This window comes from Impatiens glandulifera, chromosome 7 (assembly GCF_907164915.1).
Source record: "Impatiens glandulifera chromosome 7, dImpGla2.1, whole genome shotgun sequence".
Lineage (NCBI taxonomy): Eukaryota > Viridiplantae > Streptophyta > Magnoliopsida > Ericales > Balsaminaceae > Impatiens > Impatiens glandulifera.
Window position 1 is genome coordinate 43,051,017 of NC_061868.1, and position 72,089 is coordinate 43,123,105.

Sequence of the window (72,089 nt, forward strand, 5' to 3'; positions counted from 1 at the left end):
ACATTAGAGAGTTTTTTTTTTTTTATCTTAATAGAGTTTTTTTTGGTATGTTGCAAACAAGTGTCTCCGTCTGAACAAAACGTTATATATTTGAAAAATATGGACAATTTCAATGTGGGGCATTATTACAATTTCTTCGCTAAGATGAGTCATATGATTTTTATTGAGAGAAGTTTTCTAAGTCAAATATATCATTTTTTGGATGGAGTGATATTCATGGTGGGATTCTTATGAATGATATGTGTATAAAAAATGTTATATTATGATAAGTCGTTTATCTCACGAGAATGCTGAATGGGTAACTCACTTCTTCATTGTCAAAGGTGACTAATATTTAGAGTTTTTTTGTGAAGTATTATTGTGATTCACTATGTGATGTCCGGTTTTTTATGAAAACATATATATTTGTGTTATTATCTCAATCATTTTTTTGTGTACTATCTAGTTTGAGAGAAATCGTTAAACTTTCAATGATCGTAGTCTTTTAATGTATATCATTTATAATTTTATTATTATGACGTTTTATGAGATTCGTTCGAAAAGTTGATAAAGTCAGTTGAAGAGTATTGTTTTTCTCAAAAACTTATGAGCTCGATAATCCATTAAGAAAAATTGTTAAGTATATTATTATTTTTTCTTTTCTTTTTTCTTTTAATTTTTTCAAGTCATTTTTTGTTACTGTGCATAAATGATTTTTTTATATCAATTTTAATATATATAACCCATTTAAAGATAATAACGCGATGATGTTTAAGTGAGATCGAATAGAACACAATAAGTCAAAAAGTCATTTCTTCTTGGCCCCTCGTATGACTTTTATTAGCAGCAGATGGTGCATTGTTTCTCTTTCCAACATTTAAATTTGAGTTGATGTTATATTTTGTTCAATTCGGCATTTATTTTAACCGGATCAATTTTTTTGTCTCGAAATTTATAATCTGAATAATACTCTAAACTGTATGTAGATAGTTTGTTTTTAATTCATTTTAACTGTGTTGATCATCATTTCTCGAATTCGTGTCCGTTTCCTTTTTAACCACCAAAGAAACAAAATAATTGGATATGTAATTATTTTTCTCAATAAATAGTTACACAAATTGGTGTGATATAAAACCCTTCCTACATTTATCCTTACATGATTTATATGAGTTTCTTAATATTTTGTAGATCGATAACATTTTTATTGGTTCATTCGGTTTATCTTAGTTTAAAGTGATTTTAAAAAAGTTAAAATTAAATTATTATTTTTAAAAAAGGGTAAACAAAATTCTCTCTAACGCAACAAGTTAATGTGAATATATATACTTGTCACGTTATTCAATTGTAGCTGCTTCTGCTCTGGTAAAGCTTCCTCATTTTCATGCTTTCATTGCTCCTGTAACTAAACAAGAAGAATTTGGTAATTAGCTGCTTCAGAAGATGGCGAATTTAATCATTCTTACATTGCCACTGTTTTGGGCATTTACGTCTTCGTATTCTCTTCCTTTCGTCGTTTTCCATGGTAATATTCTTGGACACTCTCCGCAATTGCTAACTGATGTGAAAGTCTATTGTATTTCTACTTCATTTAAGTTTTAGTTTCTTTTCATTGTTATTCCAGTTTGAACATAGTAAGTACAATTGAAGACATGATTGTGTTTTTGATAATTCTTTGTTTAATATTGCAGGAGTTACACATAAATGCACAACCAGTGGAGTGGATAATTTTACCAATCTTTTAAGCAATTGGTCGGGTTCCCAAGGATATTGCATGTAATATCTCTGTCTAGTTTATATCCTCGCTCGATTGTATTGTTTCCTATTCATTAGACTGATCACTTGTTTCCTTCAAACAGAGAAACTGGAGATTCCTGGCTCGTGCCAGTCACAAAACAGGTTTGTCTGTTACCCATGGCAAATCCCAGACTCAGCTATTTTCTTCTCCAAATTTAACTCCTGTTTTGGTTTTACTTCTTGCAGACTGAAATTGCTTGTGAGCAGGTGGTAGAACTACCTGGTTTGTCTAATAATTGAGTTGGTATGAAGTATAGTTTTTCCCTTAGCCCTTTACTTTCTTTCCTGCAACTTACAGGTGAAAAATATTAGTGAGCTCAGCAAAGGCTACAATATAGTTGGACTTTCCCAGGTTCAATGAAATTGATCGAAAATTGTTATCTCATTCCTTGTAACTTATGGGTGAAATGTATTTATTGGATAAATTTGACGATTTTTCCTTCAGGGAAGTATCATTGGGCGTGCTGTTATTGAGTTTTGTGAAGGAGCCCCTCAAGTAAGATTCATTAACATTAAATTGTATTAAATTTCCATTTACTTGATTTCTGCAACAACTTGATGAAAATAGGTGAATAATTTCGTATCACTGGGTGGTCCACATGCTGGGATAGCTTCGTTTCCTTTTTGTAGTGTAAGTTTACTTTCCTTGCTGCCTCAAAGGTTACTATTTATGGTGGTTTGCTTCTTACCAGATAAGTATTAGTTTTTTTTTTCTTCCTGCAGTCCCGAAGAATCCGCAATCTGGTGAACTATATGATAAAATTAGGAGTATATAGTAAACATGTGCAGGTACGATTTCCCTCCGATCCTAAATCTCCTTTTTTTCAAAAAAACAAACTTGAGAAATGATTTGATTGCAGGAAAACTTTGCACCGGCTGGTTATATAAAAGACCCAACTGTGAGTATCTAGATTTTGCCCATATAATGGTCGGGCTTCTTATAATTATAGGATTTTGCAACTTTATATACTTTGTTAGGCTATTAATCAATACATGAAAGGATGCAAGTTTCTTCCTCAACTTAATAACGAATACAAGGATCACAAGAATGCTGTTTACAAGGAAAGATTCTCCAGCTTGCAGAATCTGGTGCTTATCATGGTGAGTGGAATTGTCTTTTCTTTTCACAATTTTTCAGTTTATAAGAGCATACTGAATCTTGTTTTTTTTGGCATAATTCCCGTTTTCTTGTTTTGGTTATCAATAGTTTGAGGATGATAAGCTTTTGATTCCGAAAGAAACCTCATGGTTCGGGTATTTCTCAGATGGGTCGCGGAAAAAGGTTTTGCCTGCTCAAGAGGTGAGTATAATAACCTTGAATTTTGGCACTATCGATAATGACAATAATAATAACATTTGATATTTTTATACTATAGACAACATTGTACAAGAAAGATTGGATTGGTTTAAGGAGCTTAAACGAAGCTGGGAGAGTTCAATTTATAAATGTATCGGGAGGGCACATCGTGATAACGAAAACGATTATGGTGAAATACATTTTACCATATTTGGAGAGAGGTGTCTCGTGATATCAACTATCAATATGAAGAAATACATTGCCTTCTGAAAATGGTCATTAGGAATTAAACAAGTGGTTGAATTTAAGAAAGAGAGATCTATTTGCATACATTGTTTTTAATTTAAGGAAGAGTGCAATAATAAGAAAGTATGACATTCTAAATATGTTATTTTTTTTATTTGTTTGTATTGCATTTAACTCATTCATGTTTATTTTTCATTGAGATATTTTTATTTTTAATAATATATATTTAAAAATTTATGCTTTTAATTAGGATCAAAAGCTAGAGGTTGTTCGATTGTGGTTAAAGGAAAAACTAATAACCTCGTTTTACAAATTTGAAATTTATTTAATAATAAAATCTTCACGCACAAATCTAAACATTTAAAGTCTTGATTATTCATATATTTTTAACATCAATATCTCATTTATTAGAGACCTCTTATCGGCACATATAATTTACTTAAATTTGAAAAATTTGTAAAGATTCAATCTCTTGTCTTGAGTGTGTAATGTGATCACTTTAACCATAGATCATTTATGATAGATGTATTTTATTTATAATTTTATATATGCATATTTTATATTTTGTAAACTAATAAAATTTTGTTTTTTTTTATAAAATTCACAAAGAAAATTTTTGTTTTTATTAATAAGCTAAAATTATTTTTTCAATATAATTTTTTTTTATCATTTTGTGTTAAATATAAAATGTAGACAAATAATAATAAAAAATAATTTATTTATAACTATTTTTTCATTATAAAACTATTATTTACTTTTTGTGTCAAATATAAAATGTAGACAATAATTAAAAAGATTAATTTATTTTTATTTAAATATATCACAAATAAAATTTTAAATAAATTGTTATATATATAATATAAAATGAATTTTGAATTTGGCAGTCAATAGTTACGTACCATAATAATAATAATAATAATAATTGATCTCTTTATCATGTAGACAATATAAAGATTGGATTGATATACAGAGTTTTAGGCGAATTTGGGAGAGTGCAATATATAAATGTATCTGGAGAGCACCTCCAGATATCGACTTTCGATATGAAGAAATACATTGTGCCTTATTTGGAGAGAAGTGCCTCGAGATATCGACTATGACTATCGGTGTGAAGAAATACATTTTTCAAAAATGGTCATTGAATTGTATTTACATAAATAAAGTGGTTGAATTTAAGGAAGAGAATCTGGATCTATTTGCATACAATATTTTTATTTTTGAATTTAAGGGAGAGTGCAATAATAAGAAAATATGACATTCTAAAAATGTTATTTTTTTTAATTTGTTTGTATGCATTTTTTCTTATCTTGATCGATAATTCTATTTTTAATAATATATACTTACAAATTTATGCCAATTAATAATCTCTTAATAGTTTTAGTAATTTTGTATTTCAATTCTACTCATGAGGTTGGAATGGAGCCCCAACTATTTGCTCAATTTGCATTAAAATCTTTTGAACTGGTTGGATATATTTAAGATTGATTAGTGTAATCTAATCGCTTTCCCATGTTAGCTTTCCAAGTTAAGGCACTCGCTTCTCAAGTCTTCGTTACTTTTAAAAGTCGTGTTCTTAAAGCAATGTTATTTTTTCTCATTTATATTAGAGTTTTGCAATCATTCCTTCAAATGGTGTGAAAATTATATATGGTTAACTTGAAATTATGCAGATATTATTTTCATCATGTGTTAAAACTTTTGAAGTTGATGTTTCCAATTGGTCTCGTCTTGCTCCAAATGGTGTCAAATCAATATTAACAAGATCAACTGCTGTATTTTTTATTTTTTATTTTTTTAATTTTTTTTCATATGTTGGATTCCATGCAGTTGCCAACTCAGCTGAAGAATCTAAAAGACCACAAGTGTGAATAACTCAGTACACTCTATTACTCTGTTGAACTATAGTACACTTAATTTGCTTAGACCAAATTAAGGGTGACAATTCAGTTTATTATCACAAGTGTGATTATTTCGCTCCTAAAGATTCAATCAAGTGGGGAACAGTTTATTATCACAAGTGTGATTATTCCGCTTTATTCCCAACATAGTGCTATCAGAGTTTGGTTCTAAACATCTTTGATTTTGAATGGTTTATGGAGATTAACACAAACAAAATAATTTTGTTGAATGGTTTCAAACAATCATATCTGAAAGGGTAAAATGAAAGATCTTTTATTTGTGAAGTATTTGCATTTACCTATTTTTGATATTGAGAAACTTATCTCCAAATCTGATGAGGAATGAACTTTTGAGCATTAACAAATATGTGGTTTCATTCGTCAATTTGTTGAAGAGAATGTTTATAACCACATATAACATGAGACAAAAGCACTTACTTTGTGGAGTAAACATGAGAATTTGTATGTTTCAAAGATAGAAAATAACAAATTACTTTTACTCCAAAAGATTATTCATTTTAGATATAGTGATAATGTTTCTATGGTTGATCACTTGAATGAGTTTCAGAATGTTTTTGATCAAATGTCAGGAATGTGAATGAACTTCGAAGACGATGTTTAAGGACTTTTTGACTAATCTGCACAATTCATGTGAGACTTTTAAAGTTTCTCATTGTAACTCTATTTCTAATGGTGCACTAACATTGGAGATTGCCTAAAGTGATGTATTGAAGGAATTATTGAGACGAAAATCTCAAAAAATTTTGTCACAGTCAAATGTGTTTGTTGCTAAAAACGGAAAAAATATGATAATAGAGGTGAGAAAGATAAATCGAGACATAATAGTCGAAACAAGTCTAAATCAAAATACATGTATTGAAAATGAAAATACAAAAGAGGATAAGACTTGGACACGTATTTTTTTCAGAACACGAATGCTAGGTAATTAAAAAAATATTAGGTAATTTAGACTTTCCTTTCTTAGATGACCTTGTCATCAAGGACCTTGCCATCACCAAGACAAATGTCAATGACTTCAGCTCCAATACCTTTAAGTATTTCTTCGCCAACATTGTTTATCACATTTGGATGGAGAAGAATGCTAGAGCCTTCTCAGGGGTCCGCAACAATGTATATACAGTATGGAACAATATCATAACCGAAAGCAACTCCCTCATCTGAGTATAGAGGCGTATTCCTACATGCGAGAAGAATTAGTTAATCTGTCAAATTTGGAACTCCACTTACGAGAAAGTCACTCTCATCACTGATTTCATTGTACTTTAATTCTCAATTCTCATTTGTCATTTGTTATCTTTTTTTATTATTGTCCTTTATTCAGTTTGTTTTTCTCCGATTTTCTTTAAACTCAAGTAACTCCCTTGCCCCTTTTTTGCTTTTTATTTAATTGACGCTTTGTCGTCTTTCACAAAAGAAAAAAAAGCATATTTATATAATATATTGCTTTAAAATCTTATCTAATGTAAGCTATTTGAGTGAGGCTAACATTGTCTACATAAATTATTATGGTGTAGATACATAGTAAATCAATCAATGCTAAAGGTGGTTCTGCACATATATTTTTTCTTATATACAGCATAAACAAATAAAATAAAAAAGTATATAAATATATATTTTTGCATAGAGTTGGATATTTATAAAATTTTATATTATTAATTTATGTATTGTTATTTTAAAATGGTATATTTTTTTATACAAAATATTATGTTATTATTTATTGTTAAATAAAAATAATAAGTGATTTTATAATGAAACATGCAAATAATAATTAATATGATTATTTATATAAAAAAATAAGATTGTTGAAAAAATTGATTCATATCAGAGCGTACAACACCTCTAATGTGAAACTCTCATTTAGAATTCTCGTGTGAAGTTTTCATGTAAGGTTCTCATGTAAAGCTCTCATGTAAAGTTTTAAATTTGAAACTCTCAAGTGAAGCACATTTCAAATGAGAGCGTATAACTTTCATGCTACTTTCAGGGATGAATATCTGTAGGGACTCGGGTGGGTTGAAGCCCACCCCGGAATTTTTTTTTTTTACTTTTTTTACGATAGAAATATGACATTACCCTTAATTTCTTAAAATTTTTTATGTTTTTTTTATCTAATTATTAAAAAAATGGTAAAACTTTACTTTTATATACTTGTTTTTTTCAAAAACTTCTCGTTATTATTTTAAGCTTACTCTAAATTTTTTACAAGCCCACCCCAATTCGAAATTCTAGGTCCGTCCCTGACTACTTCACATGAGAGAGCTGATGTATGCTCTAATGTGAGTTTCAAATGAGAGCTATGAAGCGCGTATACAACAACTCTCAACTCTCATGTGAAGCATTTCACATGACAATTTCAAATGAGAGCGTATAAACTACTCTCATATTAAAGCTTCACATTCAAAGAGAGATTTTATAATATTTTACTTTTTTTTAACCAGAATTATTTTAATGAAAAGTGAAGAGAGAAGTGAAAGAAAAATATAGAAAAGGAATAGTGGGAGAAAATAAAATTAAAGAAAAAGAAGATAAAAAGAGGATGGAGTCACGTTATAGCCCTGAGGTTGAGAACACCAAAAGATAAAACAACATCATTTTGATGGCCGCAACAGAGCACAAACAAATTTAGCAACAAAAGATCAGGCTATTTTATTGGCCTAAATTATTCTTTACATTCACATGTCAATTTTCTTATTTTTATTTTTAAATTTTGGCTATAATAATTTTTTTTATTGATAAAATAACTCTATTCTAATATTATGATTTGTGGTTTATTAAGTATTTAAAAAGTAAGCTTATACACAGTTCCATCTACCATCTTGACTTTGGACCATTTGATAAAATATCGTGCTAATATTTTCTTACTTATATTTTGTAAATGATTTAACGTAACTTTCAATTTAAGTGACCATTTTGATAAGAGTTAAATAAAATAATAATTAATACATTCTAATATTATTTTATCTTTTAAATTTTTTTTTTTTTTTATACTTCAATATTTGTTCCCATAAAAAACTAATTTATTATTTGTTTTAATACTAAGAAGGCATCAAAGCTCTTTTTATTTTCATGTCAAAGTCTAAAACTGCTTTATTAAATATTTATAAAGAAAACAGCTTATGAATAATTATATATATTTTAATTAAATAGATAAATAAAACTAAAATAACTCAAAATAAAATGGTTATATTCTTATTTAGAACTCGTTAAGTTGAAAGGTATATAATTATTAGGTTATGCTAAATTTATTCAAACAAACAAAATAAATTAAAAGGAAAAAAGTTAACGTTATAAATAAATAACAATATAAAAAAGTCTATTTTTTGGGAAATTAAAGGAGAACTAGCTAGTATGACATCCCACATGACCCCTACTTAAATTCAAAGCGCTTCCAGATGGAATCGAATCCGTCATCTTTTGATTTCTTAAATAGACTATTACCACTAATCTACTTTGGTCTAACTCCAACTTATCATGAATTTGATAAGTTGGAAATGTCACACTTAAAGATATGGTCATCCCAACCAAAGGTGAAGTCAGGATTTCAAATCTACCCGAGTTAAAAAATATTTTCACAAAAATTAATATAAAACAATGTTTTCAAATAGTCCTTGATATATTAAAATATAGGAATCGATTAAGCACAATGAAACAAAACATGACATCAAAAAAATAAAAATACTGAAGAGAGAAAAATAAATAGGCCAAAGATACAAAATAAAGTATGAATTACGATTTTTTGAAATATAATATATTAAATACTAAGAAATTTATCATCGAAACATGAATAATGTAAAGACGATTCATATAGACACAAATTACTATAATATTTGAAATTATACAAACCTGATGAGAGAATGAATTCCAATCTAAGCAGGTAGAATGCAGTCTTCCGTTTTAGCCTTACAAATTATATAGACCTATTGGTTAGTAAGAAAAAAAATAATTTTTAGATTATGACTGTGACTATTATTATTAGGGACATATTTTTTTTATTAAGTTGAATAAATTATATATAGCTTAATGATAGATAACTAGATTTAATTAGAAATGAATAAGTTAGAGGCTCTTTAATTAGGAAAGGATAAATTATATATTATTGAGTATGTTATTTATTTAGGAATTAATAAAATATGATGTTATTGATGAATAAATATAGAGAAAAAAACTCACTTAAACATATATATTTATACAACTAATTTACTTAGACGTATAAAATAATAAAATATTTATTTAAACATGCATACTAAAAAAAGCTCATTTAGCATATGTAGTTAATTTAATTTTTATTTTTTAATTTATATATTTACTAGTTAAATATTAATATATGTTCTCTTTTTTTTCCATTAATTAATCAACTTTTTACTTTTATATTTTTTCATAAATTTATTATTTCTATATTATTTATTATATATATATATATATATATATATATATATATATATATATAAAATAACATTCATAATTAATTATTTTAACTTTATATTTCTTCTTATTTTTTATGATTTTTTTTTATATTAACATTGATTATTAATTTTTTTAAATTTTTTGTTCTCAATGATTGGATATAATAGTGTATTATCCTTTCAACAACAAAAATTTTTCAGCACAAAAATAAATAAATTAATAATCAAATATTAGCCAAAAAAATATTCCTTACTATTGCTATAAGTCACGAACAATTAAATAAAAAATTAATAATTTCATTTTAATTCATATTAAATTAAATAAGAAAAAAACCCTTCACAAAAATATTACATTAGAACAAAATTCATAAACAAGTTGCTAAAAAGTTTTCAAAAATAAGAATTTGAGTACTAAGAAAAATAATAACGGATAAAAAATGGAAGATGAAAAAAAGAAGAGAAATTAATATTATAAAGATAATAAAAAAATTAGGAATGAGAAAAATTTAAAATAGTTTAATTAATGAAAAAAAAGAAGAAAAAATATATTAATATTTAATTAATAAATATATAAATATATAAATTAAACATTAATTATGTTTACTATAACATACAGGAAGGAATGAGCTTTTAACGTATAATAATGAGCCTATAAAATATAAAATATAAAATATAAAATATAAAATATAAAATATAAAATATAAAATATAGTAGGTATGTTTAAATGATCTTTTATTAGTTTATATGTTTGAATTTTTTTTTATATATAAATATATTATATTATATATTAGTATTGTCTAGTTAGATTTTTTTTCTATTTATTTAAGAATTAATAAATTATATCTGGGTAGTTTAATAGAATAAATATATTAGTAAGATAAGCCTTCTAGGTTTTTATTTAAATAGAATAAATATATTATATAATGTACTAGTTAGATGTGGGCCTCCGGATAATTATATAAAAATGAATAAATTATGAAGTTATATAATTATATATTATATAAGTATTAGTATTAGGGAGGTGGGTCCTTCAGTTATTAAATTAATGGTTTCGCCCCTAATTTCATCAAGGTAGTCTAATTATAAGAGTCGGTTTAAGAGACCAAAATATCACGAGTTCGATTCCATATAAAAGTGCTTTGAGTTTAAGCAGAGACAATTACTGTGGGGTGTCATGCTATTTCTCTTTTAACTCCCCAAAAAGATAAATTTTATAATTGTGACTAATGATTTTGTCAGCAGAATTAAATATAGAAATAAATTAAACATTAAAGAGTTTTTTTTATTTATCTTAATAGAGTTTATTTTTGGTAAGTTGAAAGCAAGTGTCGCCGTCTGAACAAAACATTATATATTGAAAAAATATGGACAGTTTCAATGTGAGGCATTATTACAATTTCTTCACTAAGATGAGTCCATATGGTTTTTATTGAGAGAAATTTTCTGAGTCAAATATCTCATTTTTTGGACGGAGTGATATTCACGGTGGGATTCTTATGAATGATATGTGTATAAAAAATTGTATTATGATAAGTCGTTTATCTCACGAGAATGCTGAATCGGCAACTCACTTACTTTTGCATTGTCGAATGGTGACTAAAATCAGAGTTTTTTTGTGAAGTATTATTGTGGTTCACTATGTGATGTCTGAGTTTTTATGAAAAACATATATATTTGTGTTATTATTTCAATTATTTTTTGGTGGACTATCTAGTTTGAAAAAAATCGTTAAACTTTCAATGATCGTAGTCTTCTAATGCATATCATTTGTAATTTTATTATTATGATGTTATATGAGATTTGTTCGAAAAGTGGGTAAAGTTGGTTGAAGAGTATTGTTCTTCTCGAAGACCTATGAGCTCGATAATCCATTAAAAAAGTTGTTAAGTCTATTATTATTTTTTCTTTTCTTTTTTTTTAAAGTTTTTCAAGTCATTTTTTTGTTATTGTGCTTAAACGATTTGTTTTATCAATTTTAATATACATAAGACTGAATAGAACACGCTAAGTCAAAAAGTCATTTCTTCTTGACCCCTCAAATGACTTTTTTAGCAACAGAGGGTGAATTGTTTCTCTTTCCATCATTTAAATTTGAGTTGATGTTATGTTTTGTTCAGTTCGGCATTTAGTTTAGCCGGATCGAAATTTTTGTTTCGAAATTTATAATCTGAATAATATTCTGAACCGTATGTAGATGGTTTATTTTTCATAAATTTTAAATGTGTTGATCATCATTTCTCGAATTCGTGTAGGAAACAAAATAATTGAATATGTAATTATTTTTATTTTTTTAATAAATAGTTACACAAATTGGTCTGATATAAAACCTCTCCTACATTTTTTCTCACGAGTTTCTTACTATTTGGGTCATGTATATAGATGGTATATTATAATCTAAGAAGATAACTTTAATTTAAACTATCATTCATAATATTTGGTATATATTTTTTCGATAACGTTTTATTGCTTCGTTTATCTTAGTTTAAAGTGATTTAAAAAAAATAAAAAGAATTATTATTTTAGAAAAAGAGTAAACAAAATTCTCTCTAACGCAACACGTTAATGTGAATATATATACTTGTCACGTTCTTCACTTAGTTTCATACTTTCTGTGCTCCTGAAACCAAACAAGAAGATGGCGAAGTTAATCATTTTTACATTGGCACTGTTTTTGGCATTTACGTCTGCGTATTCTCTCCCTTTCGTCGTTTTCCATGGTAATCTTCTTGGACACTCTCCGCAATTGCTAACTGATGTGAAAGTCTATTGTATCTCTACTTCATTTAAGTTTTAGTTTCTTTTACTTGTTATTCCAGTTTGAACATATAAGTATAATTGAAGACATGATTGTGTTTTTATAATTCTTGGTTTATTATTGCAGGAGTTGCACATAAATGCACAACCAGTGGAGTGGGAAATTTTACAAATCTTCTAAGCAAATGGTCGGGTTCCAAAGGACATTGCATGTAATATCTCTGTCTAGCTAGTTTATATGCTCGATTGTATTGATTCCTATTCATTAGACTGATCACTTATTTCCTTCAAACAGAGAAACTGGAGATTCTTGGTTCGTGCCAGTCACAAAACAGGTTTGTCTGTTAACCATGGAAAATCCCAGACTCAGCTATTTTCTTCTCCAAATTTAACTCCTGTTTTGGTTTTACTTCTTGCAGACTGAAATTGCTTGTGAGCAGGTGGTAGAACTACCTGGTTTGTCTAATAATTGAGTTGGTATGAAGTATAGTTTTTCCCTTAGCCCTTTACTTTCTTTCCTGCAACTTACAGGTGAAAAATATTAGTGAGCTCAGCAAAGGCTACAATATAGTTGGACTTTCCCAGGTTTGTTCAATGAAATTAATCGAAAATTGTTATCTCATTCCTTGTAAATTATGGGTGAATTGTATTTATTGGATAAATTTGACGATTTTTCTTTCAGGGAAGTATCATTGGGCGTGCTGTTATTGAGTTTTGTGAAGGAGCCCCTCAAGTAAGATTCATCAACATTAAAATGTATTAGATTTCCATTTACTTGATCTCTGTAACAACTTAGGTGAATAATTTCGTATCACTGGGTGGTCCACATGCTGGGATAGGTTCGATTCCTTTTTGTAGTGTAAGTTTACTTTCCTTGCTGCCTCAAAAGTTACTGTTTTTGGAATTTGAATGAAGATGTCATTCTTGGGAGATGCATCCTTTACGGTGGTTTGCTTCTTACCAGATAAGTATTAGTTTTTTTTTCTTCCTGCAGTCCCGAAGAATCCGCAATCTGGTGAACTATATGATAAAATTAGGAGTATACAGTAACTATGTGCAGGTATGATTTTCCTCCGATCCTGAATCTCCTTTTTTTCAAAAAAAAAATTAAGAAATGATTTGATTGCAGGAAAACTTTGCCCCGGCTGGTTATATAAAAGACCCAACTGTGAGTATATCTAGATTTCGCCTATATAATGGTCGGGCTTCTTATACGATTTTGCAACTTTATATACTTTGTTAGGCTATTAATCAATACATGAAAGGATGCAAATTTCTTCCTCGACTGAATAACGAATACAAGGATCACAAGGATGCTGTTTACAAGAAAAGATTCGCCAGCTTGCAGAATCTTGTGCTTATTATGGTGAGTGGAACTGTCTTTTCTTTTCACAACTTTTCAGTTTATAAGAGCATACTGCAGAATCCTGTTTTATTGGCATGAATCCTGTTTTCTTGTTTTGGTTATCAATAGTTTGAGGATGATGATGTTTTGATTCCAAAAGAAACCTCATGGTTCGGATATTTCTCAGATGGGTCGCGGAAAAAGGTTTTGTCTGCTCAAGAGGTGAGTATAATAATGGTTTGAATTTTGGCACTGTCAATAATAACAATAATAATAATATTTGATATCTTTATACTGTAGACAACATTGTACAAGGAAGATTGGATTGGTTTAAGGACTTTAGACGAAGCCGGGAGAGTTCAATTCATAAATGTATCGGGACGACACCTCGAGTTATCGGAAACGATTATGATGCAATACATTGTGCCTTATTTGGAGAGAAGCGCATCGAGATATCAACTATCTATATAAAGAAATATATTTTCTTTCCAAGTCAATGGAATTGGATTCCATTAAACAAGTGGTTGAATTTAAGGAAGAGAGGATATATTTGCATAATATTATTTTTATATTTGAATTTAAGGAAGAGTGCAATAATAAGAAAGTATGACATTCTAAATTTTCTTTATTTGTTTGTATGACATTTAAGTCATTAAGATTGATATTTTTATTTTTAATAATATATACTTACAAATGTATGCTTACAATTAGGATCAAAAGCTAGAGTTTGTTTTATTGTTAAAGAAAAAACTAATAACCTGGTACTACAAATTTAAGATTCATTTAATAATAAAATGTACAATAGAGTGTTAAGATTTTCAATACTCTTATGTGTCAAATATAAAATGTAGACAATAATCAAAAAGATTAATTAATTTTTATTTAGATATATCGCAAATTAAATTTTAAATACATTTATATATATATATATATATATAAATTTAAAAATGTCATATATATAAAATTATGTAAATTATAAGAATAATTAATACAAATAATTACTGATATATATATAAATAATTATTTAAATATGTTTTTTTTTATTAGAGAGCACTTATTAGGTTAATATAATTAAATTAAATTTGTATTCTTAAAATTCATTTATCATTAAAGAAAAAGGAAAGAATAATAAAAAATATATATAATTGTTATAAAATTGTTCAAGTATATATAATATATAATTAAATTTGTATTCTGAAGATGACTAAGTTAACCGTTCTTACACCACTGCAACAAAAAAAAGTTTCGACGACGCATAAAAGGCTTCTGCCAACCTTTAAAACGTCGCCAAATATCACCGACACTTATTTTTGCGTCGCCTGTAGCAGGGTGGGCGCAACTTATAACGACGCTTAATTAAGCGCCGGAAACATTAATTTAAGGGTTGCCGAAAGACAGAGTAGTTTTAACAACACTTATTTAAGCGTTGGTAATATTATTTTAAATGTCGCCAAAAGCCTATTTATTTTATATTGATTTTAATTTCTACTTTTTATTAGATGTTATTTTTTTATAAATTAAATAAAAACACCCATAATTCAAATATAATAAAAATTTTATAAAAAATTAATGTTTTATTTGTTAGCAAATAATAGTGATGAAATATTGTCTTAATCAACTTACAAGAATATTAATTCTAAAAAATATAACATAATGAAACATTCTACAAAATACAACATAATGAAACAGGATAGAAACAATATACTGCATTGTAACATTTAATAGTATTCAAACCATTTAAAGTATCTAGGTCAATTGTTCGTACCGGAATAAATCACATAAACTAAAAAAACAAGGTGATGTCAAATAATATATAAATTAAAAATATAAGTACTGTAATCAAATTTTAAAGATTTAGCGACTTTGAGTAACAATCCCTTTGAAGTTGTAAGAACACCATTCATCGTCTTCATTCAACACAACTTTTAATTTTTGTTCCAATCGAAAATTTGTCTAGTTAATGTTACTTGCAGATGGTATGTATAAATAAGTTTTACTACATGAACTTGAGAAGCAATCAGTTAGTTGAATAAGAAATAAAATATATTTTGGCACATGAAAAAATCTAAAAGTCACGTACATTCCTAAATGACGTTGCAGACTTCTTTGCTTGTTTGAAGTATGAAAGGAAGAGGTGCAGTAATTGGAATCATTTACCACACAAGAAAAATGTCAATCAGGAAGTAATATTAATCATTTGCAATATCATTTATTGATTCTCTACACACTTCAATTCTAGTTTTTGATAACCTAAATGAAATTAATGTCAGATGAGCTAAAGCATGGAAAATCTAAATAATTTTTTACTGTCTAGTACTTTATCTATTTAAGATTTTTAACCAGGCTTCAACGCTAATTGAGGGCAAATCTCTTAAATGATAAGCAATTGTCAAGATAAAATATATATTACCTCAATTGTTGTTGGATAAAGAAAAAGTAGTCAATGAGCATGCAAATGGTACTCACAGTCTCCTGGTACTGGCTTCAATGGTCTCTCTAGCCACTATGAGAAAGATAATTGAGTTACTCGAATGCTGCACATTAATGAACACAACTTCTAGTATAAAGAGATAATAATACATATATCCCCTTAGATGTAACTTTAATAAGTTTAACGAAGATTTCTTTTGCTTACGTCTCATTATTACTATTTCTTATCGATCTCACGCCAAATGTGTCTTGCATCATGTCCAAGATTAAAAAAATTTTAAAAAATGGAAAAAAAATAATGATTTCATCTTCTTCTTTGTCCTCATACCGAGAAAAGGTCAGTCATGTGCACTACCCAGAAGAATATGACATTCATTGGACAAATAACTTCCAAGAACACTAGTGACGTAAAAATATTTCAATTTCCAGTTGTCGGGGAATGGAGATGGTAATCCAGAAGTGTGATTATTCCGTTTTATTCTCAACATAGTGGTATCATAGCTTGATTCAAGCGTCTTTGATTTTGAATGGTTTATGGAGATTAACACAAACAAAATAATTTGTTGAATGGTTCAAACTATCATATATGAAAGGGTAAAATGAAAGATCTTTTATTTGTGAAGTCTTTGCATTTACCTATTTTTGATATTGAGAAACTAATCTCTAAATCTGATGAGGAATGAGTTTTTGAGCATGAACAAGTAAGTGGTTTCATTCGTTAATTTGTTGAAGAGAATGTTTATAATCACATATAACATAAGACAAATGCACCTATTTTGCGGAGTAAACTTGAGAAATTTTATGTTTCAAAGACATGAAGTAACAAATTATTTTTTTTCCAAAAAATTATTCGTTTGAGATATAGTGATAGTGTTTTTATGGCTGTCACTTGAATGAGTTTCAGATGTTCTTATCAGTTGTCAGGAATGTGAATGAACTTTGACGATATTCAAGAACTTTGGTTTGTTATAATATAAGATAATATATATGTAAGATATTATCACAATATTATAAATTTTGATAATATCATTATTATATTATATTATATTATATTATATTATAATATATTATTATATTAGTTTCCTTATAAGTTTAATGTAATATCTATATAATAGACATAACTCATGTAACTCTAAAATATCATTCTAATATAACAATTCTCTATATTATAACATGGTGTCAGAGCCAAAATTTTGTTATTGAAATACAAAATTTAGTTTTCCGCTGTTTTCATCAATGGTTACCTTAGCCATTGATGGAGGGATCTAATAATCATTATTATTATTATTATTATTATTATTATTATTATTATTATTATTATATTTTTTATAAAAAATTTTCTTTTAAATAATTATGTTGATGTTCTTATTTAATCGGCAATAATATTATCTGAGTTTTGTTTTTAGTTTTTGTTTTATCCCAATATTCAATGCTCATATTTTATTGGTTTTAATTCAATCATATGTGCTTATTTACTGGTTATTTAGTCAACACACTATCATTCTTTCGTTAGTGTGAGTTTTTCAAATGTTATTTCACCTCAGCATTCTATGCTCATGAGATTTTATATTCTTCGCTTATTTCTTTTATGCAACACATTGTCATCCCATCGCTGGATGGATCTCGAGACTCACGAGTTTGAGCAGAGTTGTTATAATATAAGATAATATATATATAATATATTATCACAATATTATAAATTGTGATATCATTATTAAATTATATTATATTATTATATTAGTTTCCTTATAAGTTTAATGTAATGTTTATATAATAGACATAATTTATGTAACTCTAAAACATAATGCATTCAATACAATTTCTCTTTTTATTCTAACATGGTTATTGATTAATATGCCTGATTCATGAGAGAATTTTAAAGTTTCTATTTATAACTATGTTTCTAATGGTGCAATAACATTAGAGATTGTCAAAATTAGTGGTGTCTTTCAATGAAGAATTGTGACAAAAATCTCAAGATTTTTCGTCATAGACATCAAATGTGTTTGTTGTTGAAAACCGGAGAAGACATGATAATAGAGGTGAGAAAGATAAGTTGAGATATAATAGTCGGAACAAGCCTAAGTCAAAATACATGTATTTAAGACTGATATTAAAAATGAAAATACAAAAGAGGATAATACATGGACATGCAAGTATTTTTTTTCCGAACACGGATGCTAGGTAATTAAAAAAGATTAAGTAATTTAGATTTTCCTTTCTTAAATGAAATAATGTGATTTCCTATGGTATATGTTTCTTTATTTACATGTATGATTCAATTTACACAAATGTTTCCCTCTTCTTACTACAAAGCATATTTATATAATTGCTTTAAAATCTTATCTAATGTTGTAAGCTATTTGAGTGAGGCCAACATTGTATTTGATATACATAAATTATTATGGTGTAGATTCATAGCAAATCAACAAATTCTAAAGGTGGTTCTGCACATGCATATTATTATTTTTTCTTATATACAGAATAAATAAGTGAAATAAAAATATATAAATATATATTTTTTTTGCATAGAATTGGATATTTTTAAAACTTATGTTATTATATTTATGTATTGTTATTTTAAAATTGTATACTTTTTAAATAAAATATTATGTTATTATTATTAAATAAAAATAATAAGTGGTTTTATAATGAAACATAAAAATAATAATTAAAATTATTATTTATAAAAAAAAAAATTGTTAAAAAAATTGCTTCACATAAGAGCCATGCAACACCTCTGTGAAACTCTCAAAACAATCATTTTTAGCTCTCAAGTGAAACTCCCCTATAAAATTCTCACTTGAAGTTTTCAAGTAAGGTTCTCATGTGAAGTTCTAATTTGAAACTCTCATATTATGCTCGAGCTTTAAGCGTTTCGCATGACAACTTCAAATGAAAGAAAACTAAAAGAAAATTAAAAATAAAGAGAGAGGTGAAAGAAAAAGATATAAAAGAGATAGCGATATTTAAAATAAAATAACATAAAATAAAAAGTTAAAAACAAATAATAATTAATGCATTCTAATATTATTTTATCTTATAAATTATCTTCTTTTTTTAAACTTCAATATTTGTTCCCGTAATAAAACTATTTATTAATTATTTTTATACTAAGAATGCATCAAAGCTCTTTTTATTTTCATGTCAAAGTCTAGAAATGTTTTATTAAATATTTTTGCAGAAAAGAACTTATAAATAATTATATATGTAATTTTAGTTAAATAGATGAATGAAACTAAAAATAGTTCAAAAGAAGAGTGATTCTATTCTTATTTAGAATGCGTTGAAATTAATGAAATTATTATAGGGTTATGATAAATTTATTAAACAAAAAAAATTTAAGTAAAAGAAGTTAATATTATATATATATATATATATATATATATATATATATATATTTATATAACATTCTTCAATATAGAAATAGATTAAACTTTAGAGAGTTTTTATCCTAATAGAGTTACTTTGGGTAAGTCACGAGCAAATATTTCCATCTAAACAAGACGTTATGTGTTGGAAAAACATAGACAGTTTTAATGTGGAGCATTATTATAATTTATTCGCTAATATGAGTTCATATGATTTATGTTGATAGAAGTCTCATGAGTCAAAGATCTCGTTTTTTAGATGAAGCGATATTAATGATGAGATTTTTATGAATGATATGTGTATAAAAAAATTGTATTATGATAAGTCGTTTGTGTCACGGTAATGTTAAATCAACAACTCATTTACTTTTGTATTGTCGAGAGGTGACTAGTATCTAGAGTCTTTTGTGGAGTACTATTGTGATTCACTAGGTGATGTCGGAGTTTTTATGTGACTAATAAGACATACCTATATATTTGGGTTACTATCTCAATTATATTTTGGTGAACTATTTAGCTAGGTGGAGAGAAATTGTTAAATTTTCAATGATTGTAGTCCTTTATTACATACCATTCATAATTTTTTTATTATGACAATTTATGAGATTCGTTTGAAAAGTTGGTGAAGTCAGTTTGAGAGTAACGTTCTTCTTAAATACCTACAAGAACCTATTGAGAAAAATGGTTAATTATATTCTTCGTTTTTCTTTTTCATTTTCTTTTATTTTCTCATCTCATTTTTTATTATTGTGATTAAACGATAATTATCATTTTTAATATACATGAATCATTAAAAATAATAATTTGATGATGTTAAAACGAGATTAAAGTGAACACGAGAAGTCGAAAAATTATTTATTTTTGACCCCTCAAATGACTTTTCTAGCATTAGAGGGTGCATTGTTTCTCTTTCCATCAATCAAATTTGAGTTTATGTTATGTTTTTGTTCATTTGGGCATCTTCTTTAGTCGTATCAAATTTTTTATTTAAGAATTTATAATCCGAATAATACTTTAAACCGTTGGTGAATCATTTATTTTCCATACCCTCAAACTGTGTTGATCATAATTTCTCGAATTCGTGTTCGTTCCCTTTATAACAACAAAGTAAACAAAATAATTGGATCTGTAATTATTTTTCTTTTTTTTTAATAAATAGTTACACAAATTGGTATATCATATAAAACCCCTCTTACATTTATTCTCACATGATTTATATGAGTTTCTTAATATTTTGGTTACATATATATAGATGGTCCATTACAATCTAGACTAAAAGATAATTTTTATTGTCGTTCATATTATTTGATATAGATTTTTTCAACAACGTTTTATTGGTTTGTTCGGTTTTCTTATTTTAAAGTGATTTAAAAAAATTTTAAAAAAAATATTTTTTTAGAAAAAAAGTAAACAAATTCTCTCTAACGCAACACGTTCTCAAGCAAAATGTGAATATAATCAATATATATACTTGTCACGTTTGTTCACTTGTAGCCGCTTCTCCTCTGGTAAAGCTTCCTCAGTTTCATGCTTTCATTGCTCCTGAAATCAAACAAGAAGATTGGTAATTTAGCTGCTTCTGAAGATGGCGAATTTAATCATTCTTACATTGCCACTGTTTTGGGCATTTACGTCTTCGTATTCTCTCCCTTTCGTCGTTTTCCATGGTAATATTCTTGGACACTCTCCGCAATTGCTAACTGATGTGAAAGTCTATTGTTTTTTTTTTACTTCATTTAAGTTTTAGTTTCTTTTCATTGTTATTCCAGTTTGAACATAGTAAGTACAATTGAAGACATGATTGTGTTTTTGATAATTCTTTGTTTAATATTGCAGGAGTTACACATAAATGCACAACCAGTGGAGTGGATAATTTTACCAATCTTTTAAGCAATTGGTCGGGTTCCCAAGGATATTGCATGTAATATCTCTGTCTAGTTTATATCCTCGCTCGATTGTATTGTTTCCTATTCATTAGACTGATCACTTGTTTCCTTCAAACAGAGAAACTGGAGATTCTTGGTTCGTGCCAGTCACAAAACAGGTTTGTCTGTTACCCATGGCAAATCCCAGACTCAGCTATTTTCTTCTCCAAATTTAACTAGATCTGTTTCGGTTTTACTTCTTGCAGACTGAAATTGCTTGTGAGCAGGTGGTAGAGCTACCTGGTTTGTCTAATAATTGAGCAGGTATATATAAAGCATATTCCCTTAGCCCTTTCCTTTCTGCAACTTGCAGGTGAAAAATATTAGTGAGCTCATCAAAGGCTACAATATAGTTGGACTTTCCCAGGTTTGTTCAATGAAATAAATCGAAAATGTTTATCTCATTCCTTTTATGGGTGAAATGTATGTATTGGATAAATTTGAGGATTTTTCCTTCAGGGAAGTATAATTGGTCGTGCTATTATTGAGTTTTGTGAAGGAGCCCCTCAAGTAAGATTCTTGACCATTAAAATGTATTAAATTTCCATTTACTTGATTTCTGCAACAACTTGATGAAAATAGGTGAATAATTTCGTATCACTGGGTGGTCCACATACCGGGATAGGTTCGTTTCCTTTTTGTAGTGTAAGTTTACTTTCCTTGCTGCCTCAAAAGTTACTGTTTTTGGAATTTAAATGAAGATGTCATTCTTGGGAGATGCATCCTTTATGGTGGTTTGCTTCTTACCAGATAAGTTTTAGTTTTTTTTTCTTCCTGCAGTCCCAAAGAATCTGCAATCTGGTGAACTATATTATAAAATTAGGAGTATATAGTAAATATGTGCAGGTACGATTTTCCTCCGATATTGAATCTCCTTTTATTCCAAAAAAAAATTTGAGAAATAATTTAATTGCAGGAAAACTTTGCACCAGCTGGTTATATAAAAGACCCAACTGTGAGTATCTAGATTTCACCTATATAATTGTCGGGCTTCTTATACGATTTTACAACTTTATATACTTTGTTAGGCTATTAATCAATACATGAAAGGATGCAAGTTTCTTCCTCGACTGAATAACGAATACAAGGATCACAAGGATGCTGTTTACAAGAAAAGATTCGCCAGTTTGCAGAATCTTGTGCTTATAATGGTGAGTGGAACTGTCTTTTCTTTTCACAACTTTTCAGTTTATAAGAGCATACTGGATTAATCCTGTTTTATTGGCATGATTCCTGTTTTCTTGTTTTGGTTATTAATAGTTTGAGGATGATGAGGTTTTGATTCCAAAAGAAACCTCATGGTTCGGGTATTTCTCAAATGGGTCGCGGGAAAAGGTTTTGGCTGCTCAAGAGGTGAGTATAATAATGGTTTGAATTTTGACACTGTCAATAATAACAATGATAATAATATTTGATATCTTTATACTGTAGACAACATTGTACAAGGAAGATTGGATTGGTTTAAGGAGTTTAGACGAAGCCGGGAGAGTTCAATTTATAAATGTATCGGGACGGCACCTCGAGTTATCGGAAACGATTATGATGCAATACATTGTGCCTTATTTGAAGAGAAGCGCATCGAGATATCAACAACTATCTATATGAAGAAATATATTTTCTTTCCAAAATAGTCAATGGAATTGGATTCCATTAAACAAGTGGTTGAATTTAAGGAGGAGAGGATCTATTTGCATATATTATTTTTATATTTGAATTTAAGAAAGAGTGCAATAATAAGAAAGTATGACATTCTAAATTTTCTTTATTTGTTTGGATGACATTTAACTCATTAAGATTGATATTTTTATTTTTAATAATATATACTTACAAATTTATGCTTACAATTAGGATCAAAAGCTAGAGTTTGTTTTATTGTTAAAGAAAAAACTAATAACCTCGAGTTCTACAAATTTAAGATTCATTTAATAATAAAATGTAGTTAAGATTTTCAATCTTTTAGGTCGAGAGAGAAATGAAGCTTCTATTAAAATCTTCAACCACCAATCTCAATGTTTAACCTTATGACCTTACAGGTACGTTTACACTATGATCGAACAAATATACGATTTGTTACCTGCATCTTATCTACAAATATAATTTATATAAATTTGTATTTGTAAAAATTCAAAATCTTGTATTGTATTGAGTGTGGAAGGTGACCACTTTGACATTGAGACCAATTATGAGTTTATTTATACATTTGTGTATGTATATTTATATTTTGTAAACTAATAAAATTTTGAAATTTTGATTTTTTTTTTTTTTTATAAAATTCACAAATAACATTTTTTTTATTAATAAGTTAAAATTATTTTTGAATGTAAAAAATATTATTTATCATTTTGGGTTGATACAAAATGTATACAATAATAAAAAAGATTAATTTATTTTTTAAAAATATATTGCAAATTAAGTTTTAAATATATATATATATATATATATATATATATATAACACTAGTAAAATAGTAGTCAATATTTGGTCATATTTGTTATCTTCTTTTTGTTTGGTTTTATTGTTGATTCTTCGACTCTTCAAGTATTAGTCTACATGGTGTTTGACGAAATGTTTACAAGAATATATTCTGTCTTCAGCTGGTTATATAACCATGTATTTTGTGAGAATCTCTACTACTATCTATAGGTTTTCTTCTTCTTAGTATTACCTCTGTTTTAGTTTTCTATTTGACTTCATATTGACTTGTTCATTTTCTATTTTTTATGTTCTCTTCCATTTGTGCAAATTATAGAAGTTTATTTAGATAAACAAGTATTCATTTTGTCCCAAGTGTTTATCTCATATTACTCTAGGTTTCATACCTTGAACTCCCTAATTGTTTATGTAAATAAGATCTAACATCCATTCATTCACCTATTTTGCTAAGGAAATGAAAATTATCAAGAACCCATCTTACTGGAATTCATGTAGGTCCTTGCTACCACCTTATACAGGTAAATCCACCTTATCCCAATGAAATCTTATAGACATGAAAATGTTGGAATTATTTCCAATATTTTGGTACATATATTATTTAATAATTGTATATTAGTTGTTACTATAATAAAGATTAAAGTCCAATTAAAGTGATCTATTAAAGTATAAATGTTATGGGCTTATTTAGACATCTATAATAAATATGGGGACATATTTGTGTAGAAACAAAAATACCATTTATTATTTCGTTGATGGGCCGAATAATAAATGGGTATATTAGGGCTAGGTCCCCAACCCAGATAGCCTACCTAAATTGTTTCTCTCATTAGACAAAAAAAAGTTTATGTTCATCTCTCAAGAACACTCAAGAAGGCTATCGATAAAGGGTTGGAAGATAAAGGGTTGGAAGACTTAAACCCCACCCACATCAGACATTCCGATCTAGGTCCAGATCCAGAATAAGAAGATCCATATTCTGATCCAGGTTCAGATCCAGAACAAGAAGATCCAAGATCAAGAGAAGATCCAATATCAATAGAAGATCAAGAAGAATAGAATAATGAAGAACGGCTTAATGAATCGTTCTTCATTCAAGATCCAGGTACGTTTCCGCAACATATGTTTATCTCAATTTATCGACATAGAGTATTAAGAATATAGATTTAAGGATTAAAGATCTAGACTAAAGAATCTAACAAGTGGTATCAGAGCTTCTCTATGTCGATCTATTGATATTTAAGTTTATAAGAATTTTTTAAAAATATGATTAGATATTTTTTTTGTTCTTGATCTAATTTGGCTAGTTATGTTCTTGATCTAATTTGGTTAGAACGGATAATGATAGAATGAATTAATGAATAGTAATAACAATATTTGATGTATATATTGATCTAAATTTTTGGATTAGATTAAAATAAAGAAAAGACATCAAATATCTAAATAATTTTAGATATTCATTCTGATGAACATATTTTGTTTAAAGAATTATGATTAAAGAATGGTTCATATCCTCTAATTAGATATAATATATGAATATCTAATTAAAGAATGGTTCATATTCTCTAATTAGATATAATATATGGATATCTAATTAATTAGAAAGATAAAGAAGTTAAAATAAAGAACTGATGCATATGTTATAAAGAAAGATATCAAATATTGAAAAAAATTTGTTAAAGAATATTTGTTAAAGCATCAAGAAGATGAACAGTTTTGAAATAATCTTTATTAAATTATATGTTATATATACATGAACACATTTTATATATAATGTATATATTTTACAATTCAAAGATTTTAGTTATATATATATATATAATTATGTGCATTGAAGAGTCAAATACTAAGGATATACTTACCTAATTAATTAGGTGATATAAATGTATAAGTTTTTTTTTTTATATTACTCAATAACATTAACATGGATATGGATTAAACTAAAACCTTTATATATAATCTATTTATAATTAATAATTTATAGATTAATGAGAGAATTATAATTAATTATATAGTTAAGTAATTATAATTAATTAAAAAATTCAGATTTTAGAATAATAATTAATTATTATTAATTAAGGAATTAATTAATTATAAATCGAAAAAATTTATAGTAAAGAAGTTGAAACATTTTTAAAGAATTGGTCAAATTAATATCTTTTTATTATTAATTAGATAATTAAGGAGATATTAAATAATATATTATATATATTTCGGTTATATATATATATATATATATATATATATATATATAAATTTAATAATAATTATAACCGAATTAATTAAGGAAATTTTTCAGAATACTAATTTATTATCCTTCTAATTATATAATTATGTAAGGAATTAAGGAATGCAGTTATAGAATAATAGTTAATTATTATAATTAATTAAAAAAAATTAAAATAATAATAATATTATTTTAATTAGTTAAAGATTGAAATAATATTTATTCTTGAAATAATTGGTAATGTATTAATGCATTTATATACAATTATAAAGTAAAATATAGAATGAAATTCTAGAATTTTAATATATACCTATGATATAGGTTATGATTTGAGAATTAAGTAAAGAAAAATAGTTACTTATCATGTTTATAATATTTTATAAATATTGATTACATTAAGTTTGTAATATATTGAATGAATTAGTATAAAAACGGATGAATACATCCATTTAATTTATGACTTAATTAATGTATGGAATATATTCAGAAATTAAGAAAAAATCAATTTATATAAATATATTCAGAAATTAAGAAAAGAAAAGAATAAAGAGATTATTATTTTATTAATAATAATAATTTACAATTAAAGAATAAATAAATATCAATAATTTATTTATCAAGAATTAAGTTATTTATCAAGAATTAAGAATTAAGGAAATCAATTAACCTAATAATTGATAAATTTAGAATTTTAGGTAATATGTGTAATTGATTATTTAATTATTTATTATTATTATTATATTTGAATGAATAATCAATCATGTTATATTACACATTCGAATATATATACATATTTCGGTCTTTATGTATATATTGTGTTGATTGATATTAAGAAATAATTGAGTGATTAGTAAAATCACAATTATTTGTTTTGTGTAACACATATGGAATTTATGCAATTTTGATACATAAAACAATATTCGGATTTTCGGTATTAATAACACATTCAAAATTTGGTACAATTTTAGGCCCACTTAAATTTTTAATTATGCGGTTGTTAATCGGCCCAAAGGAAGGTTAATAATTGGTCGGATTGCAAATTTAAATAATGTACAAATTATTAATTTATAGAACATATTTGTTTTATAAGATTAAGACAGTTGTGTTTGTAACTATGCGATTATTAATCGGACAAAAGGAAGTTTAATAATTGGTCGAGTTACACACTTAAAGTATGTACATAAGTTATTAATTTATTAAATCAATTAATTGAAGCAACATCCTACAAAAGTAGGCTCTCTTGTGAAGGTTAATATGTTTTTATAAATTAAGAAGGTAGTGTGTATGTATTTCATGCGGTTATTTAATCGGCCCAAAGGAAGATAAATAATTGGTTAGAATAACATTATGCACATGTGGTAATAAATATGTAACAATTATTCGGTAGGCCATGTGAATAATTGGAATATCCAAAGATAACCAATTGTTTGACAGGACTTATTGCTAATATTTGATTACTACAAAAGAGTACCGTTTGCAAGTTAATATTTAATGTCCAAAGACTAAATATTAATGTTGCGTTTGGTATCTTATGATGAGACGTACCATTATTTTGAATTTATGTGATTATTAAATTTTGTGAGTATGGTTGTTCATTTGTTTTGTTATCTAATCAAGTTAACACTTCTGCTTATACGGATTATTTTTTTGTCAACATCTTAAGTTCATTTTATATGATATAATTTTTAAGACATATTTAGAATTTGTTGTATTTTTAAGCATTATATCTAAAAGGGTTAAAATTGCTAAGGGTATTATTAGAATAAAGATTTCATAAATAATATATGTTTTATTTTGTTTCAAAAGTAATGCATTAAAGTCAGAGTTACAATAATGTATTCTCTTGCATCTAATTTGGATTTTCTTATTTACACTTAAGTTAATTGATGTGAATTGTAGTTGTCTAAAGGGAGACATAGTCTCTATATGAACTCACATCAATTGTGTGTAAGAAAAATAAAAAATTGAAACAAAATAACATAAATAGTGTTCACTTAGCAAATACCTTAATACATAATAAAGAAATGAAGTTGTAAGAATTGCAGATATTGCACCTAAAAAAAATTACTAAAGAAAGTGGTGCATAAAAGAATACATATTATAGTTTGTTTTGTTTGTTTTAAGAGTAATTTAACTTCAGTACTCATACACATTTGATGGTAACTTCAATATTACTAAAATAAATGTGTTGATGTACGGTTGAACTAATTGTCAAAAGTCAATTGATGGTGAAAAAAACATCGGCGTGGGCATTGACAATTCATATTAAAGATGAAGAAATAAAGAACTACTTTAGATACTTTTTTATTTGGAAACAAACATTTATGGAATATCTTCATGTAATTGATTCATTTGGAAGGAAGAGTTAAAAATTACAACTTATATACGGAATAAAGATTCAACTAAAACAACTAGTGAATTCTTTTGGGGTTGTCCAGTTAAGGTCAGGCCTTATAGGTCTAAAGAAAATAAACTAGACTAAAGAATTTCTAGATGTTAATTTATGGACATTTTGAAAGATCTAGGGACAAATTTAGTCTCATAAGTACTTCAAGATTAGCCTTGAAAATAAATATATACATAATACTCCTTAAACAAGAGTTTAATGTATGTTCTAGATTACATGAATTAAGAAATTAAGTACATTTATGATGTTGGACAAATACTTGAAGGATCCTGGCTTAGATCATTGAGAAAGCAACCAAACAAGTAAACAGTGACATTTTAAGAACAAAACATTACATACTCATATAGTGAAATCGAATCGGATAGAGATCATTTGGTATATTGATTCGAATTTTGTTGGATACTAAAAAGTCGAAAATTCGTGCCACATCATTTTACTTTAAAGAATTAATTTTTGGAAGAGTATTAAGTAGACACTCGAATTATTTCAAGTTGATGGCAGAATTTATTAGGTGTTTTGTGGCATCCAATTAAAGAATCTGACTGCAAAATTTTGTCCCGGGGTTGCAAATTATGAATGATATAGAAAGACCACTAAAGATATTACGTGACAATAATTTACAGCTCTTTTACTTTAAGAGTAATATGAGTTCGAATAAGTCAAACTATTTGGAAAATAAAGAATTCATAATGTTTACTTATCTATTGAGCATATTTGGACAAACTCTAAAATTACGGACCAGTTCTCTAAATATTTTCTATTTGAAGTCTTTCATGAACATATTGTTCATATGGATATTGCATATTTAGATGATATACAGTTTTAGTGGGAGTTTGTATTGTGATACTTGTATAGATAAAATTTGGAATTTATGTGCACATTAAAGAATCAGTTTCTAAAGAAATTAAAGATTTAGTTTTTAAAGAAATCAAGATTATAAAGTTATTCAGATTGATCTCTATAAGGAATAAAGGAGGACCAGTTGGTATTATACATGTTAAAGATCACACTACATATTAATCCACACTACACACCCATGTTTAATCTATGTCATTTGATTGTATTGACATATGTGACTATTGAGGGTTTAGTTACGAACTAATGTAACAAAAATCGCTTTAATCCTATGTTGATATAATTGATGGACGAGATTGATATAGATGTATTTGGAAATGATAACAATATATTGAGCTCTTAAGGTTATAATATACAATTGAAGGGAATATTATATGACCCAAGTGGGAGATTGTTGGAATTATTTCCAATATTTGGGTACATATATTATTTAATAATTGTATATTAGTTGTTACCATAATAAAGATTAAATCCCAATTAAAGTGATCTATTAAAGTATAAAAGTTATGGGCTTATTTAGACATCTATAATAAATATGGGGACATATTTATGTAGAAGCAAAAATACCATTTATTATTTAGTTGATGGGCCGAATAATAAATGAGTATATTAGGGCTAGGTCCCCAACCCATATAGATAACCTACCTAATTTGTTTCTCTCATTAGACAAAAAATGTTTATGTTCATCTCTCAAGAACACTCAAGAAGGCTATCGATAAAGGGTTGGAAGACTTAAACCCCACCCACATCAGACATTCCGATCTAGGTCCAGATCCAGAATAAGAAGATCCATATTCTGATCCAGGTTCAGATCTAGAACAAAAAGATCCAAGATCAAGTGAAGATCCAAGATCAATAGAAGATCAAGAAGAATAGAATAACGAAGAACGGCTTAATGAATCGTTCTTCATTCAAGATCCAGGTACGTTTCCGCAACATATGTTTATCTCAATTTATCGACATAGAGTATTAAGAATATAGATTTAATGATTAAAGATTTAGACTAAAGAATCTAACAGAAAAGGTATATATTTTTTCTGTATTAGTTTTTATTATGTATCAGTGCACTTCTTTCTCCCTTAATATCGATAATTTAACTTTGACATTACTTTGAAATTGTTCATTATTTTATCTTTCTATTGTTAAAAGAATTAGATGTTACAGTAATTTGGTTGTAATATACTATGAATGATTTTTTAACTATTCCACGATATAGTCATAGAGAGAGTAGGGACATTAGAAGACAATCAATAGTTTCACCATCATTCTATGCAGAATTCACACAATAGATATGCAACTCTCATAAATATTATTGAACTTGTCTTTTATCATAATCCTTTCATGAAAAGCGAACAATGTGATGAACTTATGCATATGAACCATATTTGACAATAAAACAACTTTCCACATACTAACCTAAGCCTCTATACTTGATGAGATCCCAAAACTTAGTAGAAGAGAATGAGTTGTTTATTTTTTTTGTGAAAGACGATGTATCGTCAATATAATAAAAGCCATAAAAAGGAAAAGGAGTTACATGAGTTTAAAGGAAATCAGAGTAAAAACAAAATGAATGAGGTACAATAAAAAGAGAGATAAAAGATGACAAATGAGAATTGAAAATTAAAATGCAATGAAATCATTGGTCATGGTGACTTTATCGTAAGCGGTGTTTCAGTTTTTACAGATTAACCAATTCTTCTCGCTTGTGGGAATACGTCTCCACATTCGGACGAGGGAGTTTTTGTCAGTGATAATATTGTTCCAGACTGTATCCGCATTGTTGCAGACACCTGAGAAGGCTCTCCTCTCCATCCAAATGTGATAAACAATGTTGGTGAAAAAATACTTGAAGGTATTGGAGCTGAAGTCGTTGCTCTTGGTCTTGATGATGGAGAGGTCCTTGATGTCGGTCCATTCGTTTGGGAAGTTGAGGAGGTTTATTGATGCGGAGAATTTGTGCCAAAGCAAGGAGGCAAAAGGGAAGTTCCCAAAGAGGTGTTCAATGGACTCCTTATTTCCCGAGCAAAGAAGGCAATTAGGATCTGGGATGCTCATGTACTTCTTTATCCGGTCATGGGTATTGAGTCTCTTACGGAAGGCGAGCCATATAAAGAATTATTGTCTGGGGATCACTTTGGTAGACCACACTAAGTGATACCATGGGACAACATCCCCATGATCATGAACACAATCCCAAACAGACCCTAAGTTGAACCTACCATTGTTCTCGACACTCCAAACACGAGAATCCTCATGGTTATTTAGATGATAGGATGAAAGTGCATCAAGGATTCTCGCACCTTCTAGAATAGTCCTTAGAAGGTTGTTTCAATCGCCGCTTTTGACTTGTTGAACTGTGGACAATTGACATTTTTGCCTGATATGAGTGATGGAGAAGACGCTGCTATGAAGGAAGTGTCTGTTTTCGAACCAGGGGTCATGCCAAAACAGAGTGTCATTACCGTTTTCAATTTGTATGATGATCATCTTGCCCGCGCTGTCTCTAAGTTTCAAAAAAAATTTAAGGGACCAGGAACTCCTAAATATATCGAGTACAAAATTAAGGAGAGATCTCACATACCATCTTCCATTCCAAATATATGAGATTTTAACAATAAGACAAAAAGCATTAATATCAATGCTGGTTAAATTCAATAAGGAAATAAGCAGAGCTCCTTGGTGCTAGGTATCTAACCAAAAGTAAGTATCAACCCTATAACACATTTTGTAACTTTGAAGTAGTTTTTAAGAGTGAAAGTGTAGTATAGAGTTTGTGAGTAACTTTGAATTATTGTTGATAGAATTTTACTTAGAGTGCTTCTTAAATAATGGTTTGAATATTGAACTAACTAGCTCATATAAAATTATATGTTTAAATCAGGTATTTAAATTTCTCTATTAGAGTGCTTCTTAAATAATGATTTGAATATTGAACTAACTAGCTCCTATAAAATTATATGTTTAAATCAGGTATTTAAATTTCTCTATAGGTGTTGGATTTCCAATATTTATTCACCTTTATGTGGATCCTGTCAATCCTATTATTTTCTATTAGCCAACTCCCAAAGTTTATTTCTTGCACAGAAATAGCCAACAAACTCACAATAATCAATAAGTATGCAGGAAAGAGAACACACAATTATGGGTTGCACCCAACTTAATACTTGTATTAAATCTCACTCAAGACAATATAAATGGCTCTAAATGCTCAAGGCTGCACACAAAATGGACACTCACTAGATGGCGGTATTTATCTACCAAAGTCCTTCCTAAACGTCTTGTGCATATCAAGAGTTATATTTATAGCTAAAGAATAACAATCTGTCTAGGAAAATAACGAACTCAGGGTGTGGGGAATAACTGTCAGGCAGTTGCTGTTGAATCGTGGGTCCTAACTTCCAGTAGTGGGTCTTTAACTGCCCACTACTCCAGTATCACGTTCTTCCTCGGTCTAGATGCGCCTCAACCTGCTCAACGTGAGTATAACTGCAAGTAGTGGTCTGTGACCGTCCACTATACCCACGTTTTCCATCGGACCCAACTGCTGCTGACTTTTTCCGCCACATCTACCCATTATGCTGACATTTCCGGTCCTCAACCCATCATGCCTACATTTCCGGGTCTACCATCTGGTCGCCACCGGTCCTCATCTAACCGTCACCAGTCGGCTCCGTTTTTTTCCCGCACTCCATGCATGCATTCTTTCAATGCGCTAGACATTGTCACTCTTATGCCCACATCGCACGCACACGACTCCTCCTAGGCATTCATTCAGTTTTGGAATTCCGCAATCATACCACGACAAACCCTTGACTCCAACCTTGTGCCTATGTCGCACACACACGACCCATCTTCGGCACCCTTCTCTCGGTCTTGACATTCAGCAATCATGCCCCGATAGAAGGTTGGTTGTCTCCGCACTTCTCATTTCCGGTGCCCTATCGCACACCCGCAACTCTTTTTAGGCACCTCTCGGTCCTGGCCATCCATAATCAAGCCAAGACCGAGGCCGTATATTTAAGGTTGTAACAGACCACCCTCACTAGAAGAACCCAACGTCCTTGTTGGGGAATGCGCCAATCTTGCCTCGCCTAAGTACTTCAGAAATCTTACCTCGCACATCCTCCAAAGTGTTGCTTTTTTATTATTCGTTAAATGGGAAAATATTTTAATGAAATGTCACCTATTCAATTATTTTATTTGAATAAATTTGATATAATATATATCATATTTTTTTAAGGATATCCTACAAATGCATTTGATTCCTCTATGTTCAAATTTCATTTTTTTTAATTATTGTTAGACATATAACATAAAATTCAAAAATATAGAGAATTTTATAATTAGTTTCATACTTGTTCAGTATGAGGAGTTTTCTAGTTTAAACTTCTATTGCAATATGTTTATTAAAAATATTATAATAAGAAGTGATAATGACAAAAAAAAATTATTGGTTTATTCAAATGATTTAAGAAACATTTAGCTACATCGGTTAAATGTCAGTTTTTATTTTTATTTTTACAACCCGTGTTGTTGTGAGTTGTAAACACATATTCTTTGGTAAATAATTCTCCATTAATTAAAGATTGTATATACTTAAAATTAATAAATTATGTCCAATTATAATTTCTAATTATTTTAAAACTCCATTCATATTGATTTTTGATGAGTGTTGAATTTGTTTTTAAAATTTTATAAAAAAAACACTTGTTTTTTTTTTTTTGGAGAAATATTAATATACATCTTGAGTAATTATCTAGTATAGTTAACATAAAAGATATATTAGTTAATAAATCATTTTTATAAGGCCTTGTAGGCTTTTATATATATATATATATATATATATATATATATATATATATATATATATATATATATATATATATATATATATATATATGAGATCAACAACTTTTTTACAATGAAGTTCTATTATCATTTTTTATTATTTTAATATTGAAGTAAAATTAATTTTTAACTACAATAACACAAATTTAGATTTTCTTAAAAATAAAAATTAATATAAATCTAGAATAATCATCAACATATATAAAACATAGGTTAAATAATGTTATTTTTGAATGCCTATAAAAATTCATATAGATCAAACCAAAACAATTTATATTTCTAACTTAATGAATGATTCTATTTGATTTATTTGTCAAGTAAAAATTATTTTATTTTCAAATATGTTTGAGTTACTAACTTCAAATCTATTAGTTTCATTATGTTGTTTTGGTTAAAACATTTAATTTGTTCATACTCTATTCAAAAGAAAAAAAAATATATATTAATCATAGTTAGAAGACTCACTTGGATTCTCCACCAACTTTTTTTTCTTTCAATCTTTTGAATCATTCTTTAAACATATTGTAATCATTTGTAGTTTTTTATCGATTTGTTTTATGATTGATATTCATTGATGAAGTTAAGCTTACGAAGTTTTTCTAATCCATCAACATCAAGTAAGTCATTAAATTAAGTTGAATGTGTTGGTTTTTTTTTAATCTTGCTCTGATACAATGTTAAAATTTATATGGAAGATTAAATGCACCTTAATCCAAAATCGATCACAAACAAAAATAAAGTTAAGATTTAAAGAGATAGTGAGAACAAGAAACAAAATAATAGAAATATGTTATTATTTATATTTGTTGATGGAATAATGACCCAATCGATGTATACACATAAATTTTAGGAAACGTCCTTAATTAGCAAAAATATAAAACTATAATAAAATTTTATACTTTAAATAAAGTATTTTCTAAATATATAATATTTCAATATCTATCATAATATTCTATATTTTAAGTAAAGTATTTCCTAAATATATAATATCTCAATATTATGCTCTAACGTGAGTTTCAAATGAGAACGTACAGCAGCTCTCTGATGTGGATTAGAGCTTCGCATTAGAGTGTACAACCACTCTCTCATGTGAAGCATTTCACATGACAGCTTCAAATGAGAGCGTACAAACGGCTTTCATGTGAAGTGCCTCAAGTAAGAGCGTATATACTCTAATGTGAAACACTTCAAATGAGAACTCCACATTAGATCGTCAAATTAGAGTTTCACATTAGATCTTCAAATTAGAATTTCACATTTGAGCTTCATATTGAAAGAGAGATTTTACAATATTTTACTTTTCTAAGAAAGTTTATTTTAAAGAAAAGTGAAAAGAGAAAGAGGTCAAAGAAAAAGATAAAAAAGAAATAGTGCTTGAGAAAATAAAATTAAAGAAAAAGAAGTTAAAAAGAAATAATAATTAATTCATTCTAATATTATTTTATCTTATATATTATCTTCTTTTTTTATACAATATTTGTTCCCATAAAAAAACTACTTATTATTTGTTTTTTTACTAAGAAGGCATCAAAACTATTTTTATTTTCATGTCAAAGTCTAGAAATGTTTTATTAAATATTTATAAAGAAAAGAGCTTATGAATAATTATATATATATATATATATTTTTAATTTATATTCTTATTTAGAATGCATTAAGTTGAAATGAATGTAATATTATAGGTTAGGCTAAATTTATTTAAATAAATAAAAAATTTAAAAAAAGAAGTAAATGTTATATATTTATATATATATAATGATGTAAGAAAAAAAAGTCTAGCTCCAACTTATTCTGAGTTTGGTAAAGATATGTTTCATCATAATCTAATGATTTTGTTAGTCGAATTAAATTAAACATTAGAGAATTTTTATTATAATAAAGTTTACTTTTGGTAGGTTGCAAGCAAGTGTCTCTGTCTGAATAAGACGTTATGTGTTGGAAAAATATGGACAGTTTCAATGTAGGACATTACTACAAATTCTTCGCTAAGATGAGTTCATATGGTTTATGTTGAGAGAAGTTTTCAGAATCAATGATCTCATTTTTTGGATGGAGCAATATTCACGATAAGATTTTTATGAATGATATATGTATAAAAAAGTTGTATTATGATAAGTCGTTTGTGTCACAAAATGTTAAATCAATAACTCACTTACTTTTGCATTGTTGAGAGATGATTAGTATCTAAAGTCTTTTATGGAGTTTATTGTGATTCACTAGGTGATGCCCGAGTTTTTATACGGCTAATATGACAGATTTATATATTTGTGTTATCATCTAAATTTTTTTTTGATGGTTATCTAGTTGGAAAAAAAATTGTTGAAGGTCGGTGAAGTTGGTTGGAGAGTATTGTTCTTCTAAAATACCTGCGAACTTAATATCCTAATGAGAAAAGTGGATAATTATATTCTTCTTTTTTATTTTATTTTCTTTTGTCATTTTTTTTTATTGTGTGCTTAAACGATTTTTATCATTTTTAATATAAATGAATCATTTAAAAATAATAATTTGATGATGTCAAAACGAGATTGAATAGAACACGAGAAGTCAAAAAGCATTTCTTCTTGGCCCTCAAATGACTTTTCTAGCATCAGAGGGTGTATTGTTTCTTAAATTTAAATAATACTCCAAACCGTTGGTGGATCGTTTATTTTTCATACCCTCTGACCGTGTTGATCGTCATTTCTTGAATTCATGTTCGTCCCCTCTTAACAACCAAGGAAATAATATTGGATCCGTAATTATTTTTCTTTTTTTTCAATAAATAGTTACACAAATCGTTCATTCATATAAAACCCCTCTTACATTTATCCTTACATGATTTATATGAGTTTCTTACTATTTGAGTCATGTATATCGATGGTGCATTATAATCTAACAAGACATCTTTTAACAACTTTTAGCGTTAGAGATTTTTCGAACAACATTTTATTGGTTAGTTCAGTTTACCTTACTTTAAAGTGATTTAAAAAAAAATAGAAAAAAAGGAATAAAAATTCTCTCCTACGCAACATGTTCTCAAGCAAAATGTGAATATATACATGTCACGTTCTTCACTTGTAGCTTCTTCTGCTCTGGTAAGAGCTTCCTCAGTTTCATGCTTTCATTGCTCCTGAAACCAAACAAGAAGAATTTGGTAATTAGCTACTTCTGAAGATGGCGAAGTTAATCATTCTTACATTGTCACGTTCTTCCTCGGTCTAGATGCGCCTCAAGCTGCTCAACGTGGGTATAACTGCAAGTAGTGGTCTGTGACCGTCCACTAAACCCACGTTTTCCATCGGACCCAACTGCTGCTGACTTTTTCCGCCACATCTACCCATTATGCTGACATTTCCGGTCCTCAACCCATCATGCCTACATTTCCGAGTCTACCATCTGGTCGCCACCGGTCCTCATCTAACCGTCACCAGTCGGCTCCGTTTTTTTCCCGCACTCCATGCATGCATTCTTTCAATGCGCTAGACATTGTCACTCTTATGCCCACATCGCACGCACGCGACTCCTCCTAGGCATTCATTCAGTTTTGGAATTCCGCAATCATACCACGACAAACCCTTGACTCCAACCTTGTGCCTATGTCGCACACACACGACCCATTTTCGGCACCCTTCTCTCGGTCTTGACATTCAGCAATCATGCCCCGATAGAAGGTTGGTTGTCTCCGCACTTCTCATTTCTGGTGCCCTATCGCACACCCGCGACTCTTTTTAGGCACCTCTCGGTCCTGGCCATCCACAATCAAGCCAAGACCGAGGCCGTATATTTAAGGTTGTAACAGACCACCCTCACTAGAAGAACCCAACGTCCTTGTTGGGGAATGCGCCAATCTTGCCTCGCCTAAGTACTTCAGAAATCTTACCTCGCACATCCTCCAAAGTGTTGCTTTTTTATTATTCGTTAAATGGTAAAATATTTTAATGAAATGTCACCTATTCAATTATTTTATTTGAATAAATTTGATATAATATATATCATATTTTTTTAAGGATATCCTACAAATGCATTTGATTCCTCTATGTTCAAATTTCATTTTTTTTAATTATTGTTAGACATATAACATAAAATTCAAAAATATTGAGAATTTTATAATTAGTTTCATACTTGTTCAGTACGAGGAGTTTTCTAGTTTAAAACTTCTATTGCAATATGTTTATTAAAAATATTACAATAAGAAGTGATAATGACAAAAAAAATTATTGGTTTATTTAAATGATTTAAGAAACATTTAGCTACATCGGTTAAATGTCAGTTTTTATTTTTATTTTTACAACCCGTGTTGTTGTGAGTTGTAAACACATATTCTTTGGTGAATAATTCTCCATTAATTAAAGATTGTATATACTTAAAATTAATAAATTATGTCCAATTATAATTTCTAATTATTTTAAAACTCCATTCATATTGATTTTTGATGAGTGTTGAATTTGTTTTTAAAATTTTATAAAAAAAACACTTATTTTTTTGGAGAAATATTAATATACATCTTGAGTAATTATCTAGTATAGTTATTTTAGTTAATAAATCATTTTTATAAGGCCTTGTAGGCTTTTTTTTATATATATATATATATATATATATATATTTATATATATATATATATATATATATATATATATATAAATATATATATATATATATATATATATATATATATATATATATACATATACATATATAGATATATATATATATATATATACACATATATATATACACATATATATACACATATATATATACATATATATATATATATATATATATACATATATAAGATCAAAAACTTTTTTACAATGAAGTTCTATTATTATTTTTTATTATTTTAATATTGAAGTAAAATTAATTTTTAACTACAACAACACAAATTTAGATTTTCTTAAAAATAAAAATTAATATAAATCTAGAATAATCATCAACATATATAAAACATAGGTTAAATAATGTTATTTTTGAATGCCTATAAAAATTCATATAGATCAAATCAAAACAATTTATATTTCTAACTTAATGAATGATTCTATTTGATTTATTTATCTAAGTAAAAATTATTTCATTTTCAAATATGTTTGAGTTACTAACTTCAAATCTATTAGTTTTATTATGTTGTTTTGGTTAAAACATTTAATTTGTTCATACTCTATTCAAAAGAAAAAAAATATTAATCATAGTTAGAAGACTCACTTGGATTCTCCACCAACTTTTTTTTCTTTCAATCTTTTGAATCATTCTTTAAACATATTGTAATCATTTGTAGTTTTTTATCGATTTGTTTGATGATTGATATTCGTTGATGAAGTTAAGCTTACGAAGTTCTTCTAATCCATCAAGTAAGTCATTAAATTAAGTTGAATGTGTTGGTTTTTTTTAATCTTGCTCTGATACAATGTTAAAATTTATATGGAAGATTAAATGCACTTTATTCCAAAATCGATCACAAACAAAAATAAAGTTAAGATTTAAAGAGAGATAGTGAGAACAAGAAACAAAATAATAGAAATATGTTATTATTTATATTTGTTAATGGGATAATGACCCAATCGATGTATACACATAAATTTTAGGAAACGTCCTTAATTAGCAAAAATATAAAACTATAATAAAATTTTATACTTTAAATAAAGTATTTTCTAAATATATAATATCTATCATAATATTCTATATTTTAAATAAAGTATTTCCTAAATATATAATATCTCAATATTATGCTCTAATGTGAGTTTCAAATGAGAGCGTACAGCAGCTCTCTGATGTGGATTAGAGCTTCGCATTAGAGTGTACAACCACTCTCTCATGTGAAGCATTTCACATGACAGCTTCAAATGAGAGCGTACAAACGGCTTTCATGTGAAGTGCCTCAAGTAAGAGCGTATATACTCTAATGTGAAACACTTCAAATGAGAACTCCACATTAGATCGTCAAATTAGAGTTTCACATTAGATCTTCAAATTAATGAGAGTTTCACATTTGAGCTTCATATTGAAAGAGAGATTTTACAATATTTTACTTTTCTAAGAAAGTTTATTTTAAAGAAAAGTGAAAAGAGAAAGAGGTCATAGAAAAAGATAGAAAAGAAATAGTGCTTGAGAAAATAAAATTAAAGAAAAAGAAGTTAAAAAGAAATAATAATTAATTCATTCTAATATTATTTTATCTTATATATTATCTTCTTTTTTTATACAATATTTGTTCCCATAAAAAAACTACTTATTATTTGTTTTTTACTAAGAAGGCATCAAAGCTATTTTTATTTTCATGTCAAAGTCTAGAAATGTTTTATTAAATATTTATAAAGAAAAGAGTTTATGAATAATTATATATATATAATTTTAATTTATATTCTTATTTAGAATGCATTAAGTTGAAATGAATGTAATAGTATAGGTTAGACTAAATTTATTTAAATAAATAAATAATTTAAAAAAAGAAGTTAATGTTATATATATATATATATATATAATTATATATAATGATGTAAGAAAAAAAAGTCTAGCTCCAACTTATTCTGAGTTTGCTAAAGATATGTTTCATCATAATCTAATAATTTTGTTAGTCGAATTAAATTAAACATTAGATAATTTTTATTATAATAAAGTTTACTTTTGGTAGGTTGCAAGCAAGTGTCTCTGTCTGAACAAGACGTTATGTGTTGGAAAAATATGGACAGTTTCAATGTAGGGCATTACTACAAATTCTTCGCTAAGATGAGTTCATATGGTTTATGTTGAGAGAAGTTTTCAGGATCAATGATCTCATTTTTTGGATGGAGCAATATTCACGATAAGATTCTTATGAATGATATATGTATAAAAAAGTTGTATTATGATAAGTTGTTTGTGTCACAAAATGTTAAATCGATAACTCACTTACTTTTGCATTGTTGAGAGATGATTAGTATCTAAAGTCTTTTAAGGAGTTTATTGTGATTCACTAGGTGATGTCCGAGTTTTTATGCGGCTAATATGACAGATTTATATATTTGTGTTATCATCTAAATTTTTTTTGATGGTTATCTAGTCGGAAAAAAAAATGTTGAAGGTCGGTGAAGTTGGTTGGAGAGTACTATTCTTCTAAAATACCTGCGAACTTAATAACCTAATGAGAAAAGTGGATAATTATATTCTTCTTTTCTATTTTATTTTCTTGTGTCATTTTTTGTTATTGTGTGCTTAAACGATTTTTATCATTTTTAATATAAATGAATCATTTAAAAATAATAATTTGATAATGTCAAAACGAGATTGAATAGAACACGAGAAGTCAAAAAACATTTCTTCTTGGCCCTCAAATGACTTTTCTAGCATCAGAGGGTGTATTGTTTCTTAAATTTAAATAATACTCCAAACCGTTGGTGGATCGTTTATTTTTCATACCCTCTGACCGTGTTGATCGTCATTTCTTGAATTCATGTTCGTCCCCTCTTAACAACCAAGGAAATAATATTGGATCCGTAATTATTTTTCTTTTTTTTCAATAAATAGTTACACAAATTGTTAATTCATATAAAACCCCTCTTACATTTATCCTTACATGATTTATATGAGTTTCTTACTATTTGAGTCATGTATATCGATGGTGCATTATAATCTAACAAGACATCTTTTAACAACTTTTAGCGTTAGAGATTTTTCGGACAACATTTTATTGGTTAGTTCAGTTTACCTTACTTTAAAGTGATTTTTAAAAAAAAAATAGAAAGAAAGGAATAAAAATTCTCTCCTACGCAACATGTTCTCAAGCAAAATGTGAATATATACATGTCACGTTCTTCACTTGTAGCTTCTTCTGCTCTGGTAAGAGCTTCCTCAGTTTCATGCTTTCATTGCTCCTGAAACCAAACAAGAAGATTGGTAATTAGCTGCTTCTGAAGATGGCGAAGTTAATCATTCTTACATTGGCATTGTTTTGGGCATTTACGTCTGCGTATTCTCTCCCTTTTGTTGTTTTTCATGGTAATCTTGGACACTCTCCGCCATTGCTAACTTATGTGAAAGTCTATTGTTTTTATACTTCATTTAAGTTTTAGTTTCTTTTACTTGTTATTCCAGTTTGAACATATAAGTATAATTGAAGATATGATTGTGTTTTTATAATTCTTGGTTTATTATTGCAGGAGTTGCACATAAATGCACAACCAGTGGAGTGGGAAATTTTACAAATCTTCTAAGCAAATGGTCGGGTTCCAAAGGACATTGCATGTAATATCTCTGTCTAGTTTATATGCTCGATTGTATTGTTTCCTATTCATTTGACTGATCACTTGTTTCCTTCAAACAGAGAAACTGGAGATTCCTGGCTCGTGCCAATCACAAAACAGGTTTGTCTATTAGCCATGGCAAATCCCAGACTCAGCTATTTTCCTCTCCAAATTTAACTTCTGTTTCGGTTTTACTTCTTGCAGACTGAAATTGCTTGTGAGAAGGTTGTAGAACTACCTGGTTTGTCTAATAATTGAGTTGGTATGAAGTATAGTTTTTCCCTTAGCCCTTTACTTTCTTTCCTGCAACTTACAGGTGAAAAATATTAGTGAGCTCAGTAAAGGCTACAATATAGTTGGACTTTCCCAGGTTTGTTCAATGAAATTGATCGAAAATTGTTATCTCATTTCTTGTAACTTATGGATGAAATGTATTTATTGGATAAATTTGACGATTTTTCCTTTAGGGAAGTATCATTGGTCGTGCAGTTATTGAGTTTTGTGAAGGAGCCCCTCAAGTAAGATTCATTAGCATTAAAATGTATTAAATTCCATTTACTTGATTTCTGCAACAACTTGATGAAAATAGGTGAATAATTTCGTATCACTGGCTGGTCCACATGCTGGGATAGGTTCGTTTCCTTTTTTTAGTGTAAGTTTACTTTCCTTGCTGTCTCGAAAGTTACTGTTTTTGGAATTTGAATGAAGAAGCCATTCTTGGGAGATGCATCCTTTATGGTGGTTTTGCTTCTTACCCGATAATAATTAGTTTTTTTTTTCTTCCTGCAGTCCCGAAGAATCCGCAATCTGGTGAACTATGTGATAAAATTAGGAGTATATAGTAAATATGTGCAGGTACAATTTTCCTCCGATCCTGAATCTCCTTTTTTTCAAAAAATAAATTTGCGAAATGATTTGATTGCAGAAAAACTTTGCACCGGCTGGTTATATAAAAATCCCAACTGTGAGTATCTAGATTTTGCCTATATAATGGTCGGGATTCTTATAATCATACGATTTTGCAACTTTATATACTTTGTTAGGCTATTAATCGATACATGAAAGGATGCAAGTTTCTTCCTCGACTGAATAACGAATACAAGGATCAGAAGAATGCTGTTTACAAGAAAAGATTCGCCAGCTTGCAGAATCTTGTGCTTATCATGGTGAGTGGAATTGTCTTTTCTTTTCACAACTTTCAGTTTATAAGAGCATACTGAATCCTGTTTTATTGGCATGATTCCTGTTTTCTTGTTTTGGTTATTAATAGTTTGAGGATGATGAGGTTTTGATTCCAAAAGAAACCTCATGGTTCGGGTATTTCTCAAATGGGTCGCGGAAAAAGGTTTTGCCTGCTCAAGAGGTGAGTCTAATAACGGTTTGAATTTTGGCACCGTCAATAATGACAATAATAATAATTGATATCTTTATACTGTAGACAACATTGTACAAGGAAGATTGGATTGGTTTAAGGAGTTTAAATGAAGACGGTAGAGTTCAATTCATAAATGTATCGGGACGGCACCTCCAGTTATCGGAAACGATTATGATGCAATACATTGTGCCTTATTTGGAGAGAAGCGCATCGAGATATCAACTATCCATATGAAGAAATACATTGCCTTTCCAAAATGGTCATTGGAATTGGATTTGATTAAACAAGCGGTTGAATTTAAGGAAGAGATTATCTATTTGTATACATTATTTTTATTTTTGAATTTAAGGAAGAGTGCAATAATAAGAAAGTATGACATTTTAAAATTTCTTTATATGACATTTAACTCTTTAGAATTGATATTTTTATTTTTAATAATATATACTTACAAATTTATGCTTCCAGTTAGGATTAAAAGCTAGAGGTTGTTTTATTGCTAAAGAAAAAACTAATAACCTCGTCCTACAAATTTAAGATTCATTTAATAATAAAATGTACTGTAGAAGAGAGTGTTAAGATTTTCAATCTTTTAGGTCGAGAGCAATGGAACTTTTATAAAATTTTCAAAACACCCATCTCAACATTTAACCTCATGACCTTACAGGTTTATACTATGATCTATGATTCATATATTTTTAACCATCAACATCTCATTGGTTATCACAAGTATAATTGACTTAAATTTACATTTGTAAAGATTTAAAATCTTGTTTTGAGTGTGAAAGGTGACCACTTTAACAATTAGACCAATTATGAGTTTATTTATAAATTTGTATATGCATATTGTATATTTTGTAAACTAATAAATTTTGATTTTGACTTTTAATAAAATTCTCAAATAATATTTTTTTATTATTATTAAGCTAAATTTATTTTTTCAAATGTAAAAAATATTATTTATCATTTTGTGTTGAATATAAAATGTAGACAATAATAAAAAAAATCAATTTATTTTTATTTAAATATATCATAAATTAAGTTTTAAATAGATGGTTATATATAATTTTAAAAATGGTCACGATATATAATATATAATAAAAATTTTAAAAAGTTAATGTATATTAAAAATGATGAAAAACGTCAAAGTAAATCGACAAAAGCATAACATTAAGAAAAAATAAATAAAAATAAAAATAAAAAACAAAAAACAAAAAATGTTACTAAATAGGTTACTGAGCTCACAATTCATCGAGAACAATGATTAATTTCCTGACGGACTCTATCGACTTTCTCAAATGAATCTCATAAAACATCATAATAATAATATTATGAATGATACGTATCAGACGACTATGATCAGTGAAAGTTCGACAATTTCTCTTTAACTAGATAGTTCATCAAAAAATAATTTGGATAATAACTCAATTATGTAGTCCTGCCACATTTATCGCATCAATCCAAATTTCTCAACAACTATTCAAAGACTCAGGCATCACCCAATTAATCTCAGTGATAATCTACAAAAACTCCATATACTAGTCAACCCTCGACATTGCAAAAGTAAGTGAGTTGCTGATTCAACCTCCTTGTGACACATATGATAACGACTAACCATAATACAACATTTTTTCACACACATATCATCTGTAAGAATTTTACCGTGAATAACGCTCCATCCAAAGAACGAGATCTTAGATGAAATCTTTGACTCCCAAAGTTTCTCCCAACAAAAATTATATGAACTATTCTTAGAGAAAAACTTGTAGGAATGCCCTATAGGAAAACTATTCATATTTTTGTATTCGCATAACGTCTTGTTTAGATGGGGACACTTGTTTGTGTCCTACCAAAAGTAAAATTTTATTATGAGACGAACTCTCCATTATGTTTAATCTCCTTCTATATTTAGTTCGGTTAGCGAAACCACTAGATTTAGGATAACATGTCCTTAACTGTGATATTTCTACGTATAACAATGGAATCAAGCTCTAGATACGTAGTATCTAGACTTTTGACACTACACCAATTGTCGTCCAAAACCTGATCGAAGAACCATCCCCCACAATGAATTTAAATTGTTCATAAAAAAATTTCCACATAGAATAAATTCCCCTCCAAATGCTACATTCCGCTGGATAATTAGACATTTTTGTGAACCAACTAGACCAATCAAAACCATACTTACATTAAATCATCGATGCCCAAAGACTATTCGGTTCTGATACAAATCTATAGCACTATTTTGATAGAAGATCCTTATAAAAGGAAATAAGATCTCGAATATCCAAACCTACTTGATCTTTAAAATATTTAACCTTATCCCAACTAACTAAATGATAAAACAACAAGTTAGAGGATCCCAAAAAATTTACACATTATTTTCTCCATTTTCACCGTCACACTCTTGGAAAGAATGAATAAAGACATCATATATGTAAGCATAGATGACAACACACTCTTAATGATGATTAACTGACTCCTTTTTGAGATTATTTTACTTTTCCATATCAACAATTTACAATCTAGTTTAGTGATAATCGGATCCCAATTAGGGCTGCAAATGAGTCAAGCCGCTCGTGAGCTTCTCGCGAGCCGCTCGATCAAAGTTCGGCTTGAGCTTGACTTTGATCGAGTTCGAGCCGAGCTCGAGCCGGCTCGTTTAATATTTGAGCCGAACTCGAGCTCATATAATTCTTGCTCGACGGCTTGTCGAGCTTTTTCGAGCCTGATAATATATAATATATTTATTTATTTAATATAAAAAAAACTTAAAATTTAAAACAATTTTTTTTTCTCTATTTTCAAAGCCCATATCAAAGGCCCATAATCCACATTATTATATTATATTGTCATAAAACAAAACCCTAATTTCTAATGTATTCATAAGTGACTCTTCATCTTTTTTTCTTCTTCTTTCTTCTGTCTTCATCGTTTCTTCTTCTTCTTCCTCATCTTCACCATTTTTCTTTCTTCTTGTTCTTCCTCTATCTTCACCATTTCTTCTTCTTCTTCCTTCTTCACTATTTCTTCTTCTTTCGTCTTCATCATTACTTTCACTCATTCATAATAGGTTAATACATTTTTTTATGTTATCTCTCCTCTACACTATTTCTATCATTCATTCACAAGAAACCTACAGGTAAATTAAAATATATTTTCATTTTTACTATAGTTATTGCTCATACTTTTAAATAAATTTGATTTTTTGTATTATGAGAAATTTGTGCTTATATAGATAGTTCATAGATCTATATGGAAAACACTGTTATATATATTAATTGTTCATAGATCTATATGGAAAAACACTATTATATATATTAATAGCGTTCATAGATCTATATAGAAAAATATTTTTAATATATATTGTTCATAGATCTATATAAAAAAATATTTTTAATATGTATTGATCATAGATCTATATAGAAAAACACTATTATGGTAAACAATATTATATTATATTATATATAATATTGAAATATTAATATATTATATATAATAAAAGATAAAAGATAAAAAAAATGTTAGTATATATTTTTTATATATTATGAAGAGATAAAAAATGTTAGTATATATTATATATAATATGTTGAGAGAAAAAATGAATTTATAATATTAATAATATATTGTAATATTATTCTCTCACTTTTCACCGCCACACTCTTGAGAAGAAAGAATAAAGATATCATATATGTGTGCATAGATGACAACAAACTTTTAATGATGATTAATCGACCCCCTTTAGAGATTATTTTACTTTTCCATCTAGACAATTTACATTCCATTTTAGTGATAATCGGGTCCCAATACACCTCGATCGTAATTTAGCACCCAATAACATACAAAGGTATGTTGATGGAAGATCATCAATTCTAAACCCAAACACATTTGTCAATATCATCCTTCTTCTATTCGAAACAGGATCTGGAAAAAAAAATGTCTGACTTATTAAGTATATCTAAGTGGAGAAAAATCGTTGAATTTTCAATAATCGTAGTCTTCTAATGCATGTCATTCATAATTTTATTATTATGATATTTTATAAGATTCGTTCGAAAAGTTGGTGAAGTCGGTTGAAGAGTATCGTTCTTCTTGAAGACCTACGAGCTCGATAACCTATTGAGAAAAATGGTTAATTCTATTTTTTTTATTTTCTTTTAATTTCTCATATCATTTTTGTTATTGTGTTTAAACGATTCTTTTAATTTTTAATATATATGAACCATTTAAAAATAATAATTTGATGATTTTAAAACGAGTTGAATACAACACGAGAAGTCAAAAAGTCATTTCTTCTTGGCCCTCATATGACTTTAGAGGATGCATTGTTTCTGTTTCCATCGTTCAAATTTGACTTGATATTATGTTTTGTTTTGTTCAGTTCGACAACTTGTTTAGCCGGATCAAATTTTTTGTCTCAAAATTTATAATCCGAATAATACTTCAAACCGTTGGTGAATCGTTTATTTTTCATACCCTCTAACTGTGTTGATCATCATTTCTAAAATTCGTGTCCGTTCCCTTTTTAACAACAAATCAAACAAAATAATTGGATTTGTAATTAGTTTTCTTTTTTTCAATAAATAGTTACACAAATTAGTCTATCATATAAAACCTCTCTTACATTTATTCACGCATAATTTATAAAAGTTTCTTATTATTTGGGTTATGTATATAGATGAACCAATATAATCTAACTAGACATCTTTCAACGTTGTTTATCAACCCTGGACTAAAATATAATTTTAAAATTCATTTATAATATTTGGTAGAGATTTTTACGACAACGGTTTATTGGTTGGTTAGTTCGGTTTATCTTACTTTAAAGTGATTTAAAAAAAGTTAAAATAAAATTATTACTTTAGAAAAAAAAGTAAAGAAAATTCTCTCTAACGCAACACGTTAATGTGAATATATATACTTGTCACGTTCTTCACTTGTAGCTGCTTCTACTCTTATAAGAGCTTCCTCAGTTTCATGCTTTCTGTGCTCCTGAACCAAACAAGAAGATTGGTTTTGAAGATGGCGAAGTTAATCCCTTTTACATTGGCACTGTTTTTGGCATTTACGTCTGCGTATTCTCTACCTTTCGTCGTTTTCCATGGTAATCTTGGACACTCTCCGCAATTGCTAATTGATATCAAAGTCTATAATTGTATTTCTATTTATTGTATGCTTTAAACCTCATAATTTTAGTTTCTCTTACATGTTATTCCAGTTTGAACATAGTAATTAAGTACAATTGAAGACATGTTTGTGTTTTTGATATATAATTAATTCTTGGTTTATTATTGCAGGTGTTTCACATAATTGCAACAGCAAGTCAGTGCAACGTATTACCAATCTTCTAAGCAATTGGTCGGGTTCCGAAGGACAATGCATGTAATATCTCTGTCTAGCTAGCTAGTTTATATGCTCGATCGCTCGATTGTATTATTATTTCCTATATATTCATTAGACTGATCACTTGTTTCCTTCAAATAGTGAAACTGGAGATTCGTGGCTCGTGCCAATCAAACAACAGGTTTGTCTGTTACTGTTAGTCATGGCAAATCCCAGACTCAGCTATTTTCTTCTCCAAATTTAACTAGATCTGTTTCGGTTTTACTTCTTGCAGACTGAAATTGCTTGTGAGAAGGTGGTAGACCTACCTGGTTTGTCTAATAATTGGTAGAGTTGCTATAAAGTATATATAGTTTTTGCCTTAGCCCTTTCCTTTCTGCAACTTACAGGTGAAAAATATTAGTGAGCTCAGCCATGGCTACAACATAGTTGGAATTTCCCAGGTTCAATGAAATTAACCGAAAATTGTTATCTCATTCCTTGTAACTTATGTGTGATATGTACTTATTGGATAAATTTGACGATTTTTCCTTCAGGGAAATATCATTAGTCGTGCTGTTATTGAGTTTTGTGAAGGAGCCCCTCAAGTAAGATTCATTAACATTAAAATGTATTAAATTTCCATTTAATTTATTTCTGCAACAACTCGATGAAAACAGGTGAATAATTACATATCACTGGCTGGTCCACATGCTGGGATAGGTGCGTTTCCTTATTGTGGTGTAAGTTTACTTCCCTTGCTGCCTCGAAAGTTACTGTTTTTGGACATTGAATGAAATGCCATTATGGTTTGCTTATTAGTTTTTTTTTTGTCCTGCAGTCCCGAAAAATCTGCAATCTGGTGCACTATTTCTTAAAATTAGGAGTATATAGTAAATATGTGCAGGTACGATTTTCCTCCAATCCTGTATAAAAAAACAACAAATTTGAGAAATGATTTGATTGCAGGAAAACTTTGCACCGGCTGGTTATATAAAAGACCCAACTGTGAGTATATCTAGATTTCGCCTATATAATGGTCGGGCTTTCTATACGATTTTGCAACTTTATATATTTTTGTTAGGTTATTAATCAATACATGAAAAGATGCAAGTTTCTTCCTCGACTGAATAACGAATACAAGGATCAGAAGAATGATGTTTACAAGAAAAGATTCGCCAGCTTGCAGAATCTTGTGCTTATCAAGGTGAGTGGAACTGTCTTTTCTTTTCACAACTTTTCAGTTTATAAGAGCATACTGAATCCTGTTTTATTGGCATGATTTCTGTTTTCTTGTTTTGGTTATCAATAGTTTGAGGATGATGAGGTTTTGATTCCGAATGAAACCGCATGGTTCGGGTATTTCTCAGATGGGTCGCGGTCGCGGAAAAAGGTTTTGCCTGTTCAAGAGGTGAGTATAATAACGGTTTGAATTATGGCACGGTCTAACAATAATAATAATAATTGATATTTTTATACTGTAGACAGAATTGTACAAGGAAGATTGGATTGGTTTAAGGAGTTTAGACGAAGCAGGGAGAGTTCAATTCATAAATGTCACAGGAAAGCATGTCAAAATAACGGATATCGATATGATGAAATACATTGTGCCTTATTTGGAAAGAAGCGCATCAAGATATCGACTATAGATGTGAAGAAATACATTCCCTTGGGATTGGATTCCATTAAACAATTGGTTAAATTTAAGGAATAAATGTTCTATTTGCATACATTATTTTATTTTTCAATTTAATGAAGAGTACAATAATAATAATTAGAAAATATGATATTCTACTAATATTATTTTTGTATTTATTTATCTAATTTATCAATACTTTTATTTTTAATAATATATAATTACAAATTTATGCTTCCCGTTAGATGAAAAGATAGAGTTGTTTGATTATTAACAATTAATATTTTATTAGTTACGCGGCTTTATTATCTCAAGGAAAATGTGACCACTCTAATCATCATATCACTTATTATTTATGAATTTTGTTCATAAATTATATATATATTTATTTATGATATATTTTGTAAACTTACAAAATTTTGAAATTTTAATTTTTTTTTATAAAATTCACAAATAACATTTCCATGTTTATTAATAAGCTAAAACTATTTTTTAATATAAAAAATATTATTTATTATTTCTAGTTAAATATAAAATTTAAATAAATAATATAAAAAAAACAATTTATTTTTAACTATTTTTTAATTATAAAAATATTATCTACCTTTTGTGTCAAATATAGAAAAATAATTAAAAAATGATCAATGTATATATAATATATAATTATAAAAATAATTAATATAAATAGAATTATTGATATATATATAATTTTTATTTTTTTTTTATTAAAGAACACTTATTATGTGAATATAATTGAATTAAATTTATATTCTTAAAATTTATTATTTTTTGAATTATTAATGTTTTATTTATTAGTTAGAGAGAAATAAAAAGAATAATAAAAAATATTTATATAATTTTAAAAAGTGGTAAAGTATATTATATAAATTATAAAAATAATTAATACAAATTAGAGTTATATATATATATATATAATAAAATTTAATTAAAGTCGTTATTTACTTATTTTAATTTTTAAAATTTATTAATTCTTGAATGGTTAATGTAGACTATATATTTTATTTATTAGTTAGAGATAGAAATGAATAAAGAAAAAAAAAATGTATCCGTTTATTTATTTAAGCTGATTCACACGACTTGTATTTATTTTGTCTCACACGAAGATTCAAATTAACCACATCTTTTCATCTCAATAATTTAGATTTAAACATTATTATATATATTTTTTTTTGTAAGAGATTGTTTGACACAATTTCATTTTGCCCATGACTTTCAATATGTATAATATCATTAAATATTTTTTTATAAGAAATCTTAATTTTTTTTTTTCAAATTTGATATTTATTGATAGTGTCTAAACTGAAAAAACCTCTCACACGCAACACGGCCTATCCCCAATCGCGGAAAGGTTTGGCAAAATGTGTGAATCAATGATATATACTTCTCGCGATTCTTCACTTGTACCTGCTTCAAAAGATGGCGAAGTTAATCATCCTTATATTGGCACTGTTTTGGGCATTTACGTGTCTACTTATTCTCTCCATTTCGTTGTTTTCCATGGTAATCTTTAACTGCTGTGAAAGTCTATTGTATTTCCACTTTATTTAAGGTTTTGCCTACTCAAGAGGTGAGTATAACAGGGGTTTGAATTTTGGCGCAGTCAATAATTACAATAATAATGTTATAACGGAACGCGTGAGAATGATGTAAACAATAAATAGACAGAGATTTAACATGATTCACCAAGATAGAACTTGGCTACGTCCACCCAGAAGTGAGATTATTATTGAGAAGATTGTTTACAGAGATGATATGACAAACTAAGGTTATAACACGAGTTTATATAACATTCGGTTCCCTGAAACCCTAATACATAAATCCTAACAAATAGAGATTTGGGTCGGCCCATTAAGAAGGCCCAACTATTCAAGTCTATTCAACAAATCTCCACCATGACTTGAATTCTCTCAGATGGCCCAGATGCACTCGCCGGTGCCGGATGGCCCAGATGCACTCGCTGGTGCCGGATGGCCCAGATGCACTCACTAGTCCTTTCAGCCATATTCCCTCTTTAGCAGCTTCTGTTAATGCAATGTACTCTACTTCTGTTGTAAAAAAAATCACAATAGGTTGTAGAGTCGCTTTCCAACTAACAACTAAGCCCCCAAGAGTAAATACATAACCAGTCATAGACCTCCTACTATCAACATCTCCAGCTTAATCAGAATCTGAATACTTAGTAATCAGACATTGTGGATCACCTCCATATATGAGACCAACATCAAAAGTTCCCCGTAGATACTTGAATATCCTATTCACAGCTTGCCAATGATCCTTCCTTAGTTGTACCAAAAATCTGCTCACAACACTCCCTACCTGTGCCAGATCTGGTCTTGTACAAACCATAGCATACATCAAACTCCCTACTACACTAAAATAAGGAACTCGAGTCATATATTTTTTCTCTTCATCTGTCTAAGGAGCAAACAAAGTAGTAAGATGAATATTAGCAGCACAAGGTGTATTTATAGGTTTAGCTGATGACATCCCAAACCTTGACAACACCTTCTCAATGTAACCTTTTTGTGATAAGAAAAGTTTCTTCCGCCCTCTATATCTAAGAATCTCCATTCCTAGAATTTTCTGAGCTGCTCCTAGATCTTTCATCTCAAACTCAGCATTTAGAAAATCTTTTAGTTTCTGAACATCTATTTTGCTCTTTACTTCTACCAACATGTTATCTACATACATGACTAGGTAGATGAATGAGTCTTCCTCTAACTTGTTGTAGTACACACAACAGTCATATGCACTCCTCTTGTAGTTAAGAGACATCATAAAGTTGTCAAACCTCTTATACCACTACATTGGAGACTATTTAAGTCCGTATAAAGACTTCTTTAACATTCAACATATTTTTCCTTTTCTGGAACTTGGAAATCTTCTGGCTGAGTCATGCATATTGCTTCCTCTAGCTCTCCATGTAGAAAGGTTGTTTTCACATCAAGTTGTTCAAGCTCCAAATCATGATGTGTCACTATTGCTAGTAACACCCTAAAAGAAGTATGTTTGACTAATGGTGAGAAAATTTTGTTATAGTCTACTCTCTCCTTCTGATTGAACCCCCTTACAACAACTCGAGCCTTAAACTTGATTCCTTCAATAGCTGTTATACTTTCTTTTTTATTGAAAACCCATTTTCAGGTAATACCTTTCTCCCTGTAGGCAAAGAGACTAACTCCCAAGTATGATTTTTGTGAAGTGATTCCATCTCATCTCTCATTGCTGTGAGCCACTGCGCAGCTTCAAACCCAGATACAACTTCTTTGTAAGTGGATGGTACAGACGTATTCACTTCATCCTTAGCAATCTGTAGTGCATAACCAACCATATATTCATAACCGTATCTCTGAGGTGGTCTAACTCCAATCCTCCTTAACCGACCTTCAGCTACACTCTCATGAATAACTTAAGACGGTTGAGAATCTAATTGTTCAGACTCTGGCAGCTGACCCTCAACATGGGGTTCTTTTTCCTTTTGTAAAGTAGTTACTAACTCCACCTGTTTGTTAGCACTACTTCTTTCTGCTACTGATTTCTCAATAGAATTAAGTATAAAGTTCTCATCAAAGATGACGTTTCTACTCAGAATAACTCTTTTTTCAGATGGAGACCATATTTTGTATCCTTTTACACCATCTCCATAGCCCATAAATACTACTTTCTTCACTCTTGGCTTTAGTTTACCGTCACTGATATGATAATAAATTGTACAACCAAAGACTTTTAGACCCGAATAATCAGCAGATTTTCCAAACCATACCTCGTAAGGTGTTTTGCAATTAATCCTGGTGTGAGGCCCATGATTTATCAAATATCATGATGTAGTCACCGCCGCTGTCAAAAAACTTTTATCAAGCTTTGCATTAAAGAGCATGCACTTTGCTCTTTCCAGTAATGTCTGATTCATTCTTTCAACTATACCGTTCTGCTGTGGCATATGCCTTACCGTGTGATGTCGAGCAATCCCTGCATCTTTGTAGAACTGATTGAAATCAAATGAACAAAACTCCAAACCATTGTCAGTTCGCAACCTTTTTATTTTCTTTCCAATTTGATTTTTCACCAACGTTTTCTATTCTTTGAAGTATCTAAAGGCTTCTCCTTTATTTCTCATGACAAATAACCAATTCATCCTTGAGAAATCATCAATAATTGTCAAGAAATATCTCTGACCTCCAATAGATTCAACGCTAGCTGGATCCCAACAATCTGAATGGATATAATTAAGTGTGTCTTTTGTCGTGTGAATAGCCTTTGGAAACTTGTTTAGTCATAACTTGTTTAGTCGTGTGACCTCCAAGAAGATCCTCATTTTCTAGAATCTGCATCCCCCTTTCACTCATATGACCAAGCCTCATATGCCAAAGTTTAGTCATATCATCCTTGTGAATCTCTAAGGATGCAACAGAAATAGAACATGAGACAATAGAACCTTGCAAGAAATATAGAGTGCATTCTTGACACCTTTTATAATAACATTAGAACCCTTGCAGACATTCAGAACTCCACTTTCACCGTTGAACCAAAATCCTTTACTATCTAACATACTTAGAGATATCAAGTTCTTAGTAATAAGTGGAACATATCTAACCTCATTTAGTGTACAGAATCTACCACCGCGTGTCCTGATCTTGAATGAGCCAATCCCAATTGCCTTACAAACAGAACTATTGGCCATAGAAACACTGCCACCATCTACCTATTGGTAAGATTCAAACCACTCTCTTCGAGGACAAATATGATACGAAGCTCCATAATCAAGAACCCATGCATCAGTTTGATGGGTATGACCATCTACCACTAGAGCAATGTCATCATCAGATAATATATTATCTTCTACAACAACTGTAGAACCAGAATCAAATTTCTGTGGATTTTTCTTCAAAGGGCACTCATTCTTTCAATGTCCTTTCTCTTTGCAGTAATTGCAGATATTAGTCGGTTTATGACCCTTTAAAGTAAACGACTTATCGCGTTTCTTCTCTTTCCCTCGCCCATTACTTCCGCTGGTAAACAACCCTAAAGCTTGACTATCTGTAATTGCATCAGACACCATATGACGTAGATCCCTTGAATGAAGGGCATACCTGACATCTTCCAGACTTACTGTATCTTTCCCAACAATAAAAGACTGGATAAAATTTTCATATGATGGAGGCAAAGATACTAACAAGATTAATGCAACATCTTCATCATCAACCTTAACATCAATATTTCTTAATTCTAACATAATAGAATTTAATTGATCTTGGTGTTCTCTGATTTTCATATCTTCCTGCATTCGTAGAGTGAACAAACATTGCTTCAGAAGCAACTTATTGGTGAGTGACTTCGTCATATAGAGACTCTCTAACTTCAACCATAACCTAGTAGTCTTCTCCTCCTCTGAGACCTTGATGATAACATCGTCTTCAAGACACAACATTATTGTTGAATGCGCCTTCTCCTCTAGAATGGTCATCTCAACGGTTATATCTGCTTCTGATGACACTTTCAGTTCCCCCCATAGGCCTGTTGTTTCAGCAAAGCCCGCATCTTGATCTGCCATATGCTAAAACTGTTTCTCCCCGTGAACTTGTCGATTTTAATGTTCATTGTTGCCATTTCAGTTGAAGAACAAACAATCGAATAACCTGAAGCTCTGATACCAGTTTGTTATAACGGAACGCGTGAGAATGACATAAACATCCACCTAGAAGACAGAGATTTAACGTGGTTCACCAAGATAGAACTTGGCTACATCCACCTAGAAGAGAGAGATTGTTATTGTGAAGATTGTTTACTGAGATGATATGACAAACTAGGGTTATAACACGAGTTTATATAACACTCGGTCCCTTCAAACCCTAATACAAAAACCCTAACAAATAGAGAATTGGGTCGGCCTATTAAGAAGACCCAACTAATCAAGTCTATTCAACAAATAACAATATTTCATCTCTTTATCCTGCAGAAAACATTGTACAAAGAAGATTGGATTGGTTTACAGAGTTTAGACGAAGCTGGTAGGGTGAAATACATAAATGTATCGGGAGGACACCTTGATGTATCGAATATCGATATGAAGAAATACATTGTGCCTTATTTGGTAAGAAGCGCCTCGAGATATCCACCCTCGATATGAAGAAATACATTGTGCCTTTTCAAAATGGTCATTGGGATTGGATTCCATAAAACAATTGGTTGGATTTAACAAAGAGAGGATCTTTATGCATACATTATTTTTATTTTCGAATTTAAAGGAGTTTGCAATAATAAGAAAATATGACCTTCTAACAATTCTATTTATTTATTTGTTTGTATGACATTTAACCGTTTATTTTTCTAATATCTTACAAAAGTTAAACTCTGCTGAGAGATGTCAGGCAGTAAGAACGTAGAAGGCGATTCCTCTACAATGTTATGTTCTTCTCATTATTGGTCGTCAGTCTACACGGCAAATCATTACCTCCTCATTCATAGATCTCCGTCCAAACGATTTCGCTCGAACTCTTTCTCATCAGCATTGACGCTGGATTTTTTGTTGTCATTGGTACGGTTGCTCTTGATTGAAAATATAAGAAGAATTAATTTTTACCGTTATCGAAAGTTTAAAGTGAAAAATCGAGATTTTATAGATGACGGCATAACTTACCATCCTGTTGAATCTAGAAGAGATTGTGATATTTAATGGGAAGTTTTCAATCATATGCTTATTTAGAGTTTTTTTATTATGTTTTATTAACCTTCCAACTCACTGAGAGTCGTTCCCTAATTTTTATAAAGCGAGAAAAATAATTTTAGATATGTGAACGCCAAATTTAATGATTTTTTTCGAGTTCGGCGCTTGTTAAGTGTGGAAAAGGAAAAAAATAACTATGTCCCACAACGTTCTTAAGGTCTCTACTAATTCAATTTTAGCCTTTTTCCATTTTTTACATGTATCTTGTGTATTTGTACAATATAAAAAAATAAATGTACAATGAAAAGCAATCTAGAACCTAGGAATATAAATCCACACATAAATTATCTTAAAAGGTCAATAACTAAAAAATTAAAAATTTCATGTTTAAGATTATTCTAAGTCTATTTGATTTTTAGAATTGTTTAATTGAGTTATTTATATTTTGTGGAAGTTTTTATGTATGAATTTTGTATTTCGTTTTAGGAATTTTATAATTTTGTGTTTAATTTTTGAGATTTTATAATTTTATAGCTTTGAGTCAAGCCAATCCATAGAAAAAATTATATTTTAGTTGATTTTGTGTTTTTGATGTTGGTTCAATTTTAAATTTTATAACCAACAAAAACCAAAGAAAAAAAAACTAAAAAGAACTGAAAAAAAAAACAAAAGAACAGCCGCAAGTGTCGGAAAGAAAGCGTCAGTAACATCCTCGGTCCGAAACGTCGCTAAATGTAGCCACGAGCGAGTCAGCGCTCAGTTTTCGAGCGTGAAGCGGAGCAAGCGTTGTCTTCCATGCGTCGGGATGGGCTGACGACGCGCCTGGAAGCCTTGAACATGTGCCGCTACAGAAAGAACATGCATGTTCTTGGTTTTTCTCGGTCTCCGACCGAGGAGCCTAAGTTCTAATAATTTCGTAGCCTTAAATGGCTCTTTTTTTTTTAATTATTCTTGCACTCAAAGATTATTAACACATAATATAACAACAATATAAAAGAAAATCACATGATTGACCGAATTAAAATCAAGAAAATTGAAGAACAAGACATAAACTTATTTTTTTAACCAATTGTACAAATGGTTTTGAATGCTCATTAGTTGGGAAAGATTATAATTATCTTAGTATTGATCATTTTTCCTTTGGGGTGTGGAGATAGTAAATGGTGAATATATTTTTTGTCTTATAAAGAATTACTAAAGTGATATATTTGAAGTTGTAGGGAAATTTATTGATAAAATAAAAGATAAATTATAATTATTGAAACTCATTCATTTAGCTCGTTCGAGTGAAGGAGTTTGAGTACACAAATTTTACTTAATTTGTGTATGTTTGAAAAATGTAGCTTATTTAGTGGTAAATCAATTTATATTAGTGGGGCTGAGTTGACACAAATTTTATTACTATTATTGTTTATTTGTTCTGAAAACAAAGTTATTCATAAATCCACTCAAAGTTATTTGCCAGAAAAATGAATCAAAATCAAATAAAAGTTCTTATCTTTTATCTAATATCATGATCTTGCATAGCAACAAACTCAATTTATGACTAAGTTACAAAGTTAGGAACAAGAACTTTTCTCTCAATAAGTCTATATTTATTGATAAAGTTTTTGTTACCGGAGATGGAGAGATTGTATACTAAAAGATTTACTTGATGTTATATGAAGTCCCTAATTTATTTTAATTGTTGTGATTTTTAATCGGTTTTCTAATTTAGGAAAGTGCTTAATGCTCCTAGACGTGATGCTTGTTAGGATTTGTATCTCCCAAATCCGACCTGCTTGAAAACAATCTGTAAAAACACAAGAAAGAAGAACACAAGAACACACAGATTTATAGTGGTTCACTCAAATTGAGCTACATCCACTTCAGCCACCACCAGATTTACTATGAAGAAGAAGAAGGAATACAGAGTTTTTGCCTCACACTTTAGCTCTCTAGAATTCTGTCTTTTCTCCCATGTAAACCCTTAATAATTACATATTTATAGGGTAAACATTCAGGTAATAAACCTAAATAACTTTGGTCAGGCCAAAGCCCAAAACCAAAAAATGATAAACCGAATAAACTCTAATTAACAATGTAGAGTTTATTATAAGTGTAGACTCTATAACTCAACAATCTCCCACTTGGAGACTAACTTCATCATCCCTCGATCGGTAGTGGCTTTCCATTCGGTTTCTTAACGAAGAAGACCAACTGAAGTTGCACACAACTTCAGTTTCTCATTTGTCACAGTTTTCGTCAACATATCAGCTATATTCTCACTCCCAGGAATCTTCTCAAGAGTTAATACTCCATCTTCTAAAGCTGACCGGATGAAATGATAACGAACATGTATATGCTTCGTCCTGCCATGATAAACAGGATTCTTTGCCAAATGAATGGCACTCTGACTGTCGCATCGCAACACACTTCCCTCGTAGTCTTGACCCAATTCTCGCAAAAAAGGTTGTATCCACATCATCTCCTTAGCAGCTTCTGTCACAACAATATACTTTGCCTCACAACTAGAAAGAGCAACAATATTCTGCAATTTTCAAACCCAACTGATTGCAGTACCTCCCAGAGTATAAATGTACCCTGTTGTGCTCTTCCTACTATCAACATCACCACCATTGTCAGCATCAACATATCCTTCCAAACCCATATTAGACTTTCGAAAACACAAAGAAAGACCCATACTTCCTTTTAAGTATCGTAGTATCCACTTTACTGCTTCCCAATGTTGTCTACCCGGATTGCTCATGAATCTGCTAACAACTCCCACTGCATGTGCTATGTCTGGTCTTGTACAAACCATTGCATACATAATACAACCAATGGCAGAGGCATACGGAACAGTTGCCATGTAATTTTTCTCCTCCTCTGTTGAAGGCGACTGATCTTTAGATAGTCTGAAGTGACTAGCTAAGGGGGTAATAACTGGTTTTGCATCATACAAGTTAAACCTGCTAAGAACTTTCTTCACATATTCTTCTTGTGAAAGCTTGAGAACTTCTTCATCCCTAAAAATTCTCATCCCAAGGATTTGTTTTGCAGCACCCAAATCCTTCATTGCAAACTTTTCAGACAACTCTTTCTTAAGCTTGTTAATCTCATACAAGCTTGCTCTAGCAATCAACATGTCAACAACGTAGAGAAGAATAATAATGTACGATTTATCAAACCTCTTGATATAGCAGCAATGATCAGCTTCACACCTCAAAAAATTGTTAATTTTCATGAAGCTATCAAACTTCTTGTACCATTGTCTTGGAGCCTGTTTCAAACCATACAGACTCTTCTGAAGCTTACACACAAGCTCATCTTTTCCTTTGATTTCAAATCCTTCTGGTTGTCGCATATAAATTTCTTCATCTAGATCACCATGAAGAAAATTAGTTTTGACATCCATTTGTTGAAGATGAAAGTCTTCTTTTACAACCAAACTCAAAATAGTTCTAATTGTCATCAATTTAACTACTGGAGAGAAGATTTCATTGTAGTCAATACCTTCTTTCTGTTGAAATCCTTTCACAACCAACCTTGCCTTGTACCTCATGGTTTTATCATGTTCTTCTTTAATCCTGAAGATCCATTTGTTGTGAAGTGCTTTCTTTCCCTTTGGTAGCTCATTGAGCTCCTAAGTCTGATTCAACATCAAAGAGTCCATCTCATCTTTCATAGCAGACTCCCACTTAATCGATTCATCAGATTGTATTGATTCCTCATAACATTCAGGTTCACCTCTATCTGTCAACAAGATATAGTTTAGAGATGAAGACCACCTCTCAACTGGTTTTCGATTCCTTGATGATCTTCTCAACTGTATAACCGGTGTTTGCTGATTTACCTCTGGGGCCACATTCTCAACGATTTCATCTTCAACAACACATTGTTCTTCTTCGACAACCAGTATATATTTAACTAAAAATTGTCTCAAATCGACTATACCAGTCTCTTCCAACTTGGAATCACCATCTGATGTATTCCCAACACAATCTTTGCAGAGAACCTGTTCATTGAAGATAACATTTCTGCTACGAATGATCTTCCGATTTTGATTATCCCAGAAACGAAAACCAAACTCGATATCACCATAACCAATAAAAAACATTTATTAGACTTTGGATCAAGCTTGCTCCTATCACATTCATTAATATGAACATATGATAAACAACCAAACACTTTCAAATAAGAAAGATTTACCTTTTTATTGCTCCAAGCTTCTTCAGGAATTCTGAATTCAAGAGAAATAGAGGGTCCCCTGTTTATCAAATAGGCAGCAGTATTAATAACTTCTGCCCAGAAGGTTTTAGGCAGCCCTGCATGCAATCTCATACTTCTAGCACGCTCGTTCAATGTTCGATTCATTCGTTCAGCTACTCCATTCTCTTGAGGCATTCGGGGAACAGTCTTCACCATACTGATCCCATTCACAGCACACTATTCTTTGAAATCTAGATTGATATATTCACCTCCATTGTCGGATCTCAAGCACTTAACTTTCTGATTTGTTTCATTTTCAACCAAAGCCTTCCACTTCTTGAAAATAGCAAATACTTCAGACTTTTGCTTCATAAAGTAAACCCATACTTTTCTTGTTGAATCATCTATAAAAGTCACATAGTAGTATGATCCGCCAATAGAAGAAACAGGTGTAGGTCCCCACACATCAGTGTGTACCAACTCTAGTCTTTCTTTCTTGAGCTCGTTCCCAATCTTTAAGAAACTCACCCGTTTCTATTTTCCAAGAATGCAGTTTTCACATAACTGATGTTCAACAAACTTCAGTTCTGGAATCTGTCCATTTTTCAAAAGAATTTTCATCCCTTTTTCACTCATATGGCCCAACCTGCAATGCCACAACTCACTGTTCTTCGAGTCATCAACTACAGCAGCAACTGTTTCTCTGCAAGTTGAAGTCGTGTATAACGTTCCAGTTTTATGACCTCGAGCAACAACAATTGCTCCTTTAGTCACCTTCCACGCACCATTTCCACAACTAAAATTGTGACCTTCTTCATCAAGTTGTGTAACAAAAATCAGATTGCGCATTAAACCTGGAATGTGTCTCACCTTATTAATCTTCCAAACAGAACCATTTGCCATCTTCAATTTGATGTCACCAATGCCAACAATATCCAGTGGCTCACCATCTGCGAGATAAACTTTCCCACAGTTTCCAGCCACATAATTCTCCATTAATTCTTTGTGAGCAGTGGTGTGGAAAGACGCTCCTGAGTCCAAAACTCATGAATCTATCGGGCTATCAACAGACAGAAGTAACACATCAGTGACAGATTCTATAACAACATTGGCTGCATCATTTTTATCATCGCCGTTTTTCTTCAGTGTTTTGCAGTTCCTCTTCAGATGACCCTGTTTACCACAATTCCAGCACTCAAATGTCCTCCCAGACTTGGACTGACTCCTCCTGCTCCTTGACATAGATCTGCTCTTATCTCGGTTGAAATTTATATCATTACCTCTTTCCCTGTTTTCCACATTCAGAGCAGAACCTTTGAATGTTTCACCAGAATCAATTTTACGAACCTCTTCAGCAAGAATTCGATCTCTAACTTCAACAAATTTCAGTTTAGCATTTCCAACTGAATTACTAATTGCTGCTCTCATAGGTTCCCAACTATTTGGTAGAGATGCTAAAAAAATCAAGACACTAACTTCATCCCCAAAATCAATCTCAACAGATAGCAATTGATTCACAATTGTATTGAATTCATTCAAATAAGTAGTGACAAAAGTACCATCAACCATTCTTAAGTAAAAGAGTCTTTTCATTAAGTGTACCTTGTTGTTAGCAGATGGTTTCTCATACATATCAGAAAGAGCTTTCATCAGACCCATGTTGGTCTTCTCCTTTGCTACATTGTGAGTAACCATCTTGGCCAGCGTCAATCGGACAACTCCCAAAACCTGTCTATCAAGGAGTTTCCATTCAGCTTCATCCATCCTCTCTAGTTTCTCACTCAAAGGAACATGAAGCTTCTTTCCATAGAGATAATCTTCAATCTGCATTCTTCAGAAGGCATAGTCTGTCCCATCAAATCTTCCAATCCCATGTCCTATACTGTTCTCACTTGCCATTGTTTCCAATGCTCAGATCTAGCCTAGCTGCTCTAATACCAGTTGTTAGGATTTGTATCTCCCAAATCCGACCTGTTTGAAAACAATCTGTAAAAACACAATAAAGAAGAACACAAGAACACACAGATTTATAGTGGTTCACTCAAATTGAGCTACATCCACTTCAGCCACCACCAAATTTACTATGAAGAAGAAGAAGGAATACAGAGTTTTTGCCTCACACTTTATCTCTCTAGAATTCTGTCTTTTCTCACATGTAAACCCTTAATAACTACATATTTATAGGGTAAACATTCAGGTAATAAACCTAAATAACTTTGGTCAGGCCCAAGCCCAAAACCAAAAAAGATAAACCCAATAAACTCTAATTAACAATGTAGAGTTTATTATAAGTATAGGCTCCATAACTCAACAATGCTATCAGTGTTATAAAGATTGAGAGACATAGAATTTGACATATATATTCATTTCTCATATTTTCAATCTTTTGTCCTTGATATTTGTTTAAAAACAATATACAACAATTCTTAGGTAACAAAGTTCACTTTATTTCTAAGATGTTTTTGATAAATATGAGGAATATATGTATTTAAGACTGAATGTATAACAATGGAAAGTGAAGATACAAAGGATGATAAGATATGGACACATATTTTGTTTCAGGATGCTAGATAATTAAAAAATATTATATAACTTAAATTTTCCTTTCTTAAATGAAATAATGTCATTTCTCATGCTTTATTTAGATCCAATCTACGCAAATATTTCCCTCTTCTTACTACAAAGCATATTTATATAATTGCTTTAAAATCTTTAAAATCTTAACTAATGTAAGCTATTTGAGTGAAGCTAACATTGTATTTGCAAGGTAAAAGATGAAAACAACTTTTTGACCTAAATTCAATTTTAAATTTTCAACCCTAAATAATTCAATATTCTTCCAAACTCAACTTAACTCTTCATCAAACAAGATCTCAAATATTTGTAAAAAGGAATTTAAAGATATTTGTAAGCAAAAAAATGAAAAAGTGGATTAATTTGAATAAACTCAAATATTGTATTTGCATTTTAATATTTTAAAATATTATAAAAATTAAGTAAAGATTTTTTTTTACAATGGAATAAGAGGTTTGTTGAATGAAATCCTAAGTAACTTTTTTTTTTATATCTAATAAGGCCTTAGCCTTGCAACTCATTCCATCTTCAAACAAGTGTAAATTCACATCTTCTTAAAGTATCTTTGACTCCTAAAGTTTATCCCAACAAAAATTATATGAACTAATATTAGCGAACAACTTGTAGCAATGCCTTACATGAAAACTATCCATGTTTTGCCAACGCATAACGTCTTGTTTAGATTGGGACACTTGTTAGCGTCCTATCAAAAGTAAATTCTATTATGAGACAAACTCTTCATTATGTTTAATCTCTTTCAAAATCTAATTCGACAAGAGAAACCACTAGATTTATGATCAAACATGTCCTTAACTGTGTCATTTCTACATATATCAATGAAATCAAGTTATAGATACATAGTGGCTAGACTTTTGACACTACACCAACTCTCGTCCCAAAACCTAATCGAAAAAATCATCCCCCAAAATGAATTTAGATTGTTCACAAAAACTTTTTCACGTAGAATAAATTTCCTTCCAAATGCTACACCCCTCTAAATAATTAGACATTTTTGTGAACTAACTAGACCAATCGTAACAATACTTATATTTGATCATCTATGCCTAAAGACTATTTGGTTCTGATACAAATCTATAACCCTATTTTGATAGAAGAGCATTATTAAAGGAAATAAGATCTCGAATATCTAAACCTCCTTGATCTTTAAAACATTTAACCTTATCCCAACAAACTTAATGATAAAACAATGAGTTAGAGGATCTCCATAGAAATTTACACATTATTCTCTCAATTTTCACTGTCACACTCTTGAAAAGAAAGAATAAAGATATCATATATGTGTGCATAGATGACAGCACACTCTTAATGATGATTAATCGACCCCCTTTAGAGATTATTTTACTTTTCCATTTGACAATTTACATTACATTTTAGTGATAATCGGGTCCTAATAAACCTTCGATCGTAATTTAGCACCCAATAACATACCAAGGTATGTTGATGGAAGATCACCAATTTTGACCTCCTACACATTTGTCAACATTATTCTTCTTCTATTCGAAACAGGATCAGGAAAAAAGCGATGTCTGACATATTAAGTATATCTAAGTGAAGAGAAATCGTTGAATTTTCAATGATCGTAGTCTTATAATGCATATCATTCATAATTTTATTATTATTATGCTTTATGAGATTCGTTCGAAAAATTGGTAAAGTCGGTTGGAGAGTATCGTTCTTCTCGAAGATCTACGAGTTTGATAACCTATTGAAAAAAATGGTTAATTTTATTTTTCTTTTTTCTTTTTTCTTTTAATTTCTCATGTCATTTTTGTTATTGTGTTTAAACGATTTTTTTTATCATTTTTAATATACATGAACCATTTAAAAATAATAATTTGATGATGTTAAAACGAGATTGAATAGAACAAGAGAAATCCAAAAGTCATTTCTTCTTGGTCCTCAAATAAAATTTCTAGTTGTAGAGGTGCATTGTTTCTCTTTTCATCATTCAAATTTGAGTTAATGTTATGTTTTGTTCAGTTCGGCAACTTGTTTAGCCGGATCAAATTTTTTTGTCTCGAAATTTATAATCCAAATAATACTTCAAACCGTTGGTGAATCGTTTTTTTCATACTCTCTAACCATTGGTGAATCATTTTTTTTCATACACTCTAACTATGTTGATCGTCATTTCTCGAATCCGTGTTCATTCCCTTTTTAACAACAAATGAAACTAAATAATTGGATCTTTAATTATTTTTCTTTTTTTTAATAAATAGTTACACAAATTGGTCTATCATATAAAACTCTCTTACATTTATCCACACATAATCTCTCTCTCTATATATATATAATGATGCTTAATTTTTAAAGTGTCCGGATTGCTGGGTCGAGAGCTGTGGTTAATTTAGATATTTATGTGAGAGTAAATGGATACTTGGGTCGGATTGTGGGTTGACCCGCCCATAAATTTAAAACGGTTAAAAATAAATTTAAAATGTTAATTGTAGGTTTCGAACCTGCAACCTAACAAAACAAGTATAACCCATTAACCAACTAAGCTAACAACACTTTATATTTAAGATTTAACACCAAGTTTGATGAACGCGAGACATTTTAACAATAAAAGTTCAAAGTTTTTAACTAACTAATATATATATATATATATATATAATGATGCTTAATTTTTAAAGTATATGGATTGTCGGGTCGAGAGTTGTGGTTAATTTGGATATTTATGTGAGAGTAAATGGATACTTGGGTCGAATTGTGGGTTGACCCGACATAAACTTAAAACGGTTAAAAATAAATTTAAAAATGTTATTTGTAGGTTTCGAACTTGCAACCTAACAAAATAAGTACAACTCTTTAACCAACTAAGCTAACAACACTTTATATTTAAGATTCAAAACCAAATTTGATGAACGCGAGACATTTTAACAATAAAAGTTCAAATTTTTAACTAACTAATCTATATATATATAATGATGCTTAATTTTTAAAGTGTATGGATTGTCGGGTCGAGAGTTGTGGTTAATTTGGATATTTATGTGAGAGTAAATGGATACTTGGGTCGAATTGTGGGTTGACCCGCCCATAAATTTAAAACGGTTAAAAATAAGTTTAAAAATGTTATTCGTAGATTTCAAACTTACAACCTAACAAAACAAGTACAACCTTTAACCAAATGTGATTGAGATGTGGTTTGTCGAGGGATAAATAGACCGGTATCATTTGAAAGTGGTTAAAGAAATATGAATCAAATATTTAATTGACCAAAGTGTGAGATCACGATGCTAATTATTAAAAAATATGAATCAAATATTTGATTGACAAAGTGAAAGTGTAAAGTCACGAAATTAGAGATTCATTCGGAAAAAATATGTGATGAAACATGTGAGAAAATAAGTCTTTTTATCGAAGTGAATAAAATGTGGAATGAGAGCGTTATATTTTTTATTTTAATAATTTTAAACATTGAATAAGTATTTTTATAATTTTTTTAATTTATTTTATTTTTATCCCCATCCGTGTGCATCGTACGGAAATTTTCCTAGTTTATATAAGTTTCTTATTATTTAATCCAATATAATCTAACAAGAAATCTTTCAACTTTGTTTATCAACTCTGGACTAAAATATAATTTTAACAATCATTCATAATATGAATATTTGGTAGAGATTTTTACGACGATGGTTTATTGGTTATTTAGGTTTATCTTTTTTAAAGTGATTTAAAAAAAAAGTTAAAACTTTAGAAAAAGAAAAAAAGTAAACAAAATTCTCTCTAACGCAACACGTTAATGTGAATATATATACTTGTCACGTTCTTCACTTAGTTTCATACTTTCTGTGCTCCTGAAACCAAACAAGAAGATGGCGAAGTTAATCATTTTTACATTGGCACTGTTTTTGGCCTTTACGTCTGCGTATTCTCTCCCTTTCGTCGTTTTCCATGGTAATATTCTTGGACACTCTCCGCAATTTATATCAAAGTCTATATATAACTGTATTTCTATTTATTGTATGTAGCATGCATATAGCAAGATTTATATATGCTTTAAACCTCATAATTTTAGTTTCTCTTACATGTTATTCCAGTTTGAACATAGTAATTAAGTACAATTGAATTAAACATGTTTGTGTTTTTGATATATATATATATATATATAATTAATTCTTGGTTTATTAATATTGCAGGTGTTTCACATAATTGCAAAACCAAGTCAGTGCAACGTCTTACCAATCTTCTAAGCAATTGGTCGGGTTCCGAAGGACAATGCATGTAATATCTCTGTCTGTCTAGCTAGTTTATATGCTCGATCGCTCGATTGTATTATTATTTCCTATATATTCATTAGACTGATCACTTGTTTCCTTCAAATAGTGAAACTGGAGATTCCTGGCTCGTGCCAATCAAACAACAGGTTTGTCTGTTACTGTTAGCCATGGCAAATCCCAGACGTCTCAGCTATTTTCTTCTCCAAATTTAACTAGACTGTTTCGGTTTTACTTCTTGCAGACTGAAATCGCTTGTGAGAAGGTGGTAGAGCTACCTGGTTTGTCTAATAATTGGTAGAGTTGCTATAAAGTATATATAGTTTTTCCCTTAGCCCTTTCCTTTCCTTTCCTTTCTTTTCTGCAACTTACAGGTGAAAAATATTAGTGAGCTAAGCAAAGGCTACAACATAGTTGGACTTTCCCAGGTTCGTTCAATGAAATTAATCGAATAATATTGTTATCTCATTCCTTCTTGTAACTTATGGGTGAAATGTATTTATTGGATAAATTTGACGATTTTTCCTTCAGGGAAATATCATTAGTCGTGCTGTTATTGAGTTTTGTGAAGGAGCTCCTCAAGTAAGATTCATTATTAACATTTAAATGTATTAATTAAATTTCTATTTATTTGATTTCTGCAACAACTCGATGAAAACAGGTGAATAATTACATATCACTGGCTGGTCCACATGCTGGGATAGGTGCGTTTCCTTATTGTGGTGTAAGTTTACTTCCCTTGCTGCATAGAAAGTTACTGTATTTGGACACTGAATGAAATGCCATTATGGTTTGCTTATTAGTTTTTTTTTTCTTCCTGCAGTCCGGACAAACCTGCAAAATTCTGCACTATATGATAAAATTAGGAATATATACTAAATATGTGCAGGTACGATTTTCCTCCGATCCTGTGTAAAAAAAAAAAAAAATTGATAAATAATTTGATTGCAGGAAAACTTTGCACCGGCTGGTTATGTAAAAGACCCAAATGTGAGTATCTAGATTTCGCCTATATAATTGTCGGGCTTCTTATACGATTTTACAACTTTATATACTTTGTTAGGCTATTAATCAATACATGAAAGGATCCAATTTTCTTCCTCGACTGAATAACGAATACAAGGATCAGAAGAATGATGTTTACAAGCAAAGATTCGCCAGCTTGCAGAATCTTGTGCTTATCAAGGTGAGTGAAACTGTCTTTTCTTTTCACAACTTTTCAGTTTATAAGAGCATACTGCAGAATCCTGTTTTATTGGCATGATTTCTGTTTTCTTGTTTTGGTTATCAATAGTTTGATGATGACGACGTTTTGATTCCGAATGAAAGCGCATGGTTCGGGTTTTTCACAGATGGGTCGCGGTCACGGAAAAAGATTTTGCCTGTTCAAGAGGTGAGTATAATAACGGTTTGAATTTATTTTGGCACTGTCAATAATGACAATAATAATAATATTTGATATTTTTATACCATAGACAGAATTGTACAAGGAAGATTGGATTGGTTTGAGAAGTTTAGACGAAGCAGGTAGAGTTCAATTCATAAATGTCACAGGAAAGCACATCGAGATAACGGATATCGATGCGATGAAATACATTGTGCCTTATTTGGTGGAGAGAAGCGCAGCAAGATAATCGACTATAGATGTGAAGAAATACATCCCCTTGGGATTGGATTCCATTAAACAAGTGGTTGAATTTAAGGAATAAAGGTTTTATATGCATACATTATTTTATTTTTGAATTTAATGAAGTGTGCAATAATAATAATAATAATAATAATAATAATAATAATAATAATAATAATAATAATAATAATAATAAAGGTTCTATTTGCATACATTATTTTATTTTTGAATTAAAAAAAAAACAATTTATTTTAACTATTTTTTATTTATAAAAATGTTATCTACCCTTTTGTGTCAAATATAAATATAGAAAAATAATTAAAAAGATTTTTTTTTTTTTAACTATATCACAAATTAAATTTTAGATGGATTGTTATATATATATAATATAATTTTAAAAAATGATCTATGTATATATTATAATATTTAATTATATGGATTTTAAAAATAATTAATATAAATAGAATTATATATATATATATATATATATATATATAATTTTTAAGATTTTTTTTTATTAAAGAACACTTATTATATTATTATAATTGAATTAAATTTTTATTCTTAAAATTTATTAACTTTTTGAATGGTTAATATTTTCATTTATTAGTAAAGTATATTATATAAATTATAAAAATAATTAATACAATTTAGAATTATATATATATATATATTTATTAAAATAAAATTGAATTAAAGAACACTCATTATTTTATTTTTTAAAATTTATTAATTCTTGAATTGTTAAAATAGACTACATATTTTTTTTATTAGTTAGAGATGGAAATAAATGAAGAAATAAAAAAAAGTCTTATCCGTTTGTTTATTTATTTAAGTTGACTTACGGTTTGACCCATATTGTATTTCTCTCCATTTTGTTGTTTTCCATGGGAATCTTTAACTGATGTGAAAGTCTATTGTATTTCTAATTCATTTAAGATTTTGCCTACTCAAGAAGTGAGTATAATAGGGGTTTGAATCTTGGCACATTTAATAATTACAATAATAAATGTATCGGGAGAGCACCTCGAGGTATCGAATATCGATATGAAGAAATACATTGTGCCTTATTTGGTGAGAAGCGCCTCGAGATATCCACTATCGATATGAAGAAATGCACTGTGCCTTTTCAAAATGGTCATTGGGATTGGATTCCATAAAACAAATGGTTGGATTTAACAAAAAGAAAGTTTACATTATTTTTATTTTCGAACTTAAGGGAGTGTGCAATAATAAGAAAATATGACCTTCTAACAATGCTATTTTTTTATTTGTTTGTATGACATTTAACCGTTTATTTTTCTAATATCTTAGAAAAGCTAAACTCTGTTGAGAGATGTCAGGCGGTAAGAACGTAGAAGGCGATTCCTCTACAACATTCTATTCTTCTCATTATTGGTCGTCAATCTACACGCCAAACCATTACCTCCTCATTCATAGATCTCCGTCCAAACGATTTCGCTCGAACTCATTCTCATCAGCATTGACGTTGAATTTTTTGCCGTCACTGGTACGGTTGCTCTTGATTGAAAATGTGAGAAGAATTAATTTTTACCGTTCTCGAAAATTTAAAGTGAAAAATCGAGATTTTATAGATGACGGCATAACTTACCCTCCTGTAGAATCTGGAAAAGATTGTGATATTTAATGGGAAGCTTTCAATCATAGACCTATTTAGAGTTTTTTTTATTATGTATTATTAACCTCGTGACTAAAAGTCCTTTCCTAATTTTTATAAAACGAGAAAAATAATATTAGATATCTGAACGCCAAATTTAATGATTTTTTTCGAGTTCGGCGCTTGTTACATGTGGAAAAGAAAAAAATATCTATGTCACACAACGTTCTTAAGGTCTCTACTAATTCAATTTTAGCCTTTTTAAAATAATTTACTTTTTACATTTCAGGTTTTCTATTTTTTACATATATCTGGTGTATTTGTACAATATAAAAGAAAATAAATGTACAATGAAAAGCAATCTAGAGTCTAGGAATACAAATTCACACATAAAT

At 29.3% G+C, this 72,089-nt stretch overlaps 5 protein-coding genes across 5 annotated transcripts; all 5 read left to right on the top strand.

Moving 5' to 3' along the window:
- Positions 1-1,408: 1,408 nt before the first annotated feature.
- LOC124944604 (palmitoyl-protein thioesterase 1-like) lies at positions 1,409-44,153 on the top strand. The gene is made up of 12 exons (XM_047484903.1): positions 1,409-1,501; positions 1,668-1,752; positions 1,836-1,875; positions 1,960-1,980; positions 2,072-2,125; positions 2,219-2,269; positions 2,342-2,404; positions 43,221-43,286; positions 43,357-43,395; positions 43,475-43,597; positions 43,702-43,794; positions 43,870-44,153. The coding sequence occupies exons 1-12, from the start codon at positions 1,420-1,422 to the stop codon at positions 44,038-44,040; spliced, it is 888 nt and encodes a 295-aa protein (XP_047340859.1). The 5' UTR covers positions 1,409-1,419; the 3' UTR covers positions 44,041-44,153.
- On the top strand, positions 12,271-14,222 carry LOC124944603 (palmitoyl-protein thioesterase 1-like). The gene is made up of 12 exons (XM_047484902.1): positions 12,271-12,355; positions 12,520-12,604; positions 12,688-12,727; positions 12,812-12,832; positions 12,924-12,977; positions 13,075-13,125; positions 13,189-13,251; positions 13,387-13,452; positions 13,522-13,560; positions 13,636-13,758; positions 13,867-13,959; positions 14,038-14,222. Exons 1-12 carry the CDS (start codon positions 12,274-12,276, stop codon positions 14,206-14,208), a joined length of 888 nt encoding a protein of 295 aa, XP_047340858.1. The 5' UTR covers positions 12,271-12,273; the 3' UTR covers positions 14,209-14,222.
- LOC124944781 (palmitoyl-protein thioesterase 1-like) lies at positions 21,124-23,171 on the top strand. Its single transcript, XM_047485126.1, has 12 exons — positions 21,124-21,205; positions 21,375-21,459; positions 21,543-21,582; positions 21,670-21,690; positions 21,777-21,830; positions 21,923-21,973; positions 22,046-22,108; positions 22,244-22,309; positions 22,380-22,418; positions 22,492-22,614; positions 22,724-22,816; positions 22,895-23,171. Exons 1-12 carry the CDS (start codon positions 21,124-21,126, stop codon positions 23,066-23,068), a joined length of 891 nt encoding a protein of 296 aa, XP_047341082.1. The 3' UTR covers positions 23,069-23,171.
- Positions 44,154-48,825: 4,672 nt separating the features above from the next.
- Positions 48,826-56,909, top strand: LOC124909983 (palmitoyl-protein thioesterase 1-like). The gene is made up of 12 exons (XM_047450609.1): positions 48,826-48,907; positions 49,101-49,185; positions 49,288-49,327; positions 49,421-49,441; positions 49,536-49,589; positions 49,683-49,733; positions 49,806-49,868; positions 49,967-50,032; positions 50,095-50,133; positions 50,210-50,332; positions 50,438-50,536; positions 56,739-56,909. Exons 1-12 carry the CDS (start codon positions 48,826-48,828, stop codon positions 56,907-56,909), a joined length of 894 nt encoding a protein of 297 aa, XP_047306565.1.
- Positions 56,910-68,047: 11,138 nt separating this feature from the next.
- LOC124909984 (palmitoyl-protein thioesterase 1-like) lies at positions 68,048-70,083 on the top strand. The gene is made up of 12 exons (XM_047450610.1): positions 68,048-68,129; positions 68,372-68,456; positions 68,559-68,598; positions 68,694-68,714; positions 68,824-68,877; positions 68,981-69,031; positions 69,111-69,173; positions 69,273-69,338; positions 69,401-69,439; positions 69,513-69,635; positions 69,744-69,842; positions 69,925-70,083. Exons 1-12 carry the CDS (start codon positions 68,048-68,050, stop codon positions 70,081-70,083), a joined length of 882 nt encoding a protein of 293 aa, XP_047306566.1.
- The last annotated feature ends 2,006 nt before the right edge of the window (positions 70,084-72,089 follow it).

Bases quoted from the DNA above. Each gene is read 5' to 3' on its own strand.
- LOC124909983 (XM_047450609.1), top strand. From the start codon at position 48,826: ATGGCGAAGTTAATCCCTTTTACATTGGCACTGTTTTTGGCATTTACG. The intron at 48,908-49,100 runs GTAATCTTGGAC...TTATTATTGCAG, and splicing joins ACCTTTCGTCGTTTTCCATG to GTGTTTCACATAATTGCAAC. The intron at 49,590-49,682 runs GTTCAATGAAAT...TTTTTCCTTCAG, and splicing joins ACATAGTTGGAATTTCCCAG to GGAAATATCATTAGTCGTGC.
- LOC124944604 (XM_047484903.1), top strand. From the start codon at position 1,420: ATGGCGAATTTAATCATTCTTACATTGCCACTGTTTTGGGCATTTACG. The intron at 2,270-2,341 runs GTAAGATTCATT...TGATGAAAATAG, and splicing joins TTTGTGAAGGAGCCCCTCAA to GTGAATAATTTCGTATCACT. The intron at 43,287-43,356 runs GTACAATTTTCC...ATTTGATTGCAG, and splicing joins TATATAGTAAATATGTGCAG to AAAAACTTTGCACCGGCTGG.
- LOC124944781 (XM_047485126.1), top strand. From the start codon at position 21,124: ATGGCGAATTTAATCATTCTTACATTGCCACTGTTTTGGGCATTTACG. The intron at 22,419-22,491 runs GTGAGTATCTAG...ATACTTTGTTAG, and splicing joins GTTATATAAAAGACCCAACT to GCTATTAATCAATACATGAA. The intron at 22,817-22,894 runs GTGAGTATAATA...TTTATACTGTAG, and splicing joins AGGTTTTGGCTGCTCAAGAG to ACAACATTGTACAAGGAAGA.
- LOC124944603 (XM_047484902.1), top strand. From the start codon at position 12,274: ATGGCGAAGTTAATCATTTTTACATTGGCACTGTTTTTGGCATTTACG. The intron at 12,728-12,811 runs GTTTGTCTGTTA...TACTTCTTGCAG, and splicing joins TCGTGCCAGTCACAAAACAG to ACTGAAATTGCTTGTGAGCA. The intron at 12,978-13,074 runs GTTTGTTCAATG...TTTTTCTTTCAG, and splicing joins ATATAGTTGGACTTTCCCAG to GGAAGTATCATTGGGCGTGC.
- LOC124909984 (XM_047450610.1), top strand. From the start codon at position 68,048: ATGGCGAAGTTAATCATTTTTACATTGGCACTGTTTTTGGCCTTTACG. The intron at 68,878-68,980 runs GTTCGTTCAATG...TTTTTCCTTCAG, and splicing joins ACATAGTTGGACTTTCCCAG to GGAAATATCATTAGTCGTGC. The intron at 69,636-69,743 runs GTGAGTGAAACT...GGTTATCAATAG, and splicing joins AGAATCTTGTGCTTATCAAG to TTTGATGATGACGACGTTTT.